The sequence below is a fragment of the Thalassophryne amazonica genome, chromosome 18 (assembly GCF_902500255.1).
Source record: "Thalassophryne amazonica chromosome 18, fThaAma1.1, whole genome shotgun sequence".
Lineage (NCBI taxonomy): Eukaryota > Metazoa > Chordata > Actinopteri > Batrachoidiformes > Batrachoididae > Thalassophryne > Thalassophryne amazonica.
This window is the reverse complement of record NC_047120.1, coordinates 51,962,813-52,026,333: the sequence shown is the minus strand read 5'-3', so window position 1 is coordinate 52,026,333 and position 63,521 is coordinate 51,962,813. Positions and strand designations below refer to the sequence as shown.

Sequence of the window (63,521 nt, the reverse complement as noted above, 5' to 3'; positions counted from 1 at the left end):
TTTAAGCACAGAAGCATAATGCATTCACTTGAAAACAAAAAAAAACAGAATTACTTACTTTCCTTGAATAATGACCAGTATTGCCACAGTTGCTTTGAAAAATTACTTTATTAGTTACTTTATACAGTTACTTCATTATCAGCTTTATACAGTTACTTTATTAGCAGCTGCCGAATGTAACTAATAATCTAAATTGGTTGCTGTTAAAATTGAGTAATCAGCATTGTAACTAATCAGAAAAGTAACAATAGTTACTTTTCTGAGTACTCAATCTTAAAAATAACTAAGTTACATTACTAGTTACTTTATTAGTAACATTCAGTAGCTGCTGACAAGTTGTCCGCAGCTACTAATAAAGTAACTGTACAATGTAACTAATGAAGTATCTTTTCAAAGTAACTATGACAACACTGATAATGACTTACATGGTTACCTCATTAATTCAGAAAAGCAGTTAATAATAGTTCATAAATACACCAATTTTTCTCAATTAATGAGGTAACTAAGTTGGTAATTCAGAAGAAGTTTTTTTTCTCAAGTGAATGCATTACTGTTCTGTACAAAACTTATTTTTGCAGCAAAAATACATTTTGAGTGACTGGGATGGGATAGAGTTTTATTTTTATGTATTTATTTATTTATTATGAATTTAATTTTGTCAGTGTTTGGCTAAGGCGATCTTTCTGGTTTATTTGTTTGTTTGGGTTTTTTGTGGGTAGGTGGGGAGGGTTGTAATGAAGATTGTGTCTGAAGAGATGGAGTATTACTTTGTTGAACCACATGATGAAACTCTCATGTTTGCATGTGTCCTCCCAGCTGTGAATTCTGTGGTTCGTGCTGATGTAAAAAATACAGCATTTCAGACATTTCAGTGCCACAAAAATCCAAACTTGTAGTTTCACTGCAAGGACTCATTATTGTGCTTCGGCGAAAATAGGATCCAATGTAAAATCTGTAATTTTGTCAAATAATTTTGATTAACAAGTAATGTATTTTAAAAATATATGCTTTTTTGCAACAATAATGTGGCCCAAGTTTTAATGCAGGTTTTTCAATGTTTGCTGTGCTAAATTTACTGTAAACCTAAAGGTATGGCAGAAAAATTGTCATGGTGATGGCAAACACTGAAAATGTAGCTGCAGTAGCAGAGGCGGTGGTGTTGGGTGCAGATGTAGCATTTACCATTGTTGTAGCATTTGCCATTGTTGTAGCATTTAACATTGGTGTAGCATTTAACATTGGTGTCACATTTAACATTGGTGTAGCATTTAACATTGGTGTCACATTTAACATTGGTGTCGCATTTAACATTGGTGTCGCATTTAACATTGGTGTAGCATTTACCATTGGTGTAGCATTTAACATTGGTGTAGCATTTACCAATGGTGTAGCATTTACCATGGTTGTAGCGTTTACCATTGTTGTAGTATTTACCATTGTTGTCAGCGTCACAGTTGGCAGTGCAGTTGCATTTGGAGGTTTGGGACAAACAAAGCTGTTATCTGGATCCGTACCATTGGAGACAAATGTCTTGAAGATAGCGTTCCCTTCTCCCACTTGTGATATGATCCAGGACTGAAAATTAGACACACGAGTAAAACCATCGGGGATCCCCAGCGCACAGGGTACCGCAAAACTGATAACGCCCGCTTCGATCCAAATTGAGCCTTGTTTGCACTGCAGAGCTCCACCTCCATCCCCCTGCATAGGGATATAGAAAAGCACAACTGAGTGATGTTGCATTGTTGTTTCTTGTGTGTGTGTGTATATATATATATATATATATATATATATATATATATATATATATATATATATATATATATATATATATATAGTAGTGTTCAGAATAATAGTAGTGCTATGTGACTAAAAAGACAGGTTTGAGTATATTTCTTATTGTTACATGGGAAACAAGGTACCAGTAGATTCAGTAGATTCTCACAAATCCAACAAGACCAAGCATTCATGATATGCACACTCTTAAGGCTATTCTGCATATAAACAAATACACTGCACTCACGATTAAAAGGTGCCAAACATAAACGAAAACTGTGAAAGAAAAATGTCTGCACACTTAAATCCTTTTGTACATTTAATAGCCAAGCTTTCGACCAGTGATTTTGTCAGTTTTGTGGAACAAACAGGTGTGAATCAGGTGTCCCTTATGTAAGGATGAAGCCAGGTCCTGTTGAACATGCTTTTCTCTTTGAAAGCCTGATGAAAATGGGACGTTCAAGACACTGTTCAGAAGAACAGCGTAGTTTGATTAAAAAGTTGATTGGAGAGGGGAAAACCTATACGCAGGTGCAAAAAATTATCATTCATCTACAATGATCTCCAGTGCTTTAAAATGGACAAAAAAAACCAGAGACATGTGGAAGAAAACGGAAAACAACCATCAAAATGGATAGAAGAATAATCAGTATGGCAAAGGCTCACCCACTGATCAGCTCCAGGATGATCAAAGACAGTCTGGAGTTACCTGTAAGTGCTGTGACAGTTAGAAGACACCTGTGTGAAGCTAATTTATTTGCAAGAATCCCCTGCAAAGTCCCTCTGTTAAATAAAAGACGTGCAGAAGAGGTTACAATTTGCCAAAGAACACATCAACTGGCCTAAAGAGAAATGGAGGAATATTTTGTGGACTGATGAGAGTAAAACTGTTCTTTTTGGGTCCAAGGGCTGCAGACAGTTTGTGAGACGACCCCCAAACTCTGAATTCAAGCCACAGTTCACAGTGAAGACAGTGAAGCATGGTGGTGCAAGCATCATGATATGGGCATGTTTCTCCTACTATGTTGTTGGGCCTATATATCGCATACCAGGTATCATGGATCAGTTTGGATATGTCAAAATACTTGAAGAGGTCATGTTGGCTTATGCTGAAGAGGACATGCCCTTGAAATGGGTGTTTCAACAAGACAATGACCCCAAGCACACTAGTAAACGAGCAAAATCTTGGTTCCAAACCAACAAAATGAATGCCTCGCCGATGTGAAGAAATCGTGAAAAACTGTGGTTATACAACTAAATACTAGTTTAGTGATTCACAGGATTGCTAAAAAAGCAGTTTGAACATAATAGTTTTGAGTTTGTAGCATCAACAGCAGATGCTACTATTATTGTGAACACCCCCTTTTCTAAATTTGTTTTTACTAATAGCCCAATTTCATAGCCTTAAGAGTGTGCATATCATGAATGCTTGGTCTTGTTGGATTTGTGAGAATCTACTGAATCTGCTGGTACCTTGTTTCCCATGTAACAATAAGAAATATACTCAAAACCTGGATTAATCATTTTAGTCACATAGCACTACTATTATTCTGAACACTACTATATATATATATATATATATATATATATATATATATATATATATATATATATATATATATATATATATATATATATATATATATATATATATATATATATTCAGGTTGAACATTACGGCACCAGTACTGCCTCATCATCACCCATTCATTCATTCATTCTACAGTACAAACAAACAAACTTGAGATGCCACAAAGGCTTCGAGACAAAAAATGTATTTTTTACATTTAGAAAATAAAAATGTTTTTTTTGTTTTTTTTAAATACATGATGTGTCTTTTACATGATGTGTGGGTATTTTGTGATAAGCTCCCCCTCCCCTTTTGTATTAAATTTGTTAGTTTCAGATAATAAAGCAGAATATGTTGCAAACACCTCCAGTCTCCCCTAAAAAAAGGGCATTTCACAGAATTATCTTTGAAACACAAAGATGAAAATTGTGTCTAAATGTTGGTGTGTATGTGAGATTAAAAATAGTGTACATTGGAATTGACAAGCCCTGTCTGATGTGGAATTCTGTGAATTGGTTGCACAGCAGAAACATCTCATAATGGTTGTACAGCATCTTTTCATCTCGTCACCCACATTAGTGACTTGAACACTGCGAGTGTGAGATGCATGGTGGCTGCTGTGTGTGTGAGGGTGTGTGTTTATTTTTTCATATTTGTATGTGATGATGGACAAAACGCCAGACCAGTTTTTTATGTTAATAAATAAACATCTTATAGTCCAAATAAAATTCAAATAATGTTTCTCATATTCACCTGACACACTCCTTTACCCAGTTGTCCTGCACAGATTATGTTGTCAGTAATGTTTGCATTGGTCACCGGAGCATAGCTGCAAATGCACTGATTGTTTCCAACTATAGGAACCTGAACCTCTTGAAGTGGAAAAGGCCATGGCAAGGATACTGTAGAAGAGAAAATGTTAATTAGTTAATTACACAGCTTTATTTAATCAAATGGTGTGGATTTGTTTCATACAAATGACAAGCATAATGTCCCCCACCCCCTTGTCTGTAGGTATCACTCTTGTATGGGTCACAGGTGGCTGACACCATAAAGAATATTACATTTTTAATATATATATATATATATATATATATATATATATATATATATATATATATATATATATATATATACATAATTACACTCAACAAAAATATAAACGCAACACTTTTGGTTTTGCTCCCATTTTGTATGAGATGAACTCAAAGATCTAAAACTTTTTCCACATACACAATATCACCATTTCTCTCAAATATTGTTCACAAACCAGTCTGAATCTGTGATAGTGAGCACTTCTCCTTTGTTGAGATAATCCATCCCACCTCACAGGTGTGCCATATCAAGATGCTGATTAGACACCATGATTAGTGCAGAGGTGTGCCTTAGACTGCCCACAATAAAAGGCCACTCTGAAAGGTGCAGTTTTATCACACAGCACAATGCCACAGATGTTGCAAGATTTGAGGGAGCGTGCAATTGGCATGCTGACAGCAGGAATGTCAACCAGAACTGTTGCTCGTGTATTGAATGTTCATTTCTCTACCATAAGCCGTCTCCAAAGGCGTTTCAGAGAATTTGGCAGTACATCCAACCAGCCTCACAACCGCAGACCACGTGTAACTACACCAGCCCAGGACCTCCACATCCAGCATGTTCACCTCCAAGATCATCTGAGACCATCCACTCGGACAGCTACTGGAACAATCGGTTTGCATAACCAAAGAATTTCTGCACAAACTGTCAGAAACTGTCTCAGGGAAGCTCATCTGCATGCTCGTCGTCCTCATCGGGGTCTCGACCTGACTCCAGTTCGTCGTTGTAACCGATATGAGTGGCCAAATGCTCACATTTGCTGCCGTTTGGCACGTTGGAGAGGTGTTCTCTTCACGGATGATGCGAAGGAGATGTGTTGCACTGCATGAGGCAAATGGTGGTCACACCAGATACTGACTGGTATCCCCCCCAATAAAACAAAACTGCACCTTTCAGAGTGGCCTTTTATTGTGGGCAGTCTAAGGCACACCTGTGCACTAATCATGGTGTCTAATCAGCATCTTGATATGGCACACCTGTGAGGTGGGATGGATTATCTCAACAAAGGAGAAGTGCTCACTATCACAGATTCAGACTGGTTTGTGAACAATATTTGAGAGAAATGGTGATATTGTGTATGTGGAAAAAGTTTTAGATCTTTGAGTTCATCTCATACAAAATGGGAGCAAAACCAAAAGTGTTGCGTTTATATTTTTGTTGAGTATACATTTCTACACGCTTTACTTTTTCTTGTTCCCCCCTTTTATTATTATTATATTTAAGTAAATATTGGAGGAGTGGGGTACAATTAGCTATACCTAACAGCTAATGTTAGCTTATCTAGCCGGCCTTAGCAACGTTCATCGTAGCTTACAAAATAGTTGGTTCCTTTGTGTTTGATAACAATCTTCTCCTGTGATGTCTTATCCTTCTTATGTCTTATTACTTATATTATATTAAAAGGTATATTATAGAAAAAGGTATATTATATATACCTTTTTCTTGAGCTGCTTGGGTGGGTAGGGAGAGTTCCCGTGGGATAAAAAAGCTTTTTAACCTACCATCCCTGGTTCTCAAGACCAGGCACCTAAGTGGCTCTACTCTACTCTTTTCTATTCTCCTATTTTACTCTTCCTTTGTAGATATTTAGATATACCTTTGTATGCTGGCATAGTTCCACCTTAGAATTGGAATATAATATATAAGATATACCTTACTGAATTTTCATATAGTTGAAAAAGAAATTCGAATGGTGCCTCCACAATTGAATTGTATTTTAGGCTACAGATGGTTACATGTCTGAGTTGTCAGTGATTTGTTACTCTTTCTTTTTCCCATGAATTTGGGGGGGGGGGGGGGGGGGGCACACCGGCACACCCCAGCTCCACGAAACTGTAATCCTGACAGTGAAACATACCAACAAAAAAATGTTTTCAGCAATAAGGACTGTGAAAAAGACAGGATGATGTGCCGGCAACAAGTACCAAATAAACCGATTTGATTCCTGGTCATACTATCTGCATTGGCCTTTTTCCCCAGCTGTAAATGGGTACAGATTTGACTGGGAGAGTAACGTGATGGACTGGTGTCCCATCAATGGGGAGTCATACACTCTCATTTGCTTCACACCATGGAATTCACACATAAGCTCCGGCACCAGTGGGTCTCAGGACCTACATTGCTCTTCTTCTTCTTTGTCCATGAGCCAAGATTACCTCGCTACCAACTTTGATTGAAATCCATTCATGTTCTTTTGAAACATCCTGTTGACCAACAAACAGACAGCCAAAGCGCAACAAAAACATAACCTCCCTATCAGAAGTAATAAACACTCACTAGATGTATTGATGTCGCCCCAGCCAACGACCCAGCAGCTGGTGTTGGTGTGGAACTCGCTTGCATTACTTGCTAGACAGATGGGCCTGATGTAGTTGGTGAAGTTGACAGGGCTACTGAGCTCCAACAAGGCAATATCATTGTTAAGCATTGTGGGGTTGTAGTTGGGATGAACAATGATCTGGGAGATGGTGCGGTTCTGCTCATGCACACTAGTGTTAGCCAGAGACTGTGTACCCATGAAGATAATCCAAGGTGTAGTGCTTGTTCTGGACATGAAATGGACAGAAATAAATTAAAACATGCCATTCATAGAGATTTCAGTCTCCTGCAACATATTTGTAGGTTGTATTGTATGATTTGTGTTAAATGAGTATGAGTTCTTACGTCAAAATGCAGTGGGCTGAAATAAGCACCCAGTGGTTGCTGATAAGTGTCCCTCCACAAATGTGAATTCTGAAAAGAGAAGGCACGTATAGCTGGAAGCTAACTTGCCAGGGCCATGATCCAGGATTAGCATCTTCACCGCCCACTATTCTTGCATTCAAAGGCGCAACACCACACTCTGACAGAACACAGACAATACATGAATACATTACTACCAATGGTATTTCAGTTAACCCATTTCTCTTTTTTCACAATATTTTTTTTTGGGGGGGGGGGTGATTTTCAGCCTTTGGCACAGAGACAGGAAACAGTGATGTGAACAGACATACAGCAAAGGTTACCCAGGCAGGCACTCACACCTGGAGACACTGCAAACCACATTCTGCAGCATGTGTTATGTACCTTAAACCCTGAGCCATGAGCACCCCCAGGTAACTAATTTTTCATGGCAATTTTTTTGAATGGGCTATGATATCATAAATTTCCTGATACAGAAAAGATGTTTATGTCACCATAGAATCTACTGTATACATTAAATATAATAGCCATCTCTCTATCATGTTTAACTTTTCACACAATACTTAGTGTGATATTTTCTAAAGGACAATGAGTGCATTCACAGTTTCTCCAAACAGCTGGATTGCAGTGTGTCAGAACTGATCAAATCATAAATCTTAATGAACGTTTTCTCTGTCAAAAGATTTGTGGATTTACTCCCGTGGTGTCTCCAAGCAGTTACATGAAACAATTCAGTTTCACATATGTTCACTACCCTGAAGTGAATGCAAGAAGCTACAAAATAGATTGTTTTAACGGAAAGCCAGCTGTCTAATTACATGTATATACTAAAACGTTAAATAATCTGTCAGGACATGGTAGGGAAACAAGTAACAGGCTAAAAAGTGTACTGAATGAAGAGAAAAATAAGTTGTGATTTTTGAAGCTGTGGAGTAAAAATGACCAGATATCACAAATGAAGAATAGTAGGAAAATAAAGTAAAAATCTAAGTTAAATGATTAAAAAATAAGCCATGGTGGAATTTTTGATGAATCCTTCAAATTGCAACCAAACCAATAACCAAACTTTACCCTTTGCTTTCCAAGCATCCACTCATGTGCTTGCTTGCATGAAACTGAAACAGAGACTGATGTAATGTAAACTAGAGCAGCTTCTACTACTACATATAAGCAACAGGTTGGTTTTGTGTTCAAGATTCTTCAAATGGAGCAATATCTCCACCTTGTGGACATTTACTCTTAATACGGGTGCTGTAGAATTAATGTAGGTACAGCAGCATTTTGCCAAAAGCTGTAGTTGTGAATATAGACACATGATACTTGATGTTACACTGTTGCACACTGTTCAGTTGATTATAAACTCTTTCTTATTGCAGGGTTAGCAAGCTAGCCAGTTTTGCTATTGTGTTTAGCTTTCACAGAGGCTCAGTGCTGTACGCAAAGCTGAAGTTATTGAATGATCTTTCGCATTCTGAGAAACCAACATTTCCCAACATTACACCCAGTATGTCAACATTTCACACATTCTTGAGAAATGTTGGTTTCTCAGAATCCAAAAGATGGAGAACCATGCCCTAGTTTTTCTGGGTCCGGCTCAAAACTTCTCAGTCACCCCTCGTATCTAACAAAATATGGAATGAGAGTACTAAATTTATTTAGATCCCCTAAATTAATGTAAACATATGAATTTTCCAGAGTGATCTGATTGCAATCTGAAACCTGACCACAAGATTATGTCATGCCGGTTTAAATAGCAATCATATTTTTCTTTTTCATGGGCGTGAAACACTTGTGATGAAAGATGTAAGTGAGTGGACTTACCCTGATTACTGAACCCTGCAGAGAAAAAAAAATGAAATATTAAATCTGTAATTGCGTTATAGTCTAAGTAGAGTAATGTACTTTATACACTCACAGAAATATTTAACCCTACCTTTTAAGATTTATGTAATTTTATTACATGACAAATTCCCATTTACTTTTTTTAGATAATTTTAATACAAACCTACCAAATCAACCTTACATGATGCATATTCATTACTGTAATAAATCCTATTTATTTGAAATGCATAATCCTCAGCTTTATGTATTTAGTATTAATAAAATATAATTACTCTAAACCAATAATAATGACAGTATTTATTTAAAATACATAAAGTATATTGTTTGAATTGCATAATAATTATGTTACCTATACAAGATAAATGGCATAAAATTACATAAATCTTAAAAGTAAGGGTTAAATATTTCTGTGAGTGTACGCGTAGGTTCATGTACTGAATGAATAAAGCAACAGCTTTCCATCAAATAATCCTATGCACATTTTTGTCAAGTGCATAAACAAGAAGAGCCATTGAGACTTGATGAAACGTAATGAGCTGTAGTTTCACCGCACAATCTCAAATTGTTTTCCTGCATTCTATCAGCAGCATTCAATTATTTATTGTGGCTATTGACTGTAAATGTAAAAACAAAAATGAAACTGTAAAACAAAAGACCATTATTTTTTCTTTTAAAATAGTTGAACAGATACATAACAGAAAATAATTTTGATGAAATGTGTAAAAGTGATCACACTTACCCTGTCCATTGATCTCTGTAGGAAAGAGAGCAATAAAAATGTACAGTTGTTAGATCTGTAATTACACATGCTACAACTTGCTTTTTTTCTTTAAAAATAATAATAATAATAATTTAAATTTTAATAATAATAATAATAATTTTTATAATTTTTTAAGCTAGTTTGGGAAGCCCTGCGACATATACTCAGGTGCCACTAATATGCCAAAAAAAAGTTTTTATCTTGATTACATTCAGTTCCTTGTTCCTGTCATATTTCCTGATTACCTGTAAGTGTCTTTACCCCGCAGTAGTGTTGGATAGTGTTTTTTGTTACCACCTTATTTGTCTGTTTGTAGTATTTTTGTATTAATGTCACTTGGGATTATTTGTCACAATTGTATTAACACTACCACTTGGAAAATTAAAGCGCGCATATTTTTTTTAACTTAACCCCTTGTGTGCTGGCTCCCTCACATCCTGGGGTCCTCCTTAGACTCTCTGTAGCGCAAACCGTAACACCTCTGGTTAATTTTTATGACCATCAGATGTAATTTCTTGGAGACGAGAAGACCTATCAACACAATCTTGGAATCATTTTAAAGCTTAGGATGTTCTCTTTCCAGTGATATGTGTTTCATAACATTTGGACATAAATTAAAGAAATTCTGGTGTGTTTAAATAATTTTGTCAGGGGTGGACTCTGCGGCGGTGGCGGTGGTGATTCAGTAATTAATTCAATAATTCAAACAACAGGTTAAGAACATTTTGACACCAGTTCCATAGATTTTGCATGAAAATTGACTGAATAATGCTATTTGTTGCAAATAAGGTTGATTCCAAGAAAATCGACAAAACTTTTTGAATGCCAGTGCATTTTCCATTTATTTATGTCATATAAATTGGCTTTTTTCTCTAAAAATAAATGGGATAGTTAAATCCAGAAGGTTGCATTTGAAAGGAATAAATGTGTATACTTTACATAATGAATTTTGAAAAAAATTACCATTTTTGACCATGTTTTTAGGCCCAGTTTGTGAAATGCAACTATATATATATATATATATATATTTTTTTTTTTTTTTTTTTTTTTTTTTTTTTTCTGGGTCAGGCTCAAATCTTTTCAATCGCCTCTCATATATATATATATATATATATATATATATATATATATATATATATATATATATATTCCATGTAAAAAAAAAATTTGAAGCACTGTTAAAGGTAGAGCGTAAAATTTTACCAAGCCAGATGAGGATGTTGCAGATGAAGAATGCCGACAAAGTCCAACGTGCCATATTGACATCAGCTTTTTCCTCTCAGAATAGGACGGGATGATGATGATTTATATTATGTTTGACCACTCCCCCTTCACATTTGTTTGGCTGGGTCACTACACCTACTGATGCTGAGCGTACAACTTGCAGTTTGTTGAATTTACAACTGTAGTGCCTCAGCAGAGGGTTTAGGAAAAACGTAGTGCAAGAAAACTATAATAAATAGAGGTTTTATATGGAGATGGTAAGAAAGTTATAGCGGTGATGGAAGCTGTGTCGCTTAGGTTATTATGGCATGAAATAACACGTTGGTCAGATTTGAGCCTTTTAATTTCTTTTCTCTGCAACTCCCACGAAACAGTTCATGTTGATGTGTTAACTGGAATATTCCTTTTGTGAGTTCTTGATCATGTTCTGGTGTGAAAATCTTTGTGAAGCACTACTGGAGCAGGTATATTGGCATTTGTGCTGTTTTTTTCTTTGGGGGGGTGAGGCAGGGTGGGGCTGGGTTGGGCTGGGAGTTAGTTGGCACAGTTAATACTGCCGTTTACTGTAAAATACATCTGACTTCCTTGTTTATGCTTCTGTATTGGCAGGAATAACCAGATTCACACACACACACATGCACATATGGCTAAAGTGACAAAGGTTCTTATACTTTTGTTAGTTGTGTCCCTTTTGAGAAAACTGAACTGTTGACAGTCTTAGTGAATTAATACTTACATTGTCCGAGCAGAGGTCATGTAGATACCCAGCTAAGAAAGATTAGGGAAGCGATTGAGCTTGCATAGTCTTGAGAGTGCTGCACAGGAGATCAGACTGGATGTAAATGCTGGGAAGACAGAAGGTTTTTTTTTTTTTTATTAGCTATGACCAGCAGGACTCCATCAAACAAAGAGACACAAAATGCAGTTTGCAATTGCATCTACAGAAAAAGGTATCAGTAGACATGAACAGTGGCCGACGCCAAGGGGGGCTTGGGGGCTTAAGCCCCCCCAATAATGAGCCAAGCCCCCCCTCAGCCCCCCCAATAATTCTGCCAATAATGTGAATTGGCAATAAATCTTTGATATAGACAATTTGTGTAAGGTTGATTCCATGCATTGCCTTGAGCACCATTTTCAATTAGTTCAGTTTGTATACCTATGTGCAAGTTTTACTGAACTTGCATTCATTCTAAGTGATGTGTGTGTGCATTGATGCCACATTTTAGAGGAGCACAGGTGACTAAATCATATACCTTGGTATTTATAAAGCAATTTACTATATATTGTTCATTTCGATGACATTTTGTGGAGCCCCTCCAACCTTTACCCCAGCCCCCCCAACAAAAAGTTCCTGGCGCCGCCACTGGACATGAAGCCGTTTTAAGGGAGCAAATGCAAAATCAAGCAAATGCTGGTACAAGCACCAAATTTGGCGCGATGATTCCCAAGGTAGTACTTGCCCAATCTGGTCAATTGGCCACATGAAATCCAAGATGACAAGATTTCCACCAAAATGATGTATTGAGATGTACTTGTTGCATAGAAATCCTCCAGTCACTATTTTTACAGCATTACTGAAATCCAAGATGGCATCTAATTTCAAGAATGACCCCAAAATCATTTTTTTTTCCTCACAAAAATGCCATTGCTTATTTGATTTGTGTGATCTTGGTGTCAAATTCTAGGTTTTCAGGCATTCCAGATTTAATTTTTTTATGTTCCAACAACAATATGACACTCTTAGTAGCATACAATTCCATTTGGCAATGTTGTCTGCACATATTAAAAATAACAACATAATATTTTCAACACTAAACACATTTTAATTGGCATACATGCAGTAGTTTCAAGAGTTGAACATTTTCAAAACATGATCTGGATGGAAACCATTAACAATAAATGCAATAAACCTCAATCAATTTTGCCTCATAAGCAAAATAAATACCAATTAATTAAATAATAAATAACATTAATTGTGAATAAAATATAACAAAATGGAATTTGGCATCGATATTTGAATTGATCAAATAGGAGCATTTCAATGCAAAGAGGGATTTTTGATGTCATTTTGGCAGCCATATTGTAAGATGGCTACTGTCTTGAATTTTCAAGCGGCCAGTCAATCGGATACATTAAGTAATATCATGCGAATCACCGTGCTGTTTGGTGCTTGTACCACCAAGTGCATCTTTGTTTTTTTACTTTGACAAATCTTCATTCACTCTGTGTAGTTGTTCTTCCTGTTTCTGGCCGTCTGCTTTCACATGTCTCTGCAATTGTCACACTTCTCTACAATTTTAATTGTTTGTTTGTTTTTAGAACTGCAGTCACAGCGTTCCTTCATTACCAGATTCATTACGTTTTAACCTCTCATTGTTTTTCTACCTATGCTGCCATTCCATGTTTGCTGAATTTTGCCTGCCACTTCTGGATTTTATCACCTGTTATGATAGAGTTCTGTGCACCGACCAACTGCTTGTATTTTGTATAAGTCCTTTGCTGTTCCCTCGGAAAGGCCGTTGCCTGTTGGACTGATCACCCATGTGCCTGAGCTCAGCCTCAGGGCTGCCCAACCTGTTCCTGGTGCAGGAGGTGTTGTTGGCAAATATGCGGGGCAGGTGATCTCCAGGAACAGTCTCAAAGATCCCCAAACCTGTTCTAGAACAGCAATGGTTGCAGCAGATACACATGTAAAAGATACATGATAGTTGATCTCCAGGAGCAAGGCTTGTGACCCCTGCAATAGAGCAATCATCCAGGGTTCCAAAACCACATGGATGGACTATAACAAAGTTTCTGCCCTCAGGTTTATGACACATGGATACTAGAATAGAATTGTTCGTATACAAGGCCAGCAGGACATCAGCGGTCTTTTTTTGTGAACACAGCACAAGAGGCAGAAAAGGGCAGCGTTAATAGATGTTATCCCATGTGAGTGTAACAGCAGGAAGAAGCAGCAGGAGAATGTTGTGTGTGGGCCGCCAGAAGAGGAGGTACTGCTGGCCCACCATCAGAGGGCGCCCTGCCTGAAGTGCGGGCTTCAGGCACGAGAGGGCGCTGCCGCCAAGGACGCAGCCAGGGGTGACAGCTGTCACTCATTACCTCTTGACAACTGTCACCCATCTACTCAACGTCCTCTCACTCCATAAAGACCAGACGTCATCTCCACCTCATTGCCGAGATATCATACTTCATTGGAGGTAATATCCTCAGCCATTTGTTTTACAATATATCTGTATATTGTGAGTGTTTGCAGGAGTACCGGTCCTAAGTTTGTGGAGGCTGTGCAGGACGGCACTCTTTTTCCTCTCAGGGATCGCTGCAGCACGTATTGAGTGAGAGGTGGAGGTGGCATTCCCACCGCTGTTGTTACTGGGTGTACACACACCCACACTTGACTGTCTTTGTTCTCGCCAGCAGTACCAGATCCGACAGTCGGGGACGGTGATCACCTGGGAATTCGGGACTTGGCGGCTCCAGTATTCACCAGGTTCTGTGGAGGCGGAAATCGTGTGGTTCCGGCTCTTCTCAGGACAGACGTCTTCTATCCTCGAGCCTGCCCACACGTCACCTTGTGGATTGACTGTAATTATATTCTGAGATTGTCTGTATGTTCGTTGTGCACATTTCACAACATTAAATTGTTACCTTTTGGCTCATCTATTGGCCGTTCATTTGCGCCCCCTGTTGTGGGTCCGTGTCACTACACTTTCACAACAGAGAAGATCAAATAGTAGCAAGGGCTGAAGCAAGAACCAGAACAGATGTAAAAGGTGAACTCCAATGTGATCCCATGGTAAAAGGTAAGAACTGCCATGCCTTGGGCAGAGTATCTGAGTTTGTCGGTCCCACATATACAGTATACTATACCTAACATCTAAAGAGGTGCCTGAAGGGAAGCTCTAAGTCCCTTTAGCTATGTTAATGCTAATAAGAAGTAGGCACCAAAATGCATAGTAACCTTCACTAAGGCAGTGATTTTACATTTTTAATAGCTAACAACCAGGACTCATCTGAACATGGACAAGAAAGACACACAACAATGTTCCATCATACTAGAGAAGCTTGAATCTTCTACTGGACTGGGTTGCTTGACGTGAGGACGTTTCGCTTCAAATCACAGAAGCTTCCTCAGCTATAATTCTTGCTCTGGTAGTCTGACTTCTGTCTTTAACCTAACCAGACCCCACCTACCGAGAGGCTGACTGCTATAGGCTAGTGACTAAACAATAGCTCTAATTAGCACCTATTGTGCTCTAGTTAGCACTCTCCTAATGCCAGGACGGAAGCCTCCCCTGATGGCTCCCTTAACGACTCTCTCCTGATGACGTGAATGACTCATTACCATGAACAAAAGACTGAAACTGCTTTGACCTGAGTACCACATTGTAAACAGGGGACAAAGCGTGTCTGAGACCCGCTCCGTGGTTAAGGCTGGGTTTCAACTGTTTTACAAAGAATGCTTCCTTGACACCTCTCTCAAACCATTTCTTCTCTCTGGCTAAGATTTTAACTTCCTTGTCCTCAAACGTGTGGTTAGTGTCTTTCAGGTGGAGATGAACTGCAGACTGAGGTCCACTGGCGACCTCTCTGCGGTGCTGGTATAGCCTCTTGTGTAAAAGTTGCTTCGTCTCACCTATGTAGTGTTCATTACAGTTTTCCTGACATCTGATATGATACACTACATTGCTCTGTTTGTAACTAGGGATCCTGTCCTTAGGGTGAACTAATTTCTGTCTCAAGGTGTTGACTGGTTTAAAGTAAACTGGGATTTTGTGCTGTCTGAAAATCCTCTGTAGTTTTTCCCCTACTCCTGCTAAATAAGGGAGAGACACTCCTCTTCTTCTTTTCTCCGTCTCCTGTCTATCTGGTCTCTTTGGTCTGGTCAAGCAACCCAGTCCAGTCGAAGATTCAAGCTTCTCTACTATGGAAACCACCTGGACAACTGAGAGCCTACACAGAAACGTTCCATCATACATTTCTTTAAAGTGGAAAAAAAAAATGACGAGTTTTGACATGCTCACAATTGCACGCCAGAAACACAGCTAATGTAAAAAAGAACTTGGGAAGTGCTTTGTTTTCATTGGATCGACTTGAATTTAGTTAAATGTAGTTAATCAGGATTTCCCTGTCATTTCACTGAAAAACATAAGCAAGTCAATTCCCTGTGGAAAAGGATAGACAGACAGACAGACAGACAGACAGATAGATAGATAGATAGATAGATAGATAGATAGATAGATAGATAGATAGATAGATAGATAGATAGATAGATAGATAGATAGATAGATAGATAGATAGATAGATAGATAGATAGATAGATAGATAGATAGATAGATAGATAGATAGATTGACTGATTGATTGACTGATTGATTGATTAGGATGATCAAACACAACAACTTCGGTTTTGTTTTCATTCAGTTTGAAAAAATTTTGAGCCAGCCAATTCTTCACATCCTGCAGACAAGCCAGCAAAATCGCTGTGCTGCCTGATTTCAGGGGCAGATAACTCTGGAGGTCATCTGCAAAGCAGTGGTTGACAATATTGAATTGTAAGAGAACACTACCGGGCTCAGGAACGAACCCTGGGGAACTCCACAGGTCAGAGGAGGTGAACCAGATGAATAAGGCCCCAGATGTACAGAAAAGGTCCTGTTATCCAAGTAAGACTTGAAGGAACATAGGGCTGTGCCGAATGCTCTTTGTGGATTATAGTTCTGCCTTCAACACAATAATCCCGGACAGACTCACCACAAAACTGGACACTCTCGGCTTCCACCCTCTCACATGTGCCTGTATTAAAGACTTTCATTCCAACCGTTCCCAGATTGTGAGACTCAGCCCCCACCTCTCCTCCACCCGCACGCTGAGCATCGGCTCTCCACAGGGCTGCGTGCTGAGCCCCCTCCTCTACTGCCTCTACACCTACGACTGCAGACCGGCCCACAAGAACAACCTTATCGTCAAGTTTGCAGACGATACCACAGTGGTCGGTCTCATCTCCGGAGGTGATGAGGCTGCCTACAGAGAGGAGATCCGGCAGCTGGCAGCCTGGTGCTCAGAGAACAATCTTGCTCTGAGCACTAGGAAGACCAGAGAGATCATCATTGACTTCAGGAAACACTGCACTGACCCTGCCCCCCTTCTCATCAATGGCGAGCGTGTGGAAAGGGTCCACACCTTCAGGTATCTCAGCGTTCTCATCTCAGACTGCATCTCCTGGTCCAACAACATCTCCTCTATCCTCAAGAAGGCTCAGCAGCAGCTACACTTCCTGAGAGTCCTTAGGAAGTACAACCTCAACACTGACCTGCTGCTGGCCTTCTACCGCTCATCCATTGAGAGCCTGCTGACATACTGCATCACAGTATGGTTTGGCAGCTCCACCGCTGCTGACAGGGAGAGAATGCAAAGGGTTGTTAAGGCAGCACAGAAGATTATCGGCTGCCCTCTCCCCTCCCTGTTGGACATTTACACCTCCCGCTGCCTCAGCAGAGCCAAAGCGATCTCCAAAGACTGCTTTCACCCTGGCTCTGCCCTGTTTGACCTGATGCCCTCAGGGAGGCGCTACAGGCTCACAAGGACAAAAACAAACAGACTGAAAAACAGTTTCTTCCCCAAAGCCATAACCACATTGAACTCTAGCATGCACTGATCCTCCTCGTGCAATCCTAACCATGTGCAATAACCCAATCACCCATGGACAATATACATTTCTGTGCAATATATTTATATCCTAGCCGCACCTTGCACTAGTGTCAATTGTATATATATTTTTCCTTACATTGTTGGATTTTTCTTTATATCTTGTTTTTGATACATACTCTTGCACAATTTTTATCTCTTTTTTTGCACTATTTTTATTTTTATTCTATTTTATCACACTGCAAATGGATGGCCCTAATCTCGTTGTACCAATGTATAATGACAATAAAAGGCATTCTGATTCTGATTCTGATTCTGATACCAGGATGCCCACATCACCCAGCTGCAGCAGATAGATGGTTATTTTAGAGATCTGGGGGTGGACCAGTTGTCTATACCTGTGTGGTTGCCATCTAGGACACAAAGCGGTTGTGGTATTGTGAATGCAACTTAGCATAGCACCAACCTTGACCACAACTAGACATGACCTGACAGCAAATATATAATTGTGGACTATAGCTGACGTTGCAAAATGTACACAACATGCTTATCTTATCCAAGTTAAAAAAAAAAAAACATATATTTTAATCTTACTTCATACTCTCATTTGCAAAATCACCGTGTGCAAATAAATGCTAACTTTTTATCTAGACATGACGTTGGTGCCAAGATTAAGCAATTTTATTAAATGCAGCATGAGGTTGATGCACGTTCTGTTATTTTACCACTTCAGCTGATTTGCCCTCTGTGAACCCTTCGTGTCCCTCGTGTTTTCTGACACTCCTTAAAGTGCGCTCTGTCTTATACTCCGATGAAAGGTGTCAGGAAAACAAAGAAGAGAAAACAACACTTTCAATCAGAACCACTCGTGTTTCAGCACAAAATGCCCTCATCAAACACAGGAAAGGAAACACATTTATCACGCGCACTTCGACCTAAAGCAAAGTGTAGGAGGGAGAGAAGAAAAGAAAAGAAAACAGCTGCAAGGAACAATTCCCTTCTAGGGTATTAACCAGTTAAGTCAAACACATCAAACAACCGAGTTAATGAGTATTCAGAGCCTTCAATACGTTCTCATTCAGTCCTCCGTGAGCACAGGTTGTTTCTATAAAATGAACTGCCATCAGGGCTAAATTGAACATTCAACATGCAACAAAATGCTATTTTTTTCTCTTTTTTCCACATAGAAAAGAGCTGTAGTCTCACTTGAGCATTTGCCCATAAGTTCAGCGGGATGGCTTCCGCCATTTATCCATGGCAACACTGTGCCAATGTAAAGTAGGTCCAAAACCTTGGATGGAGGCCAATCTGAATTTTAAGTGACCGCTTTCCCTACTTGTGTGTCTCGGCACATCTCCCTCCTTTAACCTCCTCTGTTTTTACTTGCTGTGGCCCTCGTTTGTGTTGCACGATTTACATGTATCAGGGGCCTCCCCTCACTCCTGCAGGTCCGAGGACAATATTTCTAATAGCCCATCTTGCAGGACTAACCCGCCCACTGTCACATCATAGTGCTATAAAAGACAGCAAAAGGGACTGGAGATAAGAAATTGTTCCCAAGACAAGCTTAGCCATGCGGTGTAAAGTTCTCCTTTATGTGTTCTTCTTGACGCTTATAAAACACGGTGAGTATAGTGTCGTCACACTCTAAGAATATGTCAGACTGCTTCTTGAACTTAGCACCAGGTTTCTGTAAGATTGATTATTGACGATATTGACAATCCGATATCGCAGCTGGACTCAGAAACAGTTTGCTGGTGTTCTCATTGTAAACTATCTGCTCGTGCAGATCTTGGGTGTAGGTGCAAACACAAGCATAGCGACGAAAGCAGTTGTTCAGTGCAGCACTGATTAAATCACTGAGAAGACGTTTAGAGTGTGTTAAGGGTCACAGCAAAGTCAGTTGTGTGTGTTTCACAAATGTAAGATCAATGTAAGCTGATCCTAGTGCTGTGTACTGTTAAAAAAAAACCTGCCTAGAACATTGACTATGTATGATATTTGTCATGTTGACGTGTTTGATTTGAAGGTATTTCTGTAAAATTCAGTGTAAAACCTTCAGGCAGAATGTTCACAATGTGGAAACCATCAATCCTCAAACAAATTGTTGAACATTTTTCCATTTATTATTCCAACTTTTAAATTTTGTGCAGATTTTTTTTTTTATTCTATTCTTGTATGTGGGAAATTGACAGGACTGTACCATGATTTGAATCATGACATAACCCTGAAATCATGATTTCTACCAAACTGTGAAGGTGGTGTGCTGTAGTAGTCCTAGTACCTCAACACTGTTGCATGCCAATTCGATCCGAGGTGTTACGTTTAAATACTGGCAGAGCTGCAGTATATTCTAATTAACAGTTCATTTTAAAAGGCTTTCAGCCATTATCTACCAACAATGAGAAAATAATCTCAGCGAGAAGAAGAGCGCATTAAGTTTTCAGATTGTCCATTCAGCATCACTTTTTTTTTTTTACTTTCCTTTCAGCTACTGAAATCTCAGTCAGATCCTCAAAGTTTTCAGCTGATTGCAAACCGATTGCATCTTCAGGATCACTCTTATTACTTCCTTTCACATAGCGAAATGTGACACGTGAACATTTCATTCACACATACAAAGCTTTCAGTGGATCATCATTAAACCTGGTGGAATGAATAAGCTTATCAAGTGGAAAAATGATTGGATGTTAGTGTTGATTGGGAACCAACTGAGTCTTCGGGGTCACTTTTATTACTTATTTTAAGTAGAAAAAAATGGCACATTTTTCAAGATTTCAATCACAACCTCAGAGTTTTTAGCCAATCCGCGTTAAACAATGCGGAATGATTAATCATATCAAGAGGAAGGTCAGGTTAGGTCTTGGGAGTTTGTGCTGGTGCTGCAGGTTGCTGCATCCACCACACCACTGAGCCGCACCGGGACCTGGATCGCAACCACCCAGGCAGACAACCGATCCACCTCCAATTCTCCAAAGCAGCCATCTATCTACGACAACCAGGTGCGCTCTGTGGTGGATCATGCACAGAGAAGTGTGCCACATGGTCAAAATGTCACAACTGATCTGCACTACTTTTTAACACTGATATAAATCAATATATTTAAAAGAAACATAAACTTAGGGCCTGGTCCCACTGGTGCTTAGGAAGATTTGTGTATGAATTGCGCACAAAATAGGTTAATATTCGCTAAACATCCGCAATATCCGTAAAACATGCTTGTATGAGTCAGCCGACATCTGCACACGTCCGCAAGTATCCGCAGAGGCATGTTTTTCCATTGCCAGGATTTTTGAGCTGCACAAAATTTTGGTTGCGGATGACGTCCGCCTTACATATGCAATACATACTCAATCTATGCGCTGTATATCCGCCGTTATCCACTAATATCCACAACTGACAGGGCATTGCAGCTTGGCTGCAGACTGGGACAGTGTGTAAAACAGATATATAGCATGCCTATCACGTCCATATCACAAACTAAAATATTGTGGCGAATGCATACAGACTGGCCACGAATAAAGTGTTTGTATTACGTCTGCTTTGCATCTGATTTGCGGACAATTTGCGAATGCATAACAAATGAAAATTGACATACTTGCCAGTCATTGTCAGTCCATTTGTGGAGATGTACAGATGTAGTTATGGATCCCCAAAGACGTAGTGTGATAGTTGCTGCCATCCAACAACATAGGTCAACGTGTCCAAGTCCAGCAATTGCTCCAGAGGCTGTGGTGTTGGTGTGAATAGTGATGCCGACAGGCCCCAGTGCGCTTCTGTTATGACTGCAATGCAGATGCTGCACAAATACATTACAGCTGTGATGCATTCTCAAAACATGCGTTATACATCCGTGATTGTTCGTCATATATTCGCTATACATTATTAATATATCCGTAATTCATACTAAGACATTTGTCATTTTTGGCTAATTTTGTTGCGGATGTCAACGAACGCCCGTAATTTGTATACTCAATTCATGCACAATTAATCCTCTCCCCAGTGGGACTGGGCCTATAGCTAGGTACAGTAGTGTTCAGAATAATAGTAGTGCTATGTGACTAAAAAGATTAATTCAGGTTTTGAGTATATTTCTTATTGTTACATGGGAAACAAGGTACTAGTAGATTCAGTAGATTCTCACAAATCCAACAAGACCAAGCATTCATGATATGCACACTCTTAAGGCTATGAAATTGGGCTATTAGTAAAAAAAAAAGTAGAAAAGGGGTGTTCACAATAATAGTAGTGTGGCATTCAGTCAGTGAGTTCGTCAATTTTGTGGAACAAACAGGTGTGAATCAGGTGTCCCCTATTTAAGGATGAAGCCAGCACCTGTTGAACATGTTTTTCTCTTTGAAAGCCTGAGGAAAATAGGACGTTCAACACATTGTTCAGAAGAACAGCGTAGTTTGATTAAAAAGTTGACTGGAGAGGGGAAAACTTATACGCGGGTGCAAAATTATAGGCTGTTCATCTACAATGATCTCCAATGCTTTAAAATGGACAAAAAAAAAAACAGAGACGCGTGGAAGAAAACGGAAAACAACCATCAAAATGGATAGAAGAATAACCAGAATGGCAAAGGCTCACCCATTGATCAGCTCCAGGATGATCAAAGACAGTCTGGAGTTACCTGTAAGTGCTGTGACAGTTAGAAGATGCCTGTGTGAAGCTAATTTATGTGTAAGAATCCCCCGCAAAGTCCCTCTGTTAAATAAAAGACATGTGCAGAAGAGGTTACAATTTGCCAAAGAACACATCAACTGGCCTAAAGAGAAATGGAGGAATATTTTGTGGACTGATGAGAGTAAAATTGTTCTTTTTGGGTCCAAGAGCCCCAGACAGTTTGTGAGACGACCCACAAACTCTGAATTCAAGCCACAGTTCACAGTGAAGACAGTGAAGCATGGTGGTGCAAGCATCATGATATGGGCATGTTTCTCCTACTATGGTGTTGGGCCTATATATCAGTTTGGATCAGTTTGGATATGTCAAAAATACTTGAAGAGGTCATGTTGCCTTATGCTGAAGAGGACATGCCCTTGAAATGGGTGTTTCATCAAGACAATGACCCCAAGCATACTAGTAACCGAGCAAAATCTTGGTTCCAAACCAACAAAATTAATGCCTCGCAGATGTGAAGAAATCATGAAAAACTGTGGTTATACAACTAAATACTAGTTTAGTGATTCACAGGATTGCTAAAAAAGCAGTTTGAACATAATAGTTTTGAGTTTGTAGTGTCAACAGCAGGTGCTACTATTATTGTGAACACCCCCTTTTCTACCTTTTTTTTTTTACTAATAGCCCAATTTCATAGCCTTAAGAGTGTGCATATCATGAATGCTTGGTCTTGTTGGATTTGTGAGAATCTACTGAATCTACTGGTACCTTGTTTCCCATGTAACAATAAGAAATATACTCAAAACCTGGATTAATCTTTTTAGTCACATAGCACTACTGTTTATATCTTTAGGTGTTGGGCAACTAACATACTGGAAATTACAAAGTAGACTGCTAGCATTATTTTGTGACCAGTTTGTGGCATTGTTTTTTGTTTTGTTTTGTTTTGGGGGTTTTTTGCAACTCCACTGAGAGCTGTGCTGTTCACTCTCATTCATTCATTCCTAAAACAATTCTCCAAACAAGAATTCCTGGCAGAAGAAGCAGTCGATAAATGGAAGCCACTGTGTCATAAGCATCTCAGGAGAATGTTTCCAGGAGTATACTGTACCTTGGCAGCCGTCTCAGTATTCTGAGTGGTTCATCTGGATGCTTTGGTGTAACCTGAGTATCTTCAAGAAACTCATGTGGACATTGGACTAATTCTATAACTGTGTGAACTAGCGCGGTATGAATGTTATGTTTACTCAGAATCATTGAGCCTTTTGAATTTTTATAGGTAGACAATAACTCTGCAGGCGATTAGTCATGTCTGAAGTGTCTTGTTTTCATTTGCTAGTGAGTCCAAGTTAAGCACTTTACCTGTGAGGAAAGTTTTCATTTCTTCTGAACCTGCCGACATTTATTGTACTAGTTAAAAATTAAGCCAATGGGGTGTGTGTGTGTGTGTGTGTGTGTGTGTGTGTGTGTGTGTGTGTGTGTGTGTGTGTGTGTGTGTGTGTGTGTGTGTGTGTGTGTGTGTGTGTGTGTGTGTGTGTGTGAGAGAGAGAGCGAGAGAGAGAGAGAGAGAGAGAGAGAGAGATGAGGCCTGTGTAAAAGACGATATTTACACTCATGTGACAAAATAGCGAAGAGAACATGCCGAGATTATTGAAGGATGAATTGGAAAATTCCTGACTCATACAGTATGTGCCAGTTTAAATATACAAGTGTGCCAAGACTTTAATACCACCTTTAATACTATTTACCCGCACTGTGTTTCATTAAAGGCGCATTTCACTTCCCCAATCTCCTTCTGTTGCATTACACATAATCATCTTTGAATGTCTCAGCCACTAACACTTTCTTTCTGTGTTCACAGTTTCTCCAACTGAAATACAGGCTGCCCCTGATGCAAATGCGACCCTGCCATGCAACGTCACCTTCCCTCCGTCTGTAACAGGAGGTAAAATAGACAAGGCTCTCATCACAGCCAGCTGGAAAACTAATGTCTCTGAGGTCGCCTCATTCTTACAAGGGGTGATGCAGATAAAGGAAGGCTTCAGCTGGGACACCAGGAACTTCTTCATTGGAGACTTTTCACTCATCATCCTCAAAGCCAACCTCAGCCTGCAGGGAGCGTATGAGTGCACAGTCAGCTACAACTTCACAGAGCTGCACTCCACTAACGTCACATTTAGCATCCTTGGTATGCTTTTGTTAACTTGTTGAATTTTGGGCTGGTCCAAAAGACTAAGAGCAGGTGGCTTTGTGGGATAGGAGCTGAACTACCAATATGTAGACTGGGGTTCAATTCCAGGTGCCTGCTGTAGGGTACCTGTCTTTGTTCTTTACAAGACGTTTCATCTGTGTCGTCCCTGTCCAAGCATAGTCATAAACTCAAGTTCAAGTTCAGGTTTATTTGCCATTTGCAGTATTAAAACCACATTGGAAAAATGGTGCAAGAAGCTCAAAAGTGCACTAGCAAGACATACACAAACAATAAAAAGACATAAAAGAACATAAAAATGCCATAAAAACGACAAAGCCACAAAATAATTTAAGATACATTTAAAATTAATCAAAGAGTGTTGATCATTGCTACGGCTTGTGGGAAGAAACTTTTTCTATAACATGATGTCCCACATTTAATAGACCAATAGCGCCTACCCGAAGGTAGAAGCTCAAACAGGTCCCTGGCAGGATGCAGGAGATCCTTAGTAACAGCCAAAGACTGGGACTTAAGCCTTTTTTTGTAAATGTCCTCCAGGACAGACAGTTCCACACCAATAGTTCTACTGGCTGAATGAACCACTCTATTCAAGGCCTTCCTTTCTTTAGCAGTGGCATTTCCAAACCATGCAGTTATAGCATTTGTAAGAAGACTTTCAATGCAGCTGTGATAAAAATTTAAGAGAATATTCTTGTTCAGAGTAAATTCTTTCAGCTTACGCAGAAAAAAAGGCAGTTGTCGAGACTTTTTAACAATTCCGTTATAATTCCAGCTCAAGTCATCAGATAAAAACAATCCCAGAAATTTACAGTTTTCAACTGTTTTCACCTCAGTGCCATTTAATATGATGGGAGCATATGATCTGTTTTTACTGAAGTCAACAACCAACTCAAAAGTTTTTGCAGTGTTTCACTTCAAATTCTTTTCCTCGCTCCAGGAAACCACGTTTTGCACTTCAGACCTATACAAAGAGTCATCATGAGAAGAGATCAAACCAATAATAGTTGTGTCATCTGCATACTTAATTATCAAATTATTAGGAAAGGATGCAACACAGTCGTAAGTGTACAACAATGGGCTTAAAATACAACCTTGTGGTGAGCCAGTATTAACAATATGTTCATCAGAGACACAGCCATTGATCTTGACTCTTTGTGGTCTTCCAGTTAAAAAAACTAAAAATCCATTTGCAAACGGCATTGCTCAAACCCAAACATCTCAGTTTATGGATGAGCCTTGCAGGGACAAGAGAATTAAAAGCAGAGCTATAGTCAATAAAAAGCATTCTAGCCTGGGATCTTTCCTTGTCCAGATGTTTGTACACAGAGTTCAAGGCAAATGAAATAGCATCCTCCACACTTCTGTTCTGTCTGTATGCAAACTAGAGTGGATCAACAGACACAGGGATCTGGGCTTTAATGTGCTCCAGCACAAGACGTTTGAAGGTTTTCATCAACACTGATGTAAGCGCGACTGGCCTATAGTCATTTAAACAAGTAATAGGTGACTTCTTAGGCACTGGAATGACAACTGACCTTTTAAAAGTGAGTGGAACAGTACAGCACCTCAGAGACATATTAAAGAGGTCAGTTAAAACAGGTGCAAGTTGCTCTGAGCACAGCTTTAAAACACGAGGAGGAATACCGTCCGGCCCAGGCACCTTCCTGACCTCAGACCTGGACAGGGCCCTCCTTACATCCTCCTGTAAAATCATGAGACCATTTTCCTCATCGCTCACCAAAAAGTCGACTCGCCCCTTTCCAAGGTATCAAAGTGACAATAAAATTTGTTTAAATCATTAGGGAGAGAGTTACCAAAAGTAACCATGTGCTCACTCCTGGGCCTCCAAGAGGTGATGGCACTCAATCCCTTCCACATCTCCTCTCTAAAATAACTCAATCTTTTCACCATAGGCCTGCTTAGCAACTTTAACTGATCTCTCAAAAGAGTATCTGGCCTGCTTATAGGCATCGACATCACCAGAGCTGAAGGCTCAAGCACGTTCCTTTAACTTCCTGTTCACGTCTGCATTAAACCATGGTTTTTGACTTCCCCATTGTTTCACAACTTTCTTTGGAATTCAAGAGTCAATACAGAAGCTTATATATCCAGTAACAGTCGCAATATTCATTCAGATCCTCAGATGGGAAGACAGACCAATCCGTAGCATCAAAACAGCCTTGCAATTTTAATTCATTGGCCTTAGTCCAGCACTGTACAGTGCATGATATAGGCTTAACATATCTATTCCTCTGTATGTACGTAGGAAGAAGTAGAATCGAGGAATGATCAGACCTGCCAAAAGCTGGTCTCAAAGTAGACCTGAATCTTTTCTCCGGATCCTGAGACTCATGTCCGGCATGTACGTCAGGTCCTGCAGCGGTTGTTGGAGAACCGGCTGTTTGTGAAGGGCGAGAAGTGTGAGTTCCACCGCACCTCTTTGTCCTTCCTGGGGTTTATCATCTCCCCCAACTCCGTCGCTCCTGATCCGGCCAAGGTTGCGGCGGTGAGAGACTGGCCCCAACCCACTAGCCGTAGGAAGCTGCAACAGTTCCTCGGCTTTGCTAATTTCTACAGGAGGTTCATTAAGGGCTACAGTCAGGTAGTTAGCCCCCTGACAGCCCTGACCTCACCAAAAGTTCCCTTCACCTGGTCGGATCGTTGCGATGCCGCGTTCAAGGAGTTGAAACGGCGCTTCTCGTCTGCACCCGTTCTGGTGCAGCCCGATCCTAGTCGCCAGTTAGTGGTTGAAGTGGACGCCTCGGACTCAGGGATAGGAGCTGTGCTTTCCCAGAGCGGGAAGACCGATAAGGTCCTTCACCCGTGTGCCTATTTTTCCCGCAGGTTGACCCCGGCCGAACGGAACTATGACGTCGGCAATCGAGAACTCCTTGTGGTGAAAGAGGCTCTTGAAGAGTGGAGACATCTGTTGGAGGGAACGTCCGTGCCATTCACGGTTTTCACTGACCACCGGAACCTGGAGTATATCAGGACCGCCAAGCGGCTGAATCCCAGGCAAGCCCGCTGGTCACTGTTCTTCGGCCGTTTTGACTTCCGGATCACCTACCGTCCCGGGACCAAGAACCAGAGATCGGATGCCTTGTCCCGGGTACATGAAGATGAAGTCAAAACGGAGTTGTCGGATCCACCGGAACCCATCATCCCGGAGTCCACTATCGTGGCCACCCTCACCTGGGACGTAGAGAGAACCGTCCGGGAGGCCCTGGCACGAAGCCCGGACCGCGGAACTGGGCAGAAGAACAGACTTTACGTCCCACCAGAAGCTAGGGCTGCAGTCCTGGACTTCTGTCACGGCTCTAAGCTCTCCTGTCATCCAGGGGTGCGAAGAACCGTGGCAGTTGTCCGGCAGCGCTTCTGGTGGGCGTCCCTAGAGGCCGACGTCCGGGATTATATCCAGGCCTGCACCACCTGCGCCAGGGGCAAGGCTGACCATCGTAGGGCTTCGGGTCTGCTCCAGCCGCTGCCCGTGCCCCATCGCCCCTGGTCCCACATCGGCCTGGATTTTGTCACGGGTCTCCCGCTGTCCCAGGGCAACACCACCATCCTCACGATAGTGGACCGATTCTCCAAGGCGGCCCACTTCGTGGCCCTCCCGAAGCTCCCGACGGCCCAGGAGACAGCGGACCTCCTGGTTCACCACGTCGTCCGGCTGCATGGGATCCCAACAGACATTGTCTCAGATCGCGGTCCCCAGTTCTCCTCGCACGTCTGGAGGAGCTTCTGCCGGGAACTGGGGGCCACGGTGAGTCTCTCATCCGGGTACCATCCCCAGACCAACGGGCAAGCAGAACGGGCCAATCAGGAGATGGAGCAGGCCCTGCATTGCGTGACAGCCGCGCACCCGGCGGCCTGGAGTACCCATCTGGCCTGGATCCAGTATGCCCATAACAGCCAGGTGTCGTCAGCCACCGGCCTCTCCCCTTTCGAGGTATGTCTGGGGTACCAACCGCCTTTGTTTCCAGTGGTTGAGGGAGAGGTCGGTGTGCCCTCGGTCCAGGCCCACCTACGGAAGTGCCGTCGGGTGTGGCGTGCCGCCCGTTCTGCCTTGCTGAGGGCCCGGATGAGGTCAAAGGCCCATGCAGACCGTCGGCGGCCCCCGGCCCCTGCGTATCGGCCAGGGCAGGAGGTGTGGTTGTCGACAAAGGACATCCCCCTCAAAGTGGACTCCCCCAAGTTACAGGACCGTTACATCGGTCCCTTCAAAATCCAGAAGGTCATCAGTCCAGCCGCAGTGAGGCTTCAGCTGCCGGCCTCACTGCGGATCCATCCTGTATTTCACGTGTCCCGAATCAAACCACATCACACCTCACCCCTCTGTACTCCGGGTCCGGCACCGCCTCCTGCCCGGATCATCGATGGCGAGCCGGCTTGGACTGTGCGCCGGCTTTTGGATGTCCGTAGGATGGGCCGGGGCTTCCAGTATTTGGTGGACTGGGAGGGGTACGGACCTGAAGAACGCTCCTGGGTGAAGAGGAGCTTCATTCTGGACCCGGCCCTCCTGGCCGATTTCTACCGCCGCCACCCGGACAAGCCTGGTCGGGCGCCAGGAGGCGCCCGTTGAGGGGGGGGGTCCTGTTGTGTGGGCTGCTGAAGAGGAGGTACTGCTGGCCCACCACCACCAGAGGGCACCCTGCCTGGAGTGCGGGCTCCAGGCACCAGAGGGCGCTGCCGCCTCACAGGAGCAGCCGGGGTGACAGCTGACACTCATCACCTGTGACAGCTGTCACCACTCATCTGATCTGCATCGGTATATCAGCAAGACGTCATCTCCACCTCTTTGCCGAGATATCGTTCTACCTGAAAGGTAATATCCTCAGCCTGACTGCTTGATAGAAAGCCTTTTTGTTGTGATTTTTGTGAGTGATAACAGACTTTTTCTCCAACGAGAGGTGGAGGTAGCTTCCCTGCCGTGCAGATTGCTGGGTGCAGACGCACCCACGTTTAATTGTGTTTTTGTTCCTCGCCAGCAGTACCAGGTCCGACACGCGGAGGCAGTGGCCACCTGGGAGTTCGGGACTTGGCGGCTCCAGTATTCCCGGGGTCTGGTGGCGGAGGAAATCGTGTGGTTCCGGTTCTGCTTTGGACAGGCGTCTCCTATCTTCGAGCCTGCCCACACGACACCTTGTAATTTGACCTTTGATCTATTGTGTAATCTGTAATCACGTTCGCAACAGTAAAGTGTTGTTATTTGACCTATTCCATTGTCCGTTCATTTGCGCCCCCTGTTGTGGGTCCGTGTACTTACACTTTCCCAACAGATGGACAGAAAATCCTGGAGGCTGAAAAGTAGAATCCAGTATGTTACTGTGAAGCCAAGTCTCTGTCAGGCAGAACACGGAGCAGTCCCGAGCCTCACGCTGGGTCTGGATGCGGCTTAACAGGTCATCCGTCTTGCTGGGCAGAGACTGAACATTTGCCAGGTAAATTGAGGGAAGTGGGATCCTTGTCGGGCGACTGCGTAGCTTAACAACAAGCAGTCCTCCATGCTTTCCACGGTGTCTGCGCTTCCGCCACTGGCGACCTGTGGCATCTTCGTTCAGAAGTTCAGGTCTCCGTACGTGGCGTAACTTTCACCCAGCACCTTCGCTTCGCTCCCCGCCTCTGTGCCCTGACTCCTGACCCCTCGTACGTTGAGTAGGGCACGTATGAAAATCACTGCACCTCAGTTCAGGAATCACATGAGTCCAAGCATTATCCCGAATCTTAAGAAGTGCATCCCGGTCATATTTAATTGTGGCAAGTGTTTCTACAACAAGAACAAACAACAAAAAACACAAAGTGCACAAGAAAGAACTTGCTACAGCGCCTTCTCTCGGCGCCATCTTGGGCAGGTTTCACGCTGCAGATTCAGGGATAGGCACCAGCCTGATGAACCTCAGGGCCTGTGTAAGACTTATTTGCCCTAATTTTTCCCAAACTAAGGGCCCTAGCTTGATGATCTGTCATCCACAGTCTAAAAGGCATTGTGCAGGTATATTTGGGGTGCGTCCAACTTCTTTGCTATTTACACAGTGCATAGTCAAGTGTTTGCCCATCCTGGTTCTTGAGACACAAAGTACTGCACATTTTCCATTTGTCACTGAACAGATCAACTCAGTCAGCTGCTGATCAGCTGAGCACACCTGACTGAGTAGTAAATGAGTAGTACTTTGAGTCCCACGGACCAGGATTGAGAAACACTGGTGTATTCTGGGCTGAAAGTAAAGCACCGGGTACAAAGCAGTTGTGTTTATTCACTTAATTCAGTGTTTTCTATTTCTGGTCCTAGGTACACAAAATACTGTGAAGGCAACTGACTTCTGTTTGAGTCCTGAAGACCAGGATTGGGAAATACAGACTTTCTTGATCGCGAGCCTGTTTTGGGCGTAGTATGAATTAAACCAGTTATCATCTGTTGTTCCTTTTATGAATTGAAGTGAACCAGAACCTGGTGCTTTGCTATTTATTTTATTTTATTACAGAGATTAGAGCATGCCATAGGTATTAAAGGCACTGCGCTGCGGTGGTTTGAATCATATTTGTCTAATAGATTACAATTTGTTCATGTAAATGGGGAATCTTCTTCACAGACTAAAGTTAATTATGGATTTCCACAAGGTTCTGTGCTAGGACCAATTTTATTCACTTTATACATGCTTCCCTTAGGCAGTATTATTAGACGGTATTGCTTAAATTTTCATTGTTACGCAGATGATACCCAGCTTTATCTATCCATGAAGCCAGAGGACACACACCAATTAACTAAACTGCAGGATTGTCTTACAGACATAAAGACATGGATGACCTCTAATTTCCTGCTTTTAAACTCAGATAAAACTGAAGTTATTGTACTTGGCCCCACAAATCTTAGAAACATGGTGTCTAACCAGATCCTTACTCTGGATGGCATTACTCTGACCTCTAGTAATACTGTGAGAAATCTTGGAGTCATTTTTGATCAGGATATGTCATTCAAAGTGCATATTAAACAAATATGTAGGACTGCTTTTTTACATTTACGCAATATCTCTAAAATCAGAAAGGTCTTGTCTCAGAGTGATGCTGAAAAACTAATTCATGCATTTATTTCCTCTAGGCTGGACTATTGTAATTCATTATTATCAGGTTGTCCTAAAAGTTCCCTAAAAAGCCTTCAGTTAATTCAAAATGCTGCAGCTAGAGTACTGACGGGGACTAGAAGGAGAGAGCATATCTCACCCATATTGGCCTCTCTTCATTGGCTTCCTGTTAATTCTAGAATAGAATTTAAAATTCTTCTTCTTACTTATAAGGTTTTGAATAATCAGGTCCCATCTTATCTTAGGGACCTCGTAGTACCATATCACCCCAATAGAGCGCTTCGCTCTCAGACTGCAGGCTTACTTGTAGTTCCTAGGGTTTGTAAGAGTAGAATGGGAGGCAGAGCCTTCAGCTTTCAGGCTCCTCTCCTGTGGAACCAGCTCCCAATTCAGATCAGGGAGACAGACACCCTCTCTACTTTTAAGATTAGGCTTAAAACTTTCCTTTTTGCTAAAGCTTATAGTTAGGGCTGGATCAGGTGACCCTGAACCATCCCTTAGTTATGCTGCTATAGACGTAGACTGCTGGGGGGTTCCCATGATGCACTGAGTGTTTCTTTCTCTTTTTGCTCTGTATGCACCACTCTGCATTTAATCATTAGTGATCGATCTCTGCTCCCCTCCACAGCATGTCTTTTTCCTGGTTCTCTCCCTCAGCCCCAACCAGTCCCAGCAGAAGACTGCCCCTCCCTGAGCCTGGTTCTGCTGGAGGTTTCTTCCTGTTAAAAGGGAGTTTTTCCTTCCCACTGTAGCCAAGTGCTTGCTCACAGGGGGTCGTTTTGACCGTTGGGGTTTTACATAATTATTGTATGGCCTTGCCTTACAATATAAAGCGCCTTGGGGCAACTGTTTGTTGTGATTTGGCGCTATATAAAAAAATTGATTGATTGATTGATTTACATGGCGGGCTCTCATGAGAGGTTTTCTGTTGAGTTAATGGATGTGTATGCAAAGATTTTGATACTTTGCATGCATTGGATTATTCATGGGACGAAAGCCACCAAAGCTCCCTGAGGTGATGCAGTGATACAGTAATGTCCCCTATGTGTACAAGGAGAGTATACGTGCATTGTAAAACTGTCTATGTAAGGCACATCTAAATATTGCATCATATAATTAGCAGGAAAAGTCTGCACTCAGTTTCACTCTGAGAGTTTTTCTTGGTCGATGTCACAATCACTTTCAGCTAGATAGAAATGCACCAACGCTGTGCCTGACCATATCTCATTTTAAGATAAAGACGCCCATGGGCACACAAATTAGTGCAAGTACATTTGTTATTTCAAGAACCTTGGCACTGGAAATGAAAACAACAACTGTATTAATTGGAAACTAGAGCAGCCAATCTGCTTTGTCTGAACCCGATCCCGTCACATCTCAGAAGTGAATCAGAGTAGGTCCCGATTAGTACTTTGCTGGGAGACCATTTGGGAAGATTATGGACTACGTGTGTTTCTCCATGTACAAGTGGAGTTGCATCAAGTGTATTCTGGATAAACTCTTTTCTCTTTCTTCTCTTTCTCAGCATTCCCCACTCTCTCCATCCCTCAGCAGTGGGTGGTGTTGGAGATAGAGAGTGTGCTTGAATGCCATGCAAACGGTTTCTACCCTCCCCCTGTGTCTTTCTCCTGGATCAGAGATGGACAAGCGATTCAGTCACCTCAACAAGTTGAAGTTGAACAAACTCTAGATGGGTACTACAGAGCCGTGAGCAAGCTTACCTTCTATCCTTCCCTTCAGGACCAGAATGTGACCTTTGGGTGCAAGGTGTCACATGATGGCAGCTATCAAGTGCAGGATTTCCAGCTCAACATCACCCGTGAGTAACAGGAACAAGTATAATGTTGCCCAACCTTTTTTTTAGAAGCCACTCTCGTGTCAGGTACTATCAATGAAACAAATGTTTTCACTGTGAGACTGTTTTTATTTCCTGACGAGCTTGAATTACCACATTTGTGGATTATTCCAGTTCAGTGCAAGCGAAACGGTGAGCTCTTGTGTTTTTTCAGATTTGGCGACTTTGAAGCTGTCTGTTGTGCCATCGCCTTCCCACAACATTCCACTCACATTTTTTTGTGACATTGAACATTTCTACCCGGAAGAGATGTCCGTGTCCTGGCTTCAAAACGGCACGATTCTCCCCGAGCCCCCAAGCACCAATCAAAACCCAGATGGGACCTACTCAACCAGGCGCTATTACACTTTGACACCAGAGCAAAGGGAGCAAGGTGGAACAGTTGAGTGCAAAGCAAATCAACCCGGCTTCATACATTCAGTCCAAAGCACCATGTTATTGGGATTCCTTGATCACCCAAGTAAGACTTTGCTTTTTGTTTGTTTGTTTGTTTTTTTTGTTTGTTGGGGGGTCTCACATTATTTATGTGACACCCACTGTAACATTTTTAACAGGGAAGTTCTGAGAGCTGTTTGCTTTTCGGTAATCACCTCCAACAGTCAATCACACCCATTGCACATGATCTTTACGCCATTGCTTCTGAGTTTCAGTTCCTTGAAGATTGGTTTCATCTGCATCTATATATTGTGTGTGTGTGTGTGTTGTGAAAGTGTAGGTACATGGACCCACAACAGGGGGCGTTAATGAACGGACAATGGATAAGCCAAAAGTAACAATTTAATGTTGTAAATTGTGCACAACGGAATACAGACAACAATCACTTTGGAACTACAGTCAATTACACGTTGGGTGACGTGTGGGCAGGCTTGAGGATAGGAGACGCCCGTCCAGAACCGAGCCGGATCCCACACGGCCCTCACCGCCAACGGATCTGAAGAACACCGGAGCCGCCAAGTCCTGGGTCCCCAGGTGGTCACTGTCTCCAGCTGTCAGACCTGGTACTGCTGGCAGAGAACAGAAACAGCACAGGTGAGTGTGAGTATGCACACTCAGTAATCCCACAGTCTGTGTTCCTTAAGGAGGGAGCACCTCCACCTCCAATAACACACTCGTACAGCTCCTGTGAAACCACTTATCTGGTTTGGGGTGTGAGGCGAAGCCGTCGCAGTCCACACCAAACGCCAACACAGCATACAAGGAATCCGTCACAGGAAAACGGCTGCAAAAGAGATCAGACTATTGTTCGTTAGAGATACAGCAGAGAATTACCTCCGAGGTAGCTGATTTCTCGGCAGGGCGGTGGAGTTGCAGTCCGGCCTTTATGGTGGTGGTGATGTGATGTGGATGAGTGACAGCTGGTGCTGATGACGAGTGATAGCTGTCACTCCCGGTTGCTATGACGCCCTCTCATGCTTGAAGCCCGCACTTCAAGCAGGGCGCCATCTGGTGGTGGTGGGCCAGCAGTACCTCCTCTTCAGTGGCCCACACAACATGTGTGTGTGTGTGTGTATATATATATATATATATATATATATATATATATATATATATATATATATATATATATATATACTGACATTTGCCATTTGGCATGCTTATGTATTTTGGGTCAAGGATGAACATTGCCAAAACAGAATGTTCATAGGACTAATATTTTTGGAGAAACGGATATTAGCTAACAGCACTGAACAATGGACAAAGATAATTACATTCTGGACTCACGCACCATTCCAGCAGGGGGCAGTAAATCATCTGTATATTAAAGATGCACATGTATGCATAAGGTTGGGTATCGAATACCGGTTAAAAAGTGCTTCCATCCAGCGACATCAATAGCCTTTTTGGTTAAAAATTCCCTTATTGACTCTTCAGTTCACAATGTGCTGGAGTGGCCGTTGTTTTTGAGGGTGTTTATCGGGTAAATTATCATTTCTCTACGTTGATTGCAGACCCACTGTTTCTGCAGCGGATCTGCTTGAAGACTGAAGCAACTTCGTTGGTTCTCTGCTTCACTGCTTTTCAAAAGCGGCAGACCTGCAATTTCTTCATTAACGCCTCTCAAAGCCATTTAGAGATGCCAATCATGAGTCACCTTTGTGCAGATTAAAGTCACTAACGTTGCGGGCAAGAAACGAGAATCGTCTTCCTTTCCGTTCCTGTTTTGTGGGACGAAGTGCACAGCTCCAAATGCTTTGCAGCTCTCTGCCACACAGATTTCCGTTGGAATGAATAACTTCAAAGCAAATCGTCGTTTTAAATCAAATGACACCTCTTTTCAAACGTTGTAATACAAATGGCAAACTACAACCGACCAAAACCGTTTTTTTTTTCTCCCAAAATGAGATGTCCTCCGTCCTTTATGAATTACAGCGCAGCTGGCTGCAAAAGCTCAACTCAAAAGCTGTGCAGTTAAATTTGTTTCATTAATATCTGAAAGGAAATGCTTTTGACAAAAACTATAGATATTGTTTCTTTCTATTTATGTCCAGAGATCTAGGATCCATCATGTACATCAAGGATCCAGTGACCATGTACAGATTTGTATTAATTTGTATTTATTTATGTAGTGACTACTGACACCAATAACACTGCGTCTGTTTCTAACAACACATAATTACCTATTTGTACTTGTTAATTGAAGAAAATAATGTATATGAATGAGGTTAGACGCTATGACAGCAGCAATGCTTTGTAGTTGCAGTTTATCTGTTCTAACATAGTCAGCGCTGTTTGTAAATTTACACACAGTCACACACTTATAAATATGTGTATAAATTGGTCAATTCCACACTTTGCACAGAAATCTTCATGCACATAGTTTAAAGGACCTGTCTCACAGACCTCATAATAACACAGATTTTGGCTTTTAGAGGTCATGTGCTGATATAGCTGCATTAATGTGTGCAGTTCTATGAACAGTCTGTAAGCATACGCCAATCAAATCAAACAGCTACGAAGACAGCCGAAAACAAAGTACTAATTTTTCCAAGTGCATCTGGCAGTGTTTATGTCACTCTGACCAGACATCCCAGCGCACTGTTGAATGGAATGTAGACAAACAGCTGCTAACGTTCACACATAACACCAGTGAAGCCGACTAGTGCACAAAGGAGGAATTTCCATGGCAGTCGTGAAAAATCGGAGTTGCCTCTAACGCCTCGTACACCTGTCGCTACAGCTATTCACGCACACCAGTGGCTGAAAGACAGAGAGTGCCCTGTGAGAGCCCATTCGATTCCTCTCGCAGCAGGTGTCGGCCAAAATTCCAGGTGTCACACACGATCATCCAACACCGCTCGCTTGACACTTAGAGAATGTGGTGCCGTTCGCACTGTTAGCACGAAAACAGTGAGCAGATGATCACTTTCGAGCTGGCAGTGAAATTTGTCTAAGTGCCCCCATGAGTGTGGCATTGTAGAGCAACACATATGTGGCATGCACAACCTAGTCTCACGGCAAGTCATGATTCAGCAGCACGAAATATACCTTAATCTATTGGTTTGTGTTATTGTGATGAAAAGCACCTCATTTTCGTCACGGCAGCACAAATTCATTCTAATTCATTCCATGATGGCTGCACGAAATTAAAAGTGAAGCGGGGGGGTCAGGGTGGTTATGGTTAGGGTGGTGGGAAAGAGTAAGATTAGGTTATGGTTAAGGTTAGGGTCAGGGTAGGAGTAAGGTTAGTAATAGTGAGTTTAAAGAAACCCTGTCACGAAAATTTGACTCATTTCATCACTGGAGCACAAAAAAAAAACGTGAGACTGGGCTGGGAGTGCACGTATCTCACCACCATCCCCCCACCCACTCACACATGTGGCATGCGGGGGGAGAGCACACTTGCATAACATGCTACTGATATGTATTTACAGACATGATCACATGGGGGCCGGACAGCCATGTCTGAGCGCACACAGCCGGGCTGCAGCGGGCGCACACAGCGCACGTCGGCAGGCTGCTCCATGTGAAATGGACCATCAGATCACGCAGCAGGCAATCTGAAAGTCACATGTGTCCAGCCTGACACGCATGTCCGGCAGAACACATCCGCCACAGGACTATGACAATATGACAAGCCAACAATGCCACAAATACTCCACTTTCAGTCATGTAGCACCAAGAATTTTCCGTAACAAACGTCGTTTTGTCAGTTATTATGGCACTTTTTTCTCTTTTTTAAAAAAAATACGTTTATCTCCTTGTTGATTTTAGGCATTTTATGCTCCTGTTATAAGACAGTGATTGTAGTGCAGTGGTAAGGTTTCCATCTGGTAATCTGAGCTTTTGTAAATTGCAGGTTCGAATCCCGTGAGTGGCATTGATTTTTTTATTTAACCAGGGTTATTTAACCGCAGGGTTCTTGTCAGGTCCGTTGCCCCGAACTGGACCTGGCACTTAAACTGTGCCTGAGATCGTATCCTGCAAAACACAGTTTCTCAAAGCACAATCACATAAAAAGAGACAACGTTAGACAGAGATCTCTTTTGTGAGCTTTGCGCAAAGGGGAGAAGCTTCGGAGAGAGCGTAGAAAACCTAAGACCAACCTTGCTTTCCCTGCTCCTCTCCGCCGCCCCACCCCGGCGCTTGCTCTTTTATTGGAAAAGAAAAAAATCATAAACACTACAACGTAGCATTAGGGTACATTGCGTTTGGGGAAGGGAGGGGTGAACAGTTGTTTGTGAGTTATGGTTTCCTGTGAAACATGCTTGTTTCTTTCACAGAAAGAAGGGAGTAAGCAGTTAAGTTTCGATGTCGACAGAGTCCTGAAACAACCTTTAGTTCATCACTGTGGCTGAGCAATCATTTAGCTTAAATGTAGCATATATGAATGGGTACATAATTATTATGATTGGATGAGAATGGGTACATGAAGTATAAAAGATTATAATTCAGACAATAATAAATGTAGAATCCTTTCAGTCTTGTGGTTGGTTTCACTCCCACATCACACAGATAACAGTTGATACAGTTCATTTCACAAGAAGCAGAAACTTAACTCAGACTACTTTTGATTACATTGAATATCATGTAAGCAGGCAATGATTAATTAAATAAATGGTAACAAGTCATAAAATCTCCATCAGTTCTGTATTACATCCCCTTATATTTATTATTTATATCAATCCAGCGCGGATAGATTTACAACAACAAATAATTTTTGTGTTGTGTTGTTGAACGACACATTAAATAACATGCAGCATGTCCTTCAAACACAAATCTGTGCAATCGAACAGGTGATAAATGAGTGCTGTAGTTTGAAGCCACCTGTGCCCTACTCTACATGTGCATCTGGAATGACATCAGGAAGGGCATCTGGTGTAAAGTTTGTGCCAAATCATACCAGATCCAATTTGTTGACCCTGAACAACCAAGAGAACATACTAGTGTGGTTAAACAAATTCTGTTCAGCAGTAAAGTATTCATGGGCAGCATGGTGGCTGAGTGGTTGACCTTGTTGCCTCTCAGCAAGGAGGTCATGGGATCGATTCCCACCTGTGGCCTTTCTGTGTGGAGTTGCCTCTGGGTGCTTAGGCTTCCTTCCACATCCAAAGACATGCAGGTTAGGTGAACTGGAAACTTTAAATTGTCTGTGGGTGTGAATGTCTATATGGCCCTGCGACAGACTGGCAACCGGTGGTGTACCCTGCCTCATGCCCTATCACTGCTGGGATAGGCTCCAGCCCTCCCTCTCACCCTTAATTGGAGTAAGGGGTTGAAGCTGAGTGAGTAAAACATTCATTCCCTCATTTACCAAATGAAATGGAAAGTTTTCAAAGCAGTGGAACAAATAGTTTGACTCACATGTCAGCATTCCAAACTGAAACTCGAGGCCTGTTGGTTTGGAATACTTTATGGTTATTATGGTTTGGAATGCGTTTGCAAATGCATTTGAAATGTACAGAGAGAGTGCAGCTAAAACCAGAGGCAAATTCCTGGAATCCTTTGAAGATACTTGGCGAAGAATTCTGATTCTGATGCGTCACTGGTGGTTACTGGCAGCAGAGGAAATGGGTTTACAATAGCGTTGGTGAAGTTGTTCAACTAGTTTTTCTTGTTTTTGCAGACACGGGATTTTTAAGCTTACCTACAAAGTTGCCTGGAAAAGTACCTTCATAGCTCCTCTGTTTCGATTTCAGATGAGTCTCCAGTGTTGACAAAATCAGCCAAAGCCTCCGTTGCTCTCATGTGTATTTCTCTGGTACTGGTCTTGCTGCTCTGCATTGGCTTTTCTTGGAGAAGAAGGGATGGTGAGTTATGACCTGATGTGACATAAGTGTGTAACTGTAAATACACTCCAGTACAAGCATCAGAAAGATATAGAAAAGGTTTCAGAGCCAATTGGACCAAAAGGTTGCCTGGTCTAGTCCCATTCTACTGACCTTTAAACAAAATGTGTTTTAACAACCCACGCCACTCCCTGTCTGACATTATCCTTCTGTCTCAATATTTCAGAAAAACATAAATCGCTAAATGTGTCTGGAATCATCCTCCCTCCACGGGTTACTGTAGGTCAAAAGGGCAGGGTGACAGTGAACATTGAGGGCAGGAGGGTGGACCGAGTCCAGACGGCATGGTTCCTGAATGACACTCAAATTTCCGACACCTCGTTCACAGGTATGAAACTACAACTCTTGTCACAATAGAGAATTTTGGCAAAGGGAATGTTTTGTGAGGCATCTGTTTGTAGGGAGACACAGTGGCGGTTCTACACTGAATTACTCCCCAGGCGAGACACCCTCTGAGCCACCCCACCCCCCGTTTGTTTTGCACAAACAGCCATTTTTTTTATTATTTTATTATTATTATTAATATTTTAGAAGTGCCCCTGAATTTGCAATTGAAATTGACATCAAAAGACTGCAGGCTACAATATAACTTATACAAAACATCTATGTATTGCACATTTTGTTGTGTGGGCCGCTGAAGAGGAGGTACTGCTGGCCCACCACCACCAGATGGCGCCCTGCTTGGAGTGCGGGTTTCAAGCACGAGAGGGCGCCGGAGCCACTGGGAGTGACAGCTGTCACTCATCATCAGCACCAGCTGTCACTCAGTCAACTCATCACCATCACCATAAAGGCCAGACTGCGACTCCACCTCCTCGCCGAGAAATCAGCTACCTTGGAGGTAATTTCTCTGCTGACTTACAACATTGAGTAATAATCTGAACTTCTTTGCAGCCATTTTCATGTGGTGTTTTCCTTATCTGTGGGATTGGCGTTTGGTGTGATCAGCGACGGCTTCGCTTCACACCCCAACCAGATAAGTGGTTAGACAGGAGCTGCACGAGTGTGTGACTGGAGGTGGAGGTGCTCCCTCCCAAAAGAACACAGACTGTGGGATTACTGAGTGTGCGTACTCACACTCACCTGTTCTGTTTCTGTTCTCTGCCAGCAGTACCAGGTCTGACAGCTGGAGACGGTGACCACCTGGGGACCCAGGACTTGGCGGCTCCAGTGTTCTTCAGATCCGTTGGCGGTGAGGGCCGTGTGGGATCCGGCTCGGTTCTGGACGGGCGTCTCCTATCCTCAAGCCTGCCCACACGTCACCCAACGTGTAATTGACTATAGTCCCAAACTGATTGTTGTCTGTATTCCGTTGTGCACAATTTACAACATTAAATTGTTACTGTTTGGCTTATCCATTGCCCGTTCTTTTACGCCCCCTGTTGTGGGTCCGTGTACCTACACTTTCACGACACATTTGATTAAACATTCCCTTACATGCTAAATGTCTGTCATTAAACGCTTTATTAATCAGTGTTTCAGGGAGGCACAATTAGCTTTTATTAAGGTGCATATTTGTCTCAACATTTAGCCACATATTTAGCTTTATGTCTGTCTAAATGTGTAAATACATAGCATTAACTATTATGCAAAAGTTGTAGTTATGACAGAAATTTGATAATGCCCTTTTTTTTCTCCCTAATTTTTGGTCTTCATCTGTGGATCAAAAGAAAATCTAAAAATTTCACCTGGCTGAAATTTTACCAGCATTCCCATGTCAATGAAGTCAAATGTGATTCTTTTTCTCCATCAAATAAACCAACTCATTATGAGGATAAGCCTCATTTTAAATTTCATTAGTATTATTATTATTTTGTCAGTGTGCATTACAATGAAAAGGGAGTTTCCAACTGCTGAAAAATTATTGTAAAAATTCTATAACACACAATCCTGCAGACACACAAAAAACGTCGGATTCAAGTCACTTCAGCTAGAAATGTGAACAGAGCTCCTGTTTGCTTTGGTGAGATTCAAACCCGTTGTTCTACCCTGTCTGTCTGCTTTCAGACGCCTTTTATTTCATAAACTAGCTGTCTGCCTCGTTCGCTGGAATAATCCGCAGAGAAATGTGGCACAGAGTTCTGATTCTGCTGCATTCTATGTGGACTTTGCTCTGTCAGAGAGAAGACACCAGAGCCGCAAAGCGTACGGCCCAGGGAGAAGTGTGCCTGTTCCCAGTTACCTAGGAGACAACCTGGGTAACTGCCAAACCTCTGTCGCCGAACCTCTGTCACTACTTCTGTTCTGTGCATGGCAGCACATAGGGGCACCTGCCTGCAGCTGCAGGGCGCCGCATAAATTTGCCCATTCTTGCAGTGATATGATAACTGCTTTGCGACACAGAATTATTTTTTTTAAGTGCTTGTTGTACCGCCCCTATATGTGTCATGAAAACATGCGCCCAGGCGACTGCCCAGTTCACCTGTGCCAAAAACCGCATCTGGGAAGACAGTATAATTACTCAACAACTACTTAACTGGCTTTCAGAGAACTTGGTGGAATGTAACTGTAAAATGCTGCTCTGTAAAACAGGATGGGTTACTATAATTTCACAGAGGTATCGCTGATGTAAAACCAGTTACCATAAGTTTAAGGTGGATTTCAGCAACTAAATGGGGTGTTGCCCTCTCTGTGCTGGGAAAACCAGTTGTAAAGGACTTTTTCAGTGGAATCCAGTGCCAGCTGCTCAGCAACCAGAACAATATGGCTTCATGCCCAAGAAGTCAAGCATCAATTTCTTGGTAACTGACTGAAAAAAAAAACCCTTCAGGGTGATTCTTTAACTACGGGCACTATTGGCCTTGTAAATGTAATTTCCACCACACCATTGCCTTACAATATAAAGTGCCTTGGGGCAACTGTTTGTTGTGATTTGGCGCTATATACATGTGCTCTGATGTCACTGTTTATCTCCATAGAAACTACCCAAACAATCTTTCATACAAACTGTTTAAAAGGACATTACAGTGTTGTGGTGGAAATTACGGCAATAGTGTGGGACAACAACATTTTGTTTAAAAAAATCACAACAGTTGTATGACATTGAATACCCCAATTATGTTTTGATTATTTTACTGATATTTTATTCAGAGATATTTTAAAACATTAGAAAAAAACATTTCTTTACCATTCATTTTTATCATTGAAGATCAAAAGTCTGGGTGTGGGACAAGCACAAAACGGCAATATTTGCATATAATGATGCTGAAAAAAGGTGAAAAAGTCATCATAGACTACTAGAACAAAGTTTTTAACACACTTTCATTGTAAAGATAACTATAAAAGTGTGAAATTTCCCCTTTTTTCTGTTTTTCATACAATATGATCAAAGGACATAATAAGTGCCCGTAGTCTAAGAATCACCCTTCACTGAAAGCATGAAAAGGCACATAAAAATGAAAAAAATGGTTATGTGTTCAAATTTGTGTTACGTGATTCAATTTTTTTTTTTTTGTATTTATTTGAAGTTTTTGTGAATAAATATAAAATATATCAAATTATTATGTTGTTACATCACATTATAATGTAATACATATTAACTGAGGCTATTTTATTTAATTTAAATCATTTTTTGTATTAGTTAAGGTTTCAGGCATTTGGTTATGTGTTTGTTTGTTTGAATTTTTACACCAAATTTTACAAACTTTGGTGAAAATGTTGGACCTGACCTGCTCTGCAATAAAGTAGATCTGTGTAAAGGGGCGGAGCGAGAGTGGGGGGGGATTTTAAATCATTTTAAGTTACAAAACAAGGTTACTTGTTGTGTGGGCCGCTGAAGAGGAGGTACTGCTGGCCCACCACCACCAGAGGGCGCCCTGCCTGGAGTGCGGGCTCCAGGCACCAGAGGGCGCTGCCGCCGACGAAGGCTGCCAGGGTGACAGCTGTCACCCATTACTGGACACAGCTGACTGCACTCAGGACGGAGGTATATCAGCAGGACAGCGTCTCCACCTCAGTGCCGAGATATCGCCTTGAGATTAAGGTAACCTTCTCTGCAAGCTCATATTGAAGACTCTGATAAACCTTGGTAAACCTTTTCAGGACAGCTGACTACAGAAAGCTACTTGCTTGGATAAGTACTCACCTTTCCTGCTTCATTGTAACAAGAGGTGGAGGCGGCTTCTCCCCTCTCTGTCTACTGGGTGCTGTCGCACCCATACCTGTGTGTTTGTGCTCTTTCCCGCCAGCAGTACCGGATCCGACGAGCGGAGGCAGTGGCCACCTGGGAATTCGGGACTTGGCGGTTCCAGTACTTCTGGGGTTCGGTGGCAGAGGAAATCTGGGTGGTTCCGGTTCGACTAGGACGGACGCCTCCTACCTTCGAGCCTGCCCACACGACACCAGCAGATTTCGGCTTCAAACTCCAAATTATTAATTGTTGTATTGGTTGTGCTCTTTTCACAACAGTAAAACTTGTTATTCACCTTTCTCCATTGTCCGTTCATTGCGCCCCCTGTTGTGGGTCCGTGTACCTACACTTTCACAACATTACTTTTCTTGCTTACTTTAATTTGGTAAATGGGATGCATTTATATAGCACTTTTCCATCTGAAGCTCAAAGCGCCCTACAATGATGCCTTGCATCCTCCCATTCACATACACACATAACACTCACACACCGATGCCAGGGTGCTGCCATGCAAGGCGCTCACTACACACCAGGAGCAACTTGGGGACCTTGGCCAAGGGCCCTTAGTGATTCCCCGGTCAGGCTGAGGTTTGAATTTATTTTAACTAATTTTATAAAATAAGTGTAAAAATGTTGTACCAGCCTAAAATTAATTCCACAATTTGAGAAGCTGGGATGTTAAAACTTTATTACAGGTCGTTTTACTTTTGGACCCAAAAAAAAACTGTCGAAAAGGTTGCTCCCCTCCTGAAATAGAAGACAATCAGTCTTTGGACAATTAATTCTGGAAAAAGCAGCAGTTCGATGTCATTTACAAAAAAAAACTAACGAGTGCTGTCGCTGCAGTCAAAGACAACTTTCATATATTCAATTCATTATTATAATACTTGTTTAAAAAGACAATAAATGCATATTATAAAATGTTCAAGAATAAATAAGCCATTATTTCAAGTAAATTCATGTAAATATAGTCCATTTATTTTGGTTAAAAGCACTTTGAGAAGAAGAGGAACTTATGCTTTGTTCCGCATGTACACTTTCAGAGGATACAGTTAACTGTCACGCATGTTTTTATATTTCTCTGTCCTAGTTCTCACAGCATTACTGGGGCATGCGAAGGCATGTTGGCCAAAATAAATGTCTGTTAAAACCAAAGAACAATGTTGAGTCTTGATTGAACTCGAAAGGAATAACAAGTGCTTTTTAACTTACCCAAGGGGTGTTTTTTTAAAACTGTAAGAGAGTCATTTCTAGTTTTTCTTTTTAAAATTTTCATATATATTTTTAAGTATTCATTTGTTTGATAACTTAAGGAATCAGAAAATTAATCTTCTTTTTTTTAATTTTCATATATATTTTTAAGTACTGTATTCAATTGTTTGATAACTTGAGGAATGAGAAAATTAATCTTTTTTTTTTATTTTCATATATATTTTTAAGTATTCAATTGTTTGATAACTTGAGGAATCAGAAAATTAATCTTCTTTTTTTAAATTTTCATATATATTTTTAAGTACTGTATTCAATTGTTTGATAACTTGAGGAATCAGAAAATTAATCTTCTTTTTTTAAATTTTCAGATATTTTTAAGTATTTAATTGTTTGGTAACTTGAAGAATCAGAAAATTACTCTTCTTTTTTTTAATTTTCATATATATTTAAGGGCAGCACGGTGGCTTAGTGGTTAGCACTGTTGCCTCACAGCGAGAAGGTTGTGGGTTCAATTCCCGTGGCCTTTCTGTGTGGAGTTTGCATGTTCTCCCCGTGTTTGCGTGGGTTTCCTCCGGGTGCTCCGGTTTCCTCCCACATCCAAAGACATGCGGATTAAGTGGATTGGAATCCTTAAATTGTCCGTAGGTGTGTGTGTGGGTGTGTCTGTGTTTGTTTGTCTGTCTGTGGCCCTGCAACAGACTGGCGTCCTGTCCTGGGTGTACCCTGCCTTGTGCTCTATGACTGCTGGGATAGGCTCCAGCCGCCCGCGACCCATAACTGGACTAAGCGGTAGAAGATGAATGAATGAATATATATATATATTTAAGTATTCAATTGTTTGATAACTTAAGGAATCAGAAAATTAAACTTTTTTAAAATTTTCATATATATTTTTAAGTATTCAATTGTTTGATAACTTGAGGAATCAGAAAATTAATCTTCTTTTTTTAATTTTCATATATATTTTTAAGTATTCAATTGTTTGATAACTTGAGGAATCAGAAAATTAATCTTTTTTTAAATTTTCATATATTTTTAAGTATTTAATTGTTTGGTAACTTGAAGAATCAGAAAATTAATCTTCTTTTTTTAAATTTTCATATATATATATTTAAGTATTCAATCGTTTGATAACTTGAGGAATCAGAAAATTAATCTTTTTTATTTTCATATATATTTTTAAGTATTCAATTGTTTGATAACTTGAGGAATCAGAAAATTAATCTTCTTTTTTACATTTTCATATATTTTTAAGTATTCATTTGTTTGATAACTTGAGGAATCAGAAAATTAATCTTTTTAATTTTCAGATATATTTTTAAGTATTCAATTGTTTGATAACTTGAGGAATCAGAAAATTAATCTTCTTTTTAAATTTTCATGTATTTTTAAGTATTCAATTGTTTGATAACTTGAGGAATCAGAAAATTATTTTTTTCTACTTTAATTGCCTTTTGATGTCTTGCAAATATACACAGTATCTTCTGAAACATGTGCTTTCTGTTTTACACTTTAATTCTGCTAACAATCAATCACTTCACACAAATAGGAAGCTCCAGCTGTAACTTTAACTGCCTCTATAACACCCTAACAACCATCCATCTGCCCTACGGCCTAACTCTCACTTCCCCAGTGTCGGAGAAAGGTCGGCTCCTGTCCTCCAGAGGTGAGATGGGGTACTACAAGCTGCACACTCGGGGGCCGCTGCATTCATCAGCAAGCGGAACCCAGCAGCTCATCTCCTCAGTCACCTTCATCCCCCAAATCTCAGTCCACAAGGGGGCAGTGTTCAAATGCCAGGTGTCCTATGCAGGCAAGGACAAGATAGTGGTGGAGAAAGTGTCAGAGAAGTTTACAATCTTGGGTAAGAAAAATGACCTGGAATTCTGATGCAGCTGATGAGTTTCTCTGTGTACAATATTTATTTTTTTTGTGACTGTTACCGTACAGCTGCTCCAGAAGTGTCAGAAATTCAGCTTGCAGAGACAACTAATGACCCAGGTATGGCAAAAAGGTACTGAGTAAAGTAATACCCTGATCTGGCATCTTTCTGCATCCCTAAATTTTTCATCTTCCAGATATCATCAGCCTGACGGTGCGAGCGTGCCGTTTCCACCCAGACATCATCACCTTCCGCTGGTTTTGTGAGGGAAGTGATTTGTGTCCTGTGGCCTCTAAGGCCTCATCCTCCCCTCAACCTGATGCTGAGGGTTTCTTCTCAGCCTCAAGCCAGTGCAAGCTGCCCCACAGCGAACTGGAAAGGGGAGGCACCAAAGTGTGGGTCAGTGTCCACCACATGGCGCTGAAGCAACCCATCACCCGGGAGACCAGAGGTCAGACAGTAGATCCAGAAAGAACTTAGACATCGTGTGAACAGCAATCCAGCTGATGAAAACGAGTTTGCTCTCAACAGGTTTCATCAAGAGGCCGTGTGTGTCCGAGATCGTAAGTTCTACCTCTTCCCCTGGTCAACCTTTGACCCTGGGATGTGAAATCAAAGACTTCTACCCTCCAAATGTGTCCGTCACCTGGCTGAAGCTGAGAGACGGACAGCAAGATGACCGAGAAGAGGAGGTGGTGGATGGAGGAGAGCTGTGGGGACCCATTCAAACTCATCCCCGACTCTACCGGGCCACGGCCACTCTGAAAAGACTGAGAACAAATCAAGAGAGGGAGAGAGGAAGAGGAGGCATCATTTGTAGAGTGGAGCACTGTTCCCTCCGTGAGCCTATTGAGAAGCACTGGCGAAATGCCGACACTGGTACGAACAGTCCCTCACAAATTTAATGCTGACAAGTTTCCGTTTTGTATGCTCGTGTTTCAGGACCAGTTTTATACTTATATTGTGTCCCACAGCTGTTCCCTCAATCCCACCATCAATATCAGTCTGCTGGAGCAGTGAAGGGGTCGGCGTGTTCTCGCTCCTGCTTAAGGGAGGTCACCCCAGGGTAAAGGTACTCTGGGCAGGAGGTGGACCCATCCTCTCACCACTGGTGTCCAGTGAAACAGAGGACATAGGAGATGATGGACAAAGGGAGCTGAAAAGCGTGTGTGCCCTGGAGAGGTCCACAAGCCCAGCGGAGAAGAGGAGGAATGGACAAGGAATAAGTAACTGTTTAATTTATTACGTCCGCCAAGGACGTGATAAAGTCACCAGCATTTATTTGTCTGTCTGAGTGAGGATTACGTCAAAACTACCGCACGGATTTTGACAAAATTTTCACCACAGATACATCTTAAGGCAAGGAAGAACCTATTAAATTTTGGAGTTGATCCACATCTGGATCCACATTCTGGATCAAGTTTCACTCTATATATGCTTTGAAGGATTATTGTCAGCAGGATTACATCAGAACTACTGCATGCATTTTGACGAAATTTTTAACACAGATACATATTAGGCCATGAAAGACTCCATTAAATTTTGGAGGTGATCTGTATCCAGATCCAGATTCTGGATCAAGTTTCACTTTATATAGTGTTTGAAGGATTACGTCAAAACTACGTCACAGATTCTCACCAAATTTTTAACACGGATATATATTAGGCGATGGAAAACGCCATTAAATTTTGAAGGTGATCCAGATCTGAATCCCGATTCTGGATCAAGAATTCACTTTATTTGCTCTTTGAAGGATTACGTCAAAACTACTTCACGGATTGTCACCAAATTTGCACCACAGATAGATATTGGGGCATGGAAGACTCCACTGAATTTTGGATGTGAACCAGATCCAGACTCAATCAAGATTCATTTTATATAGGCTTTGAAGGATTACGTCAAAACTACTTCACGGATTCTCACCAAATTTTCACCACAGATACATATTAAGCCATGGAAGACTTCATTAAATTTTAGAGATGATCCGAATCTGAATTCAGATTCTGGATCAAGATTTCACTTTATATACGCTTTGAAGGATTAAGTCAAAACTGCTTCACAGATTTTGACGAAGGTTTCAACACAGATACATATAAGGCCATGGAAAACTCCATTAAATTTTGGAGGTGATATGGATCTGGATTCTGGATCAAGTTTCACATTATATAGTCTTTGAAGGATTACATCAAAACCACTTAATGGATTCTCACCACATTTTCACCACAGATACATATTAGGCCATGGAATACTCCATTCAATTTTGGCATTGATCCGGATCCGGAATCTGGATCAAATTTCACTTTATATACACTTTGAAGGATTTCTTCAAAACTACTTCACAAATTCTCACCAAATTTGCACCATAGATAGACATCAGGGCATGGAAGACTCAGGCGGATGTCAGAAAATGTCTGATTGCTCTTGTTATGTTCTGCAGAGGTCTAAGTTACGGTAATGGACTCTTTTTTAGGCCTAACACAATTTGTCTTGCATTGTGTTTGTATCTTCTACAAATACTCCATCACAGTAATAATGATAGGTCAGTTCTAGTAATACAGGATAAGGACGCTTGTTCTTCCACGAAATTAAAATGGAAAAAATGTTTATATTTTAGTATCAGCATTGAAATGATTGAACGGCATCCTGAATACCTGCAAAAGTCCAATATTGTGCATCCCTACCAGGAAAAGGTGTTAGGGTTCTGTCTGTGCTCAGCTTTAGTTGGTTTGGTCTGGCCTTTTTCCTCCTCTGTCTCTTAGTCTCTTTTCTCCTCTCTTGTTTCCCTATCTCTGTCTGCTCTTATTTTCTATCTGCTTCCATCTCTTTTTGTTCCCACGTATTTTCCCAGCTTCTTATCTTGCATCACATATGCTTTATATCACTTTCAATTTCAAGCATTGTCTTGATATCTGCTACCCTCTGGTGTTCTGTTAGGTTCCCTACACATCTTTAGCTTGATTAATCCCACCTGCTGGATTCTGCACCTGCCTCCTGATTAGTTTGGGTATTTCAGTCACTGGCTGTCTTCCTTCACGTTGCATATCCATTTCAATTTATTTATTGGTTTGTCTCTGGCATTCTGTTCACTGTGTCTTCTGCAGTCTACCTCTTGTCCTGCAATTTCTCCTTAGTAAATACTCAGCTTGGTTTTTGAACTCAGTTTGGTTTGCACTTGGGTGTCTTCCAGATGTTTTCCCTGCCTCACTTTTATTTCTGTTTGTAACCACCTGCTCTGAGGAGCCTGTTGTAGAGAACTCCTCCTCCCTCAACAAAGAGCAATTTAACCTGGTGAAGGAGGGGAAGAAGATTTGTTTTTTACTCTCCCTCAGTTGAGGATGAAATTGACTTTTTCCTCACTGAACATTTTTGACCTAGAAGGCTGGGTCCGTATCCGCGAAGCAATTCAAAGCCCTCTCAAAGAGCTCCTAACTTAGCCTAAAATTACCTGGCAAGGAATCTTAGCCTAAGAGTGAGCCAGCAGGTGTCTGAGAGCAAGTCTGAGCAAGGAGTGGACAGAAACTCCTCTTTGTGAGGAGGTGGGGTTGACCCCCTTGCTAGGTATGACACAATCAGTAAGAGCTGTGATTGGCTGTCATGGAAAGGGGAGGAGAAATAAAAAACAAATACGCTCCACCCTCCTATTCATGAATGGACAATGAAATCAACCAATCATAGACTGAACTGCAGTAAGACGTGTAATGATGAGGATAACTTTATGATGATGAAACTTAGCAAAATTAAATGAATTGTTACACAGCTTGAACATGTTTGAATGTACCTCATTCACATGCTGAATATTTCTATATTAAAAGTGTGCGTGAGTTTATTTAGTACGTTCATTGTGAGTACATAATATAATTGTAAATATGTTAAAAATACATGCATGACACAAGCAAGTCAAAACACTTATTTCTATTATGGTCCATTTTAAATCAAATGACAAAACAGATGTAATACTAAAAGAAAACACTATTAATAATACTGATAATAATAATAATGACAATACTAAAAATAATGATAATATTAACAGTGTGTATATGATAACAAGAACCTAGACAATTTATAAATGCATTAAGACAGTAAATTAAAATAAAATAGTTATGCAGATCAAGCTGGTAGCGTGTTACTGACTCACTGTCATTCTACAGATGGAGAATATCTCTGCTTCCTCCGCCTTTTCTGCCATCTCCTCTGCTTAAGACACTCTTAGGCTTCTTAAAAGTCCTCCTCCCTTGTCTTACCAGTTTGGCACCTTAGGAGCCCTCTTAAGGCATAAGGTGCTTTTGGACAGCTTTCATCTTACCAAGGGAAAATTCTAAGAAATGTCTAAGATTTTTCTAAGAATAACATCAGTAGGAGCTATTTTTAGCCTTAGGCTGCTTCATGGATACAGGCATTGATCTTTTGTTAAGTGAAAATTCAACTTCATGACAATAGTGGTTGTTTGACTTGAGCCTGTATCACCTTCAATACGAAGAGACCTCTGCACCTGCACGAAGAAGACATCTGAGTTTTGTCTGCACCTTGAAGAAGAAGATTCCTGCGTTCTTTCTGCACTTTAAATGGACTCTGTGCTTGTGTGAATAAGCTGTTCCTTTCCCCATCCCTGTGTTCAGCTGTCCTGCATTTGGGGTTCCCCTTTGGTCCATCATCACTACCTACTGTTAAAAAAAGGTTTTTAATGAAGCACAGGTGTTTGAGTGTGTGGATGAATGATGGGAGAAGAACAACAAACAATGGGTGAAATAGTATTGTACAACGACAGGCAGACCCTATCTATGGTTAGGGATAGGTAGTGATGAATTCTAAAGAAGCAAAAAGACTTAGATTGAGACAAAGAAGCAATGAGACCTTGGAGGTAATATTCTCTGCTGTATTGAACGCTGATAGTCTGAACTTCTTTGCAGCCATTTTCCTGTGGTGTTGCCTTATCTGTGGGATTGGCGTTTGGTGTGATCAGCGACGGCTTCGCTTCACACCCCAACCAGATAAGTGGTTAGACAGGAGCTGCACGAGTGTGTGACTGGAGGTGGAGGTGCTCCCTCCCAAAAGAACACAAACTGTGGGATTACTCACACTCACCTGTGCTGTTTCTGTTCTCTGCCAGCAGTGCCAGGTCTGACAGCTGGAGACGGTGACCACCTGGGGACTCAGGACTTGGCGGCTCCGGTGTTCTTCAGATCCGTTGGCGGTGAGGGCCATGTGGGATCCGGCTCGGTTCTGGACGGGCGTCTCCTATCCTCAAGCCTGCCCACACGTCACCCAACGTGTAATTGACTGTAGTTCCAAACTTGTTGTTGTCTGTATTCCGTTGTGCACAATTTACAACATTAAATTGTTACTGTTTGGCTTATCCATTGCCCGTTCTTTTACGCCCCCTGTTGTGGGTCTGTGTTCCTACACTTTCACAACAGGATTTCTCGGCCAGCGTCATGGATCCCGAGGGGCGTCAACCATCGCTTGAACAGCCAATGGAAGAGCGAGGTGCACAGACACCAGCAGGAGGCGTGTTAGGTGAGCTGCAGCACATCTTAACCGCTTTTACTGCTCGGTTGGACTTAGTTACCGAGCAGAGCAATGTTCTCAATCGAAGGATGGAGGCTCTCACCGCCCAGGTGGAAGCGCATGCTCAGGGCGCTGCTGCAGCACCTCCTCCTGCTGACCGAATGCCAGAGACAGACATTCCACTGGTCATTCAACGAACCCCCCCCACCTTCCCCTGAAGCATACATAAGCCCTCCGGAGCCGTACGGAGGCTGTGTGGAGACGTGCGCGGACTTCTTGATGCAGTGCTCGCTCGTCTTTTCACAGCGTCCTGTCATGTACGCGTCAGACGCTAGCCGGGTGGCTTACGTTATAAATTTGCTTCGAGGAGAGGCACGCGCCTGGGCTATGGCGCTCTGGGAGCAGAATTCACGGCTCCTAATGACTTACACTGGGTTTGTGAGGGAGTTCTGACAGGTGTTCGACCACCCTCATAGAGCCGAGACCGCTTCAAGCGTGCTGCTGTCGATAAGACAGGGGTGTCGGAGCGCAGCGAAGTATGCAGTCGACTTCCGCATCGCGGCAGCGCGAGCCGGCTGGAATGCTGTTGCGCTCCGTGCCGCCTTTGTAAACGGACTGTCCCTGGTCCTTAAGGAGCACCTGGTGGCGAAGGACGAGCCGCAGGATTTAGACGGGCTTATCGACCTGGTTATACGGTTAGACAACCGATTAACAGAACACCGACGGGAGCGAGACGAAGGGCGTGGTCAGGCACAAGCCGTCCCTCTTCCTCCCGGGTTTGAAAGGGAGCCGACTTCCCCACGCTCCACAGCCAGGGCACTCCACGTGACGACAGCTCTCCCTGCTGACGTTGCTATGGAAACGAGCAGGGCCAAAAGGCGATCAGATCAGAGACAAAGGAGGCTGATCTGTGGGGAGTGTTTTCTCTGCAGCTCAACCGAGCACACACAGAAAGAATGCCCCAAACGGTCAAAACAGCAGCACTTGTCCTTAGAGACTGGGCTAAGGGTGGGTCACAATACCCACGCGGGGAGACCCCGAAAATCTGTACGTATCCCAGTCACGATCCTGAATGGGGATCTAACCCTTCAAGCCCCAGCACTGGTGGACACGGGGTCGGAGGGGAATCTGCTGGATCGCAGATGGGCAAAGGAGGTTGGGCTCCCTCTAGTGGCCTTACCGTCACCATTGTCGGTGCGGGTACTAGATGGCACCCTTCTTCCACTAATCACACACCAGACACAGCCAGTGACATTGGTTGTGTCTGGAAATCACAGGGAGGAGATTGTGTTTTATGTAACACCTTCTACCTCCAGAGTGATTTTGGGTTTTCCATGGGTGTTAAAACACAATCCCTGGATTGATTGGCCGTCTGGGGTTGTGGTTCAGTGGAGCAAAACCTGCCACCGGGAGTGTTTAGGATCCTCGGTTCCACCCGGTGTGACAGCTAAGGAGGAGGTTTTAGTTCCCCCCAATCTGGCGGTGGTGCCAGCCGAGTACCATGACCTTGCTGACGTCTTCAGCAAGGATCTGGCACTCACACTGCCCCCGCACCGTCCGTACGATTGTGCCATTGATTTGATAGCGGGCGCTGAGTACCCGTCCAGCAGGTTGTACAACCTCTCACGTCCGGAACGCGAATCAATGGAGACCTACATCCGGGACTCGTTAGCTGCCGGGTTGATCCGGAACTCCACCTCCCCGATGGGTGCTGGTTTCTTTTTTGTGGGCAAGAAGGACGGCGGACTCCATCCATGCATTGATTACAGAGGGCTGAACGAGATCACGGTTCGCAACCGATACCCGTTACCTCTGTTGGATTCAGTGTTCACGCCCTTGCACACCACCCAAATTTTCACAAAATTGGATCTTAGGAATGCTTATCACCTGGTTCGGATCCGGGATGGAGACGAGTGGAAGACGGCATTTAACACCCCGTTAGGTCACTTTGAGTACCTGGTCATGCCGTTCGGCCTCACCAATGCGCCCGCGACGTTCCAAGCGTTGGTTAATGACGTCTTGCGGGACTTCCTGCATCGGTTTGTCTTCGTATATCTGGACGATATACTCATCTTTTCTCCAGATCCTGAAACCCATGTCAAGCATGTACGTCAGGTCCTACAGCGGTTGTTGGAGAACCGGCTGTTTGTGAAGGGCGAGAAGTGCGAGTTCCACCGCACTTCTTTGTCCTTCCTGGGGTTCATAATCTCCTCCAACTCCGTCGCCCCTGATCCGGCCAAGGTTGCGGCGGTGAGAGATTGGCCCCAACCAACAAACCGTAGGAAACTGCGACAGTTCCTCGGTTTTGCAAATTTCTACCGGAGGTTCATCAAGGGCTACAGTCAGGTAGTTAGCCCCCTGATAGCCCTGACCTCCACAAAAGTCCCCTTCACCTGGTCGGATCGGTGCGAAGCCGCGTTTAGGGAGTTGAAACGCCGGTTCTCGACTGCACCAGTTCTGGTGCAGCCCGATCCCAATCGCCAGTTTGTAGTTGAAGTGGACGCCTCTGACTCAGGGATAGGAGCCGTGCTATCCCAGAGCGGGGAGTCCGACAAGGTTCTCCATCCATGTGCCTACTTTTCCCGCAGGTTGACCCCGGCTGAAAGGAACTATGACGTCGGTGAAGGAGGCTCTTGAGGAGTGGAGACACCTGTTGGAGGGAGCATCGGTACCATTTACAGTTTTCATGGACCATCGGAACCTGGAGTACATTCGGACCGCCAGGCGTCTGAACCCCAGGCAAGCCCGCTGGTCACTGTTCTTTGGGCGTTTTGACTTTCGGATCACCTACCGCCCCGGGACGAAGAACCAATGATCTGACGCCCTGTCCCGGGTGCACGAAGAGGAGGTCAGGACCGAGCTGTCATACCCGACGGAAACCATCATCCCCGAGTCCACTGTCATGGCCACCCTCACCTGGGACGTGGAGAAGACTGTCCGGGAGGCCCTGACACGGAGTCCGGACCCGGGGACAGGTCCGAAGGACAAATTGTACGTCCCACCAGAGGCCAGGGCTGCGGTCCTAGACTTCTGTCACGGTTCCAAGCTCTCCTGTCATCCAGGGGTGCGAAGGACCGTGGCAGTGGTCCGGCAGTGCTTCTGGTGGGCGTCTATGGAAGCCGGGAGTATGTCCAGGCCTGCACCACCTGTGCCAGGGGCAAAGCCGACCACCACAAGGCCCAAGGCCTCCTCCAGCCTCTGCTCGTGCCTCATCGCCCCTGGTCTCACATCGGCCTGGACTTTGTCACGGGCCTCCCGCCGTCCCAGGGCATGACTACCATCCTCACGATAGTGGACCGGTTCTCCAGCTCCCGACGGCCCAGGAGACTGCAGACCTCCTGGTCCACCATGTCGTGCGTCTGCATGGGATTCCATCGGATATTGTCTCAGACCGTGGTCCTCAGTTCTTCTCTCAGGTCTGGAGGAGTTTCTGCAGGGAACTGGGGGCCACCGTGAGTCTCTCGTCCGGGTACCATCCTCAGACGAATGGACAGGCAGAGCGGGCAAACCAGGAATTGGAGCAGGCCCTCCGCTGCGTGACCTCTGCGCACCCGACGGCCTGGAGTAACCATCTGGCCTGGATCGAGTACGCTCATAATAGCCAAGTATCGTCTGCTACTGGCCTCTCCCCGTTTGAGGTGTGTTTGGGGTACCAGCCCCCATTGTTCCGGCTAGTGGAGGGAGAGGTCGGGGTGCCCTCGGTCCAGGCCCATCTGCCGTCGGGTGTGGCGTACCGCCCGCTCTGCCCTGCTCAAAGCCTGGACGAGGGCCAAGAACCATGTAGACCGCCGGCGTGCCCCGGCCCCTACGTTTCAGCCTGGGTAGGAGGTTTGGCTTTCCACAAAAGACATTCCCCTGCAAGTGGAATCCCAGAAATTAAAGGACAGATACATTGGACCTTTCACCATACTCAAGATCCTCAGTCCAGCCGCAGTGAAGCTGAAGCTGCCAGCTTCGATGCGGATCCACCCGGTTTTCCATGTGTCACGCATCAAACCTCACCACGTTTCACCCCTCTGTACCCCCGGACCGGCGCCGCCTCCTGCCCGGATCATCGACGGGGAGCCGGCTTGGACCGTGCACCGGCTCCTGGACGTCCGTCGGAAGGGCCGGGGGTTCCAGTATTTAGTGGACTGGGAGGGGTATGGACCCGAAGAACGCTCCTGGGTGAAGAGGAGCTTCATCCTGGACCCGGCCCTCCTGGCCGACTTCTACCGGCGGCACCCGGACAAGCCTGGTTGGGTGCCAGGAGGCGCCCGTTGAGGGGGGGGTCCTGTTGTGTGGGCCGCTGAAGAGGAGGTACTGCTGGCCCACCACCACCAGATGGCACCCTGCTTGAAGTGCGGGCTTCAAGCACGAGAGGGCGTCATAGCAACCGGGAGTGACAGCTGTTACTCGTCATCAGCACCAGCTGTCACTCATCCACATCACCACCACCTTAAAGGCCGGACTGCAACTCCACCTCCCCGCCGAGAAATCAGCTACCTTGGAGGTAATATTCTCTGCTGTATTGAACGCTGACTAATAGTCTGAACTTCTTTGCAGCCATTTTCCTGTGGTGTTGCCTTATCTGTGGGATTGGCGTTTGGTGTGATCAGCGACGGCTTCGCTTCACACCCCAACCAGATAAGTGGTTAGACAGGAGCTGCACGAGTGTGTGACTGGAGGTGGAGGTGCTCCCTCCCAAAAGAACACAGACTTTGGGATTATTGAGTGTGCGCACTCACACTCACCTGTGCTGTTTCTGTTCTCTGCCAGCAGTGCCAGGTCTGACAGCTGGAGACGGTGACCACCTGGGGACTCAGGACTTGGCGGCTCCGGTGTTCTTCAGATCCGTTGGCGGTGAGGGCCGTGTGGGATCCAGCTTGGTTCTAGACGGGCGTCTCCTATCCTCAAGCCTGCCCACATGTCACCCAACGTGTAATTGACTGTAGTTCCAAACCTGTTGTTGTCTGTATACCTGTTGTTGTCTGTATTGTGCACAATTTACAACATTAAATTGTTACTGTTTGGCTTATCCATTGCCCGTTCTTTTACGCCCCCTGTTGTGGGTCCGTGTTCCTATACTTTCACAACACCCTGTTTTCCTTTGCTTTTGAACACACTACTCCAAAATCAAAATCTAACCTCCAGATATAGTTTAAAGGAAATCCATCCAGCCATTTATTTAGTTATCTTGTCCACAAACACACACCAATGGGAAAAAAAATCACAGCAGAACGTATTCACAGCGCTTCACTTTTTCCACACTTTATGTTACAGCCTTATTCCAAAATAGAGTAAAAAAAATTTTCCCTCAATTCTACTCACAACACCCCATAATGACAACCTGAAAAGTTTTTTTTAATTGTTGAAAATTTATTTAAAAAATAAATAAAATCACATGTACATAAGTATTCACTCCCTTTGCTCAACACTTTCTTGATGCACATTTGGCAGCAATTACAGCCTCAAGTCTTCTTGAATATGATGCCACAAGATTGGTGCACCTATCTTTGGGCAGTTTTGCCCATTCCTCTTTGCAGCACCTCAAGCTCCATCAGGTTGGATGGGGAGTGTTGTGCACAGCAACTTTCAGATCTCTCGAGAGATGTTTAATCAAATTCAGGTCTGGTCTCTGGCTGGACCACTCAAGGACATTCACAGAGTTGTCCTGAAGCCACTCCTTTGATGTCTTGGCTATGTGCTTACAGTCATTGTCCTGTTGAAAGATGAATTGTCACCCCAGTCTGAGGTCAAGAACGCTCTGGAGCAGGTTTTCATCCAGGACGTCTCTGTATATTGCTGCATTCAACTTTTCCCTCAATCCTGAAAAGTCTCCCAGTTCCTGCCACTGAAAAACATCCCCACAGCATGATGCTGCCACCACCATGCTTCACCATGCCTGGTTTCATCCAAACATGACACCTGGCACTCACGCCAAAGAGTTCAATCTTTGTCTCATCAGAGCAGAGAATTTTGTTTCTCATAGACTGAGAGTCCTTCAGGTGCCTTTTGATGAACTCCAGGCAGGCTGCTATGTGCCTTTTACTAAGGAGTGGCTTTCACCTGGACACTTGAGCATACAGGCCTGATTGGTGGATTGGTTCAGAGATGATTGTCCTTCTGGAAGGTTCTACTCCACAGAGGAATGCTGGAGCTCTGACAGTGACCACTGGGTTCTTGGTCACCTCCCTGACTAAGGCCCTTATCCCACGATTGCTCAGTTTAGACTGGCGGCCAGCTCTAGCAATTTCCTGGATCTGACCTTCTTCCATTTATGGATGATGGAGGTCACTGTGCTCATTGGCACCTTCAAAGCAGCAGAAATGTTTCTGTGTCCTTCCCCAGATTTGTGCATCGAGACAATCCTGTCTCAGAGGTCTACGGCAATTCCGTTGACTTCATGCTTGGTTTGTCCCCTGACATGTACTGTCAACTGTAGGACCTTATATGTTGACATGTGTGTGCCTTTCCAAATCATGTCTAATCAACTGAATTTACTCCAGCTGGACTCCAATTAAGCTGTAGAAACATCTCAATGATGATCAGTGGAAACAGGATGCACCTGAGGTCAATTTTGAACTTCATAGCAAAGGGTGTGAATACTTTCTCAATACACCGTACCTTGTTTTTGTCCCTTTGGGGATACACGGTGTAAATAAAGTTACCTACAGACATGCACTATGCTGCATTGGATCTGGATCTTCTGAGGAGGTGGTGGCCTGAGAAATTTATGCCATTTTTAAAATTGTTTTTATCTTGCAATATGAAAGAAAGGCAAAGAAAAAATCCTAGGTCCACTCTTTGATCTGCATCTGCCCCCAAATTTGATGTGTTCTTCCTTTGTCAATGCTTTGTTTTTTGACTATCATCCACACAGCCTTCAGACCAACAAATGTTAAAGAAAATGTCACCGCTTTTTCTGTGTAATAACTGAACAGAAATCCTGCAGGCATTTTTATTTATTTATTATTCTGCTGTTTCTTTCCAGAAACAAAATCTGCTCCCACAGACCCTGATATGGAAGGAATAAAATACATTGATGAGAAAGTGGATGAAGAGAATGACAGCATGGAGACGGAAGCAGACACGGCATCAGATGGGGATGAGGACAGCGACAAAGATGAGGTGGAGCCGGGGGCATTGCACATAAACAGAGTCAATCTGTTGAGGGGTCCCAGAGAAAATGAGAGAGCCCGTTTAAAAGTGTGTGTGGAGATCACACATCCCGCTCTCATACTGCCCATTTACCGAACCTGGACAGGTGAGACACACTCAACTTTGATTTAAATGTCAGCTCTGAAATTTTTCAGGCTGAGACGTATGTTTAGATATTTCTCTGTTCAACTTTTCACTCTGGACAAAGTTAAGTCAAGTCAGGTGTGGGAGCATTCGCTAGTGCCACACGTCGTTACATCCATCACACCACAGAAATGTCCCAAGTCATGGATGGCAGCCATCCAGGCAACCAACTGGTCTATCCCCACCTCTAGAAAGTAACCATCTATCTGGTGCAGCCAGGTGAAACGTTGGTGTTTCCTTGGCCTTCTCCAGCCACTGGGGTCCTTCATACTGAGGCACCTACGTGCTGGATCACGCACAGAGAAACGCGCCATGGCCAAAATATCGCAGCTGATACTCCTCACAATGCAAGTGATACCACTAATTTCAGTCTCCCCAAGTAACTGGTCATTTGACACAAAGTCATTCTAGCAGTAGGGAGATGGGAGGTGGTCGTCATGTGGTTAAAGCGGTGGGCTTGTGACAAGAGGATCCTTGGTTCAAATCCCTATCAGACCGAAAAATCACTCAGGGCCCATCGGCAAGGTCCTTAATCCCTTGCATGGCAGCACCTTGACATTGGTATGGGTGAATGTGAGACATCACTTTCACCATTAAAGTGTATTTTACATCCATTTACCAGTACCAAAGCATCCTCCAAAGAGGCCTAGTATCAAAGAGATCTCGTTGTCACCTAAAATCACTAGATAACATCCCACTCTCCCAGGTATACAGTAAATGGGACAAGATGATGAAAACAGGCCCAGAATTTAGTTGGCATGTTAATGCAGTTGCAGGCTGACACCTTGGTCACAGTGACCAGCTATGATTCATTTTCAATCAGTGGGCGTATCACAGTGACAAGAGATAAGTGGGCACTATGCCACCAGCTAGGCAGCATCAAAGTGGACAAGAAGTCTCTTTTATGCAAATGCTTACTGACACGACACAATGAATGCCAGTGACGGCAGCGTGACATGCGTTGGTTCCTAACACAACATAATCCAAAATTGCAGAATACACTGCTGTTTTTGTAAATACCTCTGAGGTGATTTACAAGATATCTTACAGAGACTGTAGCAAGCTAATTAGCTATGCAGATGTGTCACTGATACATGTTTTACTGAAACAAATCAATCAGACTTCTTGAGGTACCAATTGCACGCTCCCTCAAAACATGCAACATCTGTGTCACTGTGCTGTGTAATAAAACTGAACATTTCAGAGTGGCCTTTTTTGTGGCCAGCCTAAGGCACACCTGTGCAGTAATCATGGTGTCTAATCAGCATGTTGATATGCCACAGCTGTGAGGTGGGATGGACTATCTCAGCAGAGGAGAAGTGCTCACTAATACAGATTTAGACAGATTTCTGAACAATATTTGAGAGAAATAGGTCTTTTGCGTATATAGAAAATCTTCAAGATATTTGAGTTCAGCTCATGAAAATGCAAAAACAAAAGCGTTGCATTTATATTTTTGTTCAGTGTAGTAGTCGTAATGTTTCTTGTACTGTGAAAATCTCAAATAGGTTAATTTAAGGGGTACTCAAACATGGGCCTTCTGTTTGTCTGTGTGCTATTATTTAGACTGACCTGATTGTTCTCTTTTTCAGAGCCCAATAAGGAGATTTCATCTTCCACATGAACAGCCTGATATAATCCAGAGTGTCTCTCTTTATGTATCTAAAATCTCCCATTAGAAAATGTAAGTAGTTGTTATGTTAAAAGTATAAAATGTCTTTTGTATGATCAATAAGCGCTGTGTTTCTAGTTCTTTTTTCTTTTTTGCTCTGTATTTATTACCCCCAGTTCCTAATCTTTCTTCTGTAGTTTTGTTCACTTGATTTTTAGAAATATTAATATTTTTTATACAAAAACATATTACAACAAAAATCTTGTTCTCTTATATATTTTTGTTTGTTTGTTTGTTTGTTTTTTTTACAGCATTCACATTTGAAAATAAATGTATGATTTGGTGAAGTGTGTCTTTGAGTTTTTGTGGTGGTACAACGTATTTCTCTTCAGCTTGTGGACAAACAATGTTACTGGTTCCACCCTCTGAAATAAGTTCTCATTTCAAAATATACTTCTGCTTTTTTGTTTTCTTTTTCTTCCTGCACGCTGACCACAGTGTGAGTGGAGGAGGGACTGTGTGCATGCTCAGTTAAGATGTTTAATAAAGAACTTCCTCTCAAATTATAGTCTGCACCAAGAAATTATTATAATCACACTCTCAATCTTTTACACTTTGTTGAATGCAATGTCATGTCACACTACTGGATGCATGTGAAATGCATTGTGGGAATGTGAAACTTGCCTGCTGCATGAGGAAACTGTACAAAAGCTAAATAAAAAAAGAAAGAAAAGAAAAAAGAATGAATAAGTCTTCAAATTCACAGGAAAGTTGGACAAGTTCAAAGATGGCTAACCTTGACCTATTTTAAGAGGTTAAAAAAGTCAATCTGTTCTTTTTTCTTTTTTTCTTTTTTTTTCTTTTTTGAGTAGCGTAGGTGACAGCCAATCAGAGTAGAGTGACACTGTGACGTCAGTAGCAGGTCTCTCTAAAAGTGTTTATGTGTTTTTGTAACGTTTTTTATGTATTCTGTAAAAGCTAGAACATTCTGCAAAGTTAGAAATAAACACTTCTAAAACTGAAAACCCTGTTTTTGGAACCTAATAACACCTCTGAAGTCATTTACAAGACATTTAGTGGATGTTAGCAGGGCCATAGGGTGGTAGCTAGCTGCAAAATCCATTTTGTTTGTGTGTAAATATAACCTCTTTGTCATATATTATGTAAAAGCTGGCAAATAAATGTAAATATTGTTTCTAAGTGACTGATTGATAGAAAGGCTTTATTGAACATGTACAAATTGTAAGTAAGACAATGGGATCTTAATAATTAATGTAAATTGTGTGTGTGTGTGTGTGTGTGTGTGTGTGTGTGTGTGTGTGTGTGTGTGTGTGTGTGTGTGTGTGTGTGTGTGTGTGTGTGTGTGTGTGTGTGTGTGTGTGTGTGTGTGTGTGTGTGTGTGTGTGTGTGTGTGTGTGTGTGTGTGTGTATTTGCTCATTTTGAAATGGATGCCTGCAACACGTTTCAAAAAAGCTGGGACAGTGGTGTGTTACATCAAATATTTGCACAAAAACAATAACAACAAAAACAATAAAGTGTATTAGTTTGAACATTAAATATCTTGTGTTTGTGGTGTATTCAGTTAAATATAGGTTGAAGAAGATTTTCAAATCATTGTATTCTGTTTTTATTTACATTTTATACAACATCCCAACTTCACTGGAATTGGGGTTGTACAAAGAAGACAGTGTATTTTAGCACTGCATTATATTTTTTACCTTTCAATGTCACACAAGGTCAAAAGTCATATGATCAACAGAAAGGTGGGACAGGACTTCATCATAACTTTTTTATACTTTTAGTAACCCGAGAAATATGGGAAACATAATCCCTACAGCGTGTCCTGGGTCTTCCCCAGGGCCTCCTCCTTGTTGGACGTGCCTGGAAGGAGGCCCGGGGTTGACCCAGGACATGCTGGAACCTTGAAATAGCCATGTCATATCGAAGGGAGATATAGAATGGCTATTTCAAGGCTATCTCAGCCGGTTGGGGTCCGTGCTTTATCTCAAATACAATAGCATGAAGCAGACAACTGCACCTTGACAGGACGCCAGTCTGACAGCTGGGTGGACTGAGACATAGCAGATGAAATGTCCTGTCCAAGGACACAAACAGGTAGTCTGAGCAGGAATCGAACCCAGGTCTACATACTGGTAACCAAACTCCTTATCCCACTGAGCTAGCTGCTCTACATCGTATATGAAAGTACTGGCTCAAAGGTTCCACCTTGACCTGTGACTTT

At 42.8% G+C, this 63,521-nt stretch overlaps 2 protein-coding genes across 4 annotated transcripts in view; one reads left to right on the top strand and one right to left on the bottom strand.

Moving 5' to 3' along the window:
• Positions 1-10,996, bottom strand: part of LOC117531399 (mast cell tryptase-like) — a 12,632-nt gene extending 1,636 nt beyond the window's left edge. Inside the window, exons 1-7 of the mRNA XM_034194493.1 lie at positions 10,929-10,996; positions 9,705-9,719; positions 8,945-8,959; positions 7,106-7,283; positions 6,719-6,987; positions 4,100-4,248; positions 1-1,701 (exon numbers count right to left, since the gene is read on the bottom strand). The exon at positions 1-1,701 is cut by the window's left edge and continues 1,636 nt beyond it. Coding sequence (XP_034050384.1) covers positions 1,084-1,701; positions 4,100-4,248; positions 6,719-6,987; positions 7,106-7,283; positions 8,945-8,959; positions 9,705-9,719; positions 10,929-10,983 — 1,299 coding nt within the window. The 5' untranslated portion in view covers positions 10,984-10,996 and the 3' untranslated portion in view covers positions 1-1,083. The remainder of the gene's footprint in view (positions 1,702-4,099; positions 4,249-6,718; positions 6,988-7,105; positions 7,284-8,944; positions 8,960-9,704; positions 9,720-10,928) is intronic.
• A 7,972-nt stretch (positions 10,997-18,968) lies between these two features.
• si:ch211-180a12.2 lies at positions 18,969-61,375 on the top strand. Of its 3 annotated transcripts, none has more exons than XM_034193234.1 (13): positions 18,969-19,220; positions 24,083-24,409; positions 33,038-33,331; positions 33,522-33,827; positions 39,505-39,615; positions 39,821-39,982; positions 46,629-46,859; positions 46,946-46,996; positions 47,074-47,328; positions 47,409-47,756; positions 47,852-48,103; positions 59,356-59,628; positions 61,259-61,375. In XM_034193234.1, the coding sequence occupies exons 1-13, from the start codon at positions 19,169-19,171 to the stop codon at positions 61,288-61,290; spliced, it is 2,694 nt and encodes an 897-aa protein (XP_034049125.1). In that variant the 5' UTR covers positions 18,969-19,168; the 3' UTR covers positions 61,291-61,375. The 3 variants fall into 3 exon arrangements, with proteins under 3 accessions (XP_034049125.1, XP_034049123.1, XP_034049124.1); XM_034193232.1 differs by having other exon boundaries at positions 46,545-46,859; XM_034193233.1 differs by lacking the exon at positions 46,946-46,996 and having other exon boundaries at positions 46,545-46,859.
• The last annotated feature ends 2,146 nt before the right edge of the window (positions 61,376-63,521 follow it).

Bases quoted from the DNA above. Each gene is read 5' to 3' on its own strand.
- si:ch211-180a12.2 (XM_034193232.1), top strand. From the start codon at position 19,169: ATGCGGTGTAAAGTTCTCCTTTATGTGTTCTTCTTGACGCTTATAAAA. The intron at 24,410-33,037 runs GTATGCTTTTGT...TCTCTTTCTCAG, and splicing joins CGTCACATTTAGCATCCTTG to CATTCCCCACTCTCTCCATC. The intron at 39,983-46,544 runs GTATGAAACTAC...TCACACAAATAG, and splicing joins TTCCGACACCTCGTTCACAG to GAAGCTCCAGCTGTAACTTT.